Here is a 60,948-nt window from a genome sequence, read left to right on the forward strand (position 1 = left end):
ATTATGATGCCTCAAAAGCCAGATAATGATAGTGATTTATCCAGGGCTTCCTGTGTGCCAGGCACTGTTTTAAGCTCCTTGCTGGTACTAGCTCATTTAATCCTGATGTTCTCATGTAGTAAATACTATTACTATCATCACTCTAGAGAAAAGCACACAGACACACAGAATACGTAAGCGAGTTGCCCAGGAAGTGACGGTGCTGGTATTCAAGTTCAGGCAATGCAGCTCCAGAGCCAGTGCTCTTGACCACCTCACACTATTCTGTCCAAGCAACTCCCTATACAGAATGACTCCCTAGATAAAATCTGCATCTGTAGGAATGTGTGGTAGTTCTCTAATACAGTGTTAGCCCAGCCCCTCTTCTCTGGAAACTGCCCTCGGGGAGGGTTCCTGTTTCTGTTGTGTGAACTTGTCACTGTATGGATCCCTGCCCCTTCCTGCCCCCACAGCCATTGGTGATCAAGTCAACTGTGAACAGTCACCTAAGCTGAACACAGTATTCTCACTCTAACTTGAGGCTTAAAATACACTGGAATCAGGAGCCAAGTAAAGTCACTGATTACTATAGGCTGGGACCTCTACCAACTACCACTGTCATATCAGAACCTTCCTTGGTTCCTCTTTTCCTGAGATCTGTAATGGTTTAGCTGCTAAGTCGTGTCCAACTTTTTGCAACCCCATGGACCAGGCTCCTCTGTCCATGAGATTTTCCAGGCAAGGATACTGGAGTGGGTTGCCATGCCCTCCTCCAGGGGATCTTCCCAACCCAGGGATTGAACCTGGGTCTCCTGCATTACAGGCAAGATTCTTTACCATCTGAGCCACAAGGGAATTTCCTAAGACCTGGTTGCCCCATAATTCCAGGATTCCCGAGATACCTCCCTGTTCTTTTAATCTGCTCCCTTTCTGCTTAAGGTACCTCAGGCTAGTATCTGCTATTTACAACCAACAGACCATCATTATCCCAGGCAGCTGTGACTGAGGCCCACACTGTCCCAGGTTCCACAGTTGGCCCCATCATTATGTGGGTTTCAGGATCCCTATCCAGACCTGCTGGGATCCTGGAGCACTGGTGACACTTGCTTGTCAAGTGTGTTTTCCCAGAAGTAGTCTTTCTAGGCTTTCCAGGAGACAACAAGCTTATGTCATAAACTGTGCTAATGAGAGAGAGCAAACACTGGAAGTTCCTGCTTCTGACTCCCAGGTATATACTCTAACTAGGGCTTTCTGAAGACAAGTGCCCTTTTGTTTTCCCAACTGAGTGGCTTTAATAGTGGCTATTTCAGGTCAAGAAAGAGGTGAAGAAATATTTCAGGATGAGGGGGGCTTTATTGTGCCCTCTGGTTCACCTCCTCTGAGTGGCAGCTTTCCACCTTAGCAGAGGATGGGTTGGCAAGCAGAGCCACCATCACAATCATCCAGGGACAGTGGCCATCTCCAGAAGATGATTTCAGAACCTGAGCAGCTAGTGACACTAACTCCAATAACAGTAACAAGCGGCAAGACGTTCTGGCTTGGAGAGTGTGGTTTGAGAGAAAGAACACAGCATTGGAGCCAATCTATATTTAAATTCCAGTTCACTGCTCACACAGGCAAGATTCGAGCCTGTTTCCTCATCTTTAAAATGCAGTGATGGCAAAAAAAAAAAAAAAGTGTTTTTTAATAAATAAATAAAACTTTAAAAAAAATTTTAAAAATGCAATGATGACAGTGGTCACATTGAAGGTTTGAGAATTTGTTTGCAAAAAGCATGGCACGCTTTCTCCTTTGTATTATTCAGGTATACCCTTTGCCAAAAGCAGCAACTTCACAGCTTTTTCTACTGTTTCTTCTACACACACACACACACATAGATGAAAAATGATTCACAAAGAGATCATAATTCTGAGTGTAAAATTGAGACATTTCACAATTATAGTTCTGTAATTATTCAAGTTAGCAGATGAATCCTCAGTGCCAGCTTTCCAGAGAGGCATGATCCAGGCTGGAGGAAATTTCCCCATGGTTGCAACTTGGAGAGTATCTCTCGGATTATGCAGCAAATGCCATGAAACTATTGAAAAATGATCTCAAGTTTCAGATTATTCAAAAATCAACAGTATTTTCCTTGCTGAGAGAAAGTGGCTGAAAATTTCATTTCCCAAACATAAAGGGATACTTTTAACATGATTCCAATATCTTTGTTTTTTCCACCAAACTTTGCAAACTCATCAACATGTCATGCTGTTCATCAATATCTCTGGATTACCTTCGGAGCTGATCTAGATCCTGAATCACCTTCCTGGATCCACATAATTAAGAGATCTAAATCTGGAGTAAATTTCCAAAACCCATAGGAAAATCTACCCATCTAACTTGGGCTTTCCTTGTGGTCCACCTGCAATGTGGGAGACCTTGGTTTGATCCCTGGGTTTAGGAAGATCCCCTGTAATCGGGAAAGGCTACCCACTACAGTATTCTGGCCTGGAGAATTCCATGGACCATATAGTGTATGGGGTCACAAAGAATTTGACACGACTGAGCGATGAAGTAGTATAATCTTTAGAAGTGAGCTAAAGGTAAATAAATGGTCATAAAATTACAGTGTCTAACATTGATTGAGTGCTATGTGCAAAGCAACATATTAATATAAATGATATTAGAGAGACTTGTTTGTTTAGGGAGGAAATAGGTTTAGTTAGGAATTGTTGCTCTCCCCATCATATATTTAAGTATGTACTCTTCTTAATCCAGATGTTAGGTGAAGCAACTCAAACTTAGGATGTGGAAATAATGTGGATTCTCAAAGCTAAGTGAAGTGAAGGAGTCATAATTTGAACACAGATTTTCTGACCCAGAGTCCAGTTTCTTAACAGTTTTTTTTTTAATCATAGTAAAATTTGGGTAACCTAAAATCTACCATTTAACCACCTTTATGTGTGTAGTTTCATGGCATTAAATACATTTACATTGCTCTGCACCCTTCACCACCATCCATCTCCAGAACAATTTCATCTTCCCAAATTAAAACTCTGTACCCATTAAACACTAACTCCCCATTACCTCCAGCCTCTGACAATCACCATTTTACTTTCTGTCCCTATGAATTTGACTGCTCTAGGTACCTCATATAATTAGGCTTATGCAAATATGTCTTTTGATGGCTGCTTTATTTCCCTTTGCATAATACTGTCTTCAAGGTTCACCTATGATATAACATGTTTCAGAATTTCCTTTAAGGCTGAATAATATTCCATTGTATGTATACACCACATTTTGTTTCTCCATCTATATGTCAGTGGACACTTCGGTTGCTTCCACCTTTTGGCTATTGTGATCTATTCTCCCTGACACTTCAGTTCTTTGGGAAATATACCCATTAACCAAGACATTGTAAATACTTTCCTTCTCTTGGCTATTGGTCAGTTATTCTTTGCTTTTTGTTTGTTGCTTGTGGATGTCTCTATTCATGAAGCAATTATAAATGTGTGATTTTTCAGGGCTTCTTGTGTCATCTTAAGCTAGTAGCATGGAGAACAGCAGGAGGAGGCCAGGCTGGCTCACAGCTGGAGTAATTGCAGGAACATGCAGGCACACTGGTGAAACAGACAGATTTTTTCAAGCCAAATATATTTTAAACATAATTTCTCTCCCTTGGCTAACATGCCTTCTTAGGCATTAAGGACATGACAAGCCACTGAAGAATTTAGATAGAGACAGTTAGGAGGGGCAAGGGATCCTAGTGAAAAGAAGCTGTGGTTCTGAGGTCTACAGAAAAGCAGGAAGGAAATGTATAAGCATATTAATGATGTTAAAGTCCATCTAAAAAAGGCAAAAGGATATAATTTAAACAGAAAAAAGAAATGGACAGAATCAGCTAGAGCAGGAAGGCATTGAGAGATAAATGTCCTTAGGAGGCTGCTTCTGTCACTGTTCAACTTTTATCAGACTTTTACCAATTTTCATTGGAATTACACTGAGTAGTTACTTTCTCATATACATTTACCTTCTATCAAAATAATCTACTCCCGCTGATATACACTCAAGTAGGACTTGGACTCTTTTATATATATATATTTTAAGCTGGGTGAAGGATCTACCAGAATTGTCTTTTGATAGTTTTTCCCTATTGAAACCACCTTTCATTGCTTTATTACTATAGCAGCGTGGCTGGATGGAGAGACCATGAGCCGCTGGGAAAGAGTCTGGGGCTTCGATTCTGACCCTGTTTCAGACTGACGCCATAGTCCCATATTTTTTACTTAGCCTCTCTCAATCTGTTTCTTAACCTGAAGACAGGGATAAAAATATCCAACTCAAAGGATTTTTTTAAAGGACCAAATGAGATAAGTTCTAGTATGGAGTATATTCACTTATCTAGATTTTGAGATAAATAAATAGTTTTTGATCTATCTTCCATATTTTTCGACATAATGTAAATACGTGAAAGGAAGATCCTTATTTTCTCAGTCTAGCATTTGTAGATAAATATGTGTGATATCAAAGCTATAGGATTTTGCCACAGTTATCTACCAAAAGTCATATTATTTTTACAGAAGTTGAAAGATGAAAAAAAAAAAAAGGCACATCACAAAAGAAAAACATAAATGGTTATCCACTCGACAAAAGGAAGAGAGCTATTAGAGATTGAGAGATTTAAGATAATATTCAACATTTAAGATAATATTCAATTAAATATTATGTTTGGACTTGCTTGGATGACAAATGGAACAAATCAACAGTAAGGAGCCATCGTCAATACAATCAGAAAATTTTAAATTTAGCCTGGGGACTCATATTTTGTTAAGGAATCTTTTAAAAGTTTATTAGGTATGATAATGACATTGCGGTTATATTTTTTAAATGTTCCTATCTGTGGGAAATACATACTAAATTATTTATAGGATTTTCCTTAAACTACTCCAACCAGAAAAAAAAAGAGGGGACAGATGAAACAAGAGTGGCAAAAATTAGGATAAATGTTGGAATTGAAGGATGTGTACATGGAGGCTCATTAATTCTTCTATGTGTAACTGAAATTTTCCATTATAAAAAGTTTTTTTTTAAATTAAGACCACTTTTAGTGAATGGATGGAAGGAAGGGCAAAAATACATAACTGAACCAGACAATGAAAATGGAGAAAACCGGTCATATTTTAGTGGTTTAGGAAGTACAGCTGATCCTTGAACAACATGGGTTTGAACTGTGCTGAGCCACTTATATATAGATATTTTTCCAAGAGTAAAAACAACAGCTCTGTAGTACCTAAGTTTGGGTGAATCTGCCCATGAGGAACTGAGAATCTAGAGGACCCTCCCAACTCATAAGGAGATCCAACTACAAATTACACTCAGATTTTGGACTGAGTGGAGGGTCAGTGGCTCTAACCCCCATATTATTCAAAGGTCAACTGTAAAATCAACAGGACTTGGTGAAGAATTTGATATGTGGAGTAAGGCAAAGGGAAGTGATAGTTCTCAGTTGTAGGGAGTTGATACCATTTGTTGATAGGGGGATTCCTGGAGGAAGAGAATGTTTGGGGAGGTCAGCCAAGGAAAGGTTTCCTGGAGGCAACTGGTTCTATGCATGTGGAGCTCAGCAAAGAAGTTTGAACTGCAGATATAGACCTATGAGCCACTGGCACTTAAGTGGCATACAAAGCCATAGGAAAGACTAGAAGTGCCCAGAAGAAAGTATCCAAGAAGATAAGGCCCGGGATCAAGCCCTGGGGACTCCAACCCTTAAAGGTCAGGAGGAAGAAGGGATAGCAATAGCAAGGGGAAGATGAGAAAGCTGGAGAGAAAAAACCATGAGAATAAGGTGCCATGAAAATTAAGGGAAAAGTGTTATAAATGCTGATTAGTACTAGTTGAAATAGTACTTTTGGAACTGTGTTTTTCAGTGTCAATGGATTAAAACAGGCTTTTTTTTTTTTTTTAACCTTTCCTAATAATCCAGTCATATTTTAAGGTAGCCACACTATAAACTTTATAGCACTGTTTCCATTCCATAAATATTTTCAAGTTACAAACTGTTGACGTGAAGAAAGTTTAGAACACAACCAATCCTTCACTGAGGACTGTCACATTGTTCAGTCACTAAGTCATGTCCGACTGTCATAAAAAAAGCAAAAGGAAAGTTTAACAAGCATTTGTTGAACTCTTACTATGTTTGTACAAAGTTTTATTGTGCCAGAGGATGCAGTATGAACCAACATTTATTGAGACTCTTTTCATGATGATGTAGCCAACATTTATAGAGTGCTTAGTTTGTGGTGGGTACTATTCTATTTGCACTGTTAACTCTTTTAATCCTCACAATAAAACCATAACATAGGTTCTATTGGTGTACTCCTTTTACAAATGAGAAAACAGGAACCAGAAATAAGTTCCCTAAGATGAATGGAGACTCCATTTGAACTTGTAATCTGATGCCAGCGCCAATCCCCTTAATTGTTACTCTATATTACTTCCATTTTTATACAGGATCCCTTATTTTAAAATATCAAAACTATATTTTAAATACTTTTATGTACATTTTAAAGATTACTAATAAGAAACTCTGAAAGGTTAAATAACTACCAGAGGTCACAAATCCACTTCGATCAGCTTGGAGAATCCAACCAAGATTGGCAAGATGTCCCCTCAAACTACATTTTTATTTCTAATATGTGATGCCAAGCAGTTTGGTAAGTACAAAGAAGTGTAAGATATGTTTGGGTTCTCAAAGATCTCAGGACGGAGAGAAGACAAAAGCAATTTAAGTAAGGCAATGTTTGAAAAGTACCAAATGAGTGTTAAAAACAATATTTATTAAGGAAATTCAAAGAAGCAAGAAACCACAAGGTCTTAAACGATGACTAAGATTTAGAAAATTACAAAAGAGACAGAAGAGATTTTCTGGCTGAAAGAACAGCCTTAATAAAGGAATAACAGGACAGTATGGTGCCAAATGAAGGTAGGTAAACTAAGATATACATTTCAACTCTACCCACATTTTTATATATAGCCTTGGTCACTTAGCCTTTCTAAGCTTTGGCCTTCTCATCTGTATAATGGATTATTTAAACCAACCTCCTGGAATTGGTCATCATTACTTAAGTCTGTGATTCATACACCGGACTTGGGAGTGATTGAGAATACAAGCCAGGACTGTCATAATGATAGTCTGAGAGGACACCTAACTATTGGATATCTTTGGCATACTTTTATTAGATGCTTGATTTGGAGAACACCCAGATTCTGAAAGTACTTTTATGTGGTTTTTGAAGATTTTCTTAATTTAAGCTTCTTTTGAAAGTTTCACAACAGGGGGAATTTTGTGAAGCTGGTTCTTCCAGTGGTTTTCTGCTTCAACATTCATTTACATGATGGCTCTGGGAATGTAATTTTCATTTGTATGGTTTTTCTCAGCTATAGCTTAAGAAAGGGGAAAAAATTGAAGTATAATCTGTTCCTTACACTATAGACATTATCAATGACAAAATTATAGAGCTGTTAAGAGTTATTTGATGTGGTGTAGGCAGACCTGGTGGTCGAGCCTACAACTACTGAAATAGAGTACAGACAGAATTTGAAACATATCTTGAGACAAATAAGCAGTTATAGCTATTACACAGAATAGAAACCATGCCAAACTGCCTCATTTTTCTTATATATAAGTATGAGCTTTCCTCAAATCAGAAATCTTAGAGAAACACAAACTACCCTATGAGAGTATGAGTCCTAAGTTGTTTTCCTATAATAGCAATGGTCTAATATGCTTGCCTGTTCTCTCACATGATTAAATGCTAGAATTTCTAAAATAACTGCATAGAGTTTGAAACACAATCATGAACCAAGAAAACAGAACAAAACTAACCTGGGATTTAAGTCATTGTTTTTCCTCTATTGTATCAACAAACAGCCTTCTTATCCTTCTCAACCTCCAACTCCAGCTATGCAGGGTGTTGCAAAGAAACAGAACTACATTTATATAATCATATATTACACACACACACACACACACATGTACACACTTACACAATAGAAAAACTTATAACAAAGTGTCTTGAAAGGATCAGATTTTAATATTATCCATTTGTGAATGAAATAATATAATAATATTTAACATTAATGATTCTCAATGCTACTGATAACCATGCTTAATTGGAAGTTAAACAGCATGACTCTTGTTAATGCGAATAATCATTAATTGTTAATTAGGAAAGTTGTAAATGTGAAGGTTCTTTAAAATCTAATTTTGCATTTGCAATAAGACCTTTACTTATGTGGACCGTTGAAATGAAACTAATGAGGTATAAACGGTATTTGAAGTACAACATTTAAGAGAGCAAGTACATAGAAAATCAGAAATATAATATCAGGTTAAATACAGCAAGAATTATGGGTGAGCACACTATTAATACTGTTCATACTGTTCATGGGGTTCTCAAGGCAAGAATACTGAAGTGGTTTGCCATTCCCTTCTCCAGTGGACCACATTCTATCAGACCTTTCTCTCCACCATGACCCGCCCGTCTTGGGTGGCCCCACAGGGCATGGCTTAGTTTCACTGAGTTAGACAAGGCTGTGGTCCAATCACTGCAGCCATGAAATTAAAACACGCTTACTCCTTGGAAGGAAAGCTATGACCAACCTAGATAGCATATTGAAAAGCAGAGACATTACTTTGCCAACAAAGGTCCATCTAGTCAAGGCTATGGTTTTTCCAGTGGTCATATATGGATGTGAGAGTTGGACTGTGAAGAAAGCTGAGCACCGAAGAATTGATGCTTTTGAACTGTGGTGTTGGAGAAGACTCTTGAGATCCAAGGAGATCCAACCAGTCCGTTCTAAAGGAGATCAGCCCTGGCTGTTCTTTGGAAGGAATGATGCTAAAGCTGAAACTCCAATACTTTGGCTACCTCATGTGAAGAGCTGACTCATTGGAAAAGACTCTGATGCTGGGAGGGATTGAGGGCAGGAGGAAAAGGGGACGACAGAGGATGAGATGGCTGGATGGCATCACTGATTCGATGGACGTGAGTTTGAGTGAACTCCGGGAGATGGTGATGGACAGGGAGGCCTGGTGTGCTGCGATTCATGGGGTCGCAAAGAGTCGGACACGACTGAGCGACTGAACTGAACTGAACTCACATTATTAACTCACTTACCCTAAAAAGGGGAAAACTAATTTTGAGCTTCTTCTTCTAGTCCCAGGAGCTAAGATATGGTTATTTTCTCTATCTTAAAACAGTTTTGTAAGGCAGAGGTTATATATCCCCATGTTGCAGATGAGAAAACTATGCCTTGATAGAATTAAGGAATTTGCCCAAGACTAGGCAGCTAATCTGGAGAAGGCAATGGCACCCCACTCCAGTACTCTTGCCTGGAAAATCCCATGGAAGGAGGAGCCTGGTAGGCTGCAGTCCATGGGGTCGCTAAGAGTCGGACACGACTGAGCGACTTCACTTTCACTTTTCACTTTCATCCGTTGGAGAAGGAAATGGCAACCCACTCCAGTGTTTTTGCCTTGAGAATCCCAGGGACAGGGGAGCCTGGTGGGCTGCTGTCTATGGGGTCGCACAGAGTCGGACATGACTGAGGCTACTTAGCAGCAGCAGCAGCATGCAGCTAATTGGCTTCCCAGATGGCACAGTGGTAAAGAATCTACCTGCCATAGCAAGAGATGCAAGAGATGTGGTTCAATCCCTGGGTTAGGAAGATCCCTTGGAGCAGGAAACGGTAACCAACTCCAGTATTCTTGCCTGGAAAATTCCATGGACAGAGAAGCCTGGCGGGCTATAGTCCATAGGGTCACAAAGATTCAGACATGACTGAAAGATTGAACACCACCATCACATGCAGCTAGTAAGGGGTGGAGCTGAACTCTGACTCTGGTGTTCTCCACTATTCCACAGTACTTAAGGAACAGAAAATCTAACACTGTCTATTAGAGGAAAACCACCATGCCAAACATGAGAAATATATATCCTTATCTTATAGACTATCTCCTAGTACCAGTAAGACCCACTAGATGATTTGAGGGACCTAGAGCAAAATAACAACGCAGACCTCTTTGTTCAAATATCATTAAAAATTTCAAGATGGTGACATCAGAGCTCACTGAAACAATTATGGGGACTTTCTAAGCATAGAGCCCTATCACATGCCCACAAAGCTGGCCCTGAGTACGGCCGGGCAAACAATGGCAGCCCACCGCCTGTTTTTGTTACAGCCATGAGCTAAGAATAATTTTCACATGTTTAATGATTCTTTTAAAAAGAAAAATATTTGAATTATATGAAATTCAAATTAGTATCCATAAATAAAGTTTTATTAGAAATAGTCACACTCATTCTTTATGTATCCTATGGCTGTTTGCACAACAAAGGCAGAGTTGAGTAGCTGTAAATCTGGCCCACAAAACCTTAAATATTTTCTATCTGGCTTTATATAAAAAGTTTGCAAGCCACTACCCTAGTAGGAAGGTAGAAAATAAGTGACAAGAAAAGGGAGCAGTAGTGTTACGGGGATTCAGTAGAGAAGAGACCACATTAAATTGGAACTATCAGAAAAGATGCTCTTTCTTGGAGAAAGTGAATGGACCTTGAATGAAGGGCAGAGGTAGGAAGGAGCATTCCAGACAGAGGAAATCACCTCTGCACACCGGAGAGGTGGGGAAGCACTATGTCTGGGCAAGATGAGAAGTCTACTCTGACTGTAAGCCATTTTTAAGTGGAAGGGAAAAATAAGATACAAGGATTTTAATTTTAGTAGGGCAGGGGAGTAACTGAATACTCTTAGGAAGAGAGTGGCTTGCTTAGTAAGCTTTAAGGTAATATCTGGCAACAATGTGTAGAATGGATGACAGTAGGAACAGATACAAGGCCACAGGCAAGGTAGGAAGGGGCCCCCGAAGTCCAACAGTGGAGAAGAAATGCCAAGCCACACAGCACAGTCTCAGGAGAAATGAATTACTATCTGATAGACCTGCCAATTGACTGATGGCTTCAGGAAAGGCAGAAAAAGGAGTATCAGGATTTAAGACTGATAATGTAGTCTAATTTAAATTAGACAATTTAGGGTAATTTAAAAGATGATATAATTAACAAAGAAGAAGCTGGTTTGGTGACAAAGGTGATGAGTTCAGTTTGCACACATGACCTGTTAAAGTTGCCAGTGGAATATCGTGGTGAAGTTTTTAAGGTGACAGGAGCTTTCAAGAACTCAAACCCAAAAATGAATTCAGTGCTTAAAAGATCTTTGCCTGGAAAATCCCATGGACAGAGAAGCCTAGTGGACTACAGTCCATGGGGTCGCAAAGAGTCGGACACGACTGAAGTGACTGAGCATACATGCATGCTTAAAAGATGTACAGTCTGGCATTCTCCGCATAGAGATAATAGCCTAATACGAGTGGAATGATTTCCAGTTTAACAGAAGAAAACAAATGTTTTTCTTTTCTTACAAATATATTTTAATTAAACTAGTTTACATATTCTCTCAAACTCGAAATAATTCTAGTTCCAATCTTCTAAAACCTACTCTTTCTGAGGAAAAAAGAAAATCACTTGCCCAAAGGTCAAAGAGTTTAAAGAGAGAGAGAGAAAGGGAAAAACAGTATAGCCAAGTAACATTGCTCCCATGAACTCAGTTTCAGGAAAGGTCAATAAATGTAAGTTTATTGGAGATTCATTCATTCAGAATTTACAATAATTCCTACAGACTGCTCTGACACTTGCCTTTGAAATCTCCATTTTAAAAGGGTTTTCTAAGGAAACAAATTACCAAAATACGTAACATATTCAATCAACCTAAATCATGAAAAATCTAGAAAGCACTTACATACAAAAAAACTAAGGATAATTACAGTTCATTCTTATCTATTCCTTTAACTTAGTTTTCAATTACTAGTATTCTTAAAAAGAGTAAAAGTAATCATATTTTTGCTAATCTTCCAAATTTACAAAAATTCATAAAAATTTATTTGAAGAATGCTTTATAACAGGGTCCAGTTAAACTATGGACTAAGCAAAAATAAATCTTTAATGACCTCCCAATCCCAACTTTTCCCTGCACTTTGCTGTTTGAATACTTTTGTCCACCAAAACTCAATTTCATAAAAGCTAACATCTTGTATAAAGGGTAGTTGTATTTTAATCTTTTCTCTAATTGTGGTAAATTCCACTGTTAAGTCCCCATCCTTTTTGAAACAAGGCATTTTGGAACAGAAAGTGCTTTCTGTTGCCCAGTAGTCACATCACAAAGACCCCTATGGGTAATTCTTTAAGACTGCTCGAGTCATGCATTTAAATATACGCTTTATTTCACTCATATAGTTGATTTAGGTACAAAGTTGTTAGGGATTATGTATTGATTAACTGAGTTTGACGGGGTAATTTGGAAAGAACTGTAATAGATTAAGACACCCGACCTTTCAGGAGAAACCATTTCAAGAATGAAAAAGACTGTGCCCTGGCCTAGGTACCTTCGCGGGAGCTCTAGGTGTGGAAACAGCGCTGTTACTTCTCCGGCCACTTTCCCCAACACAAAGGAATACGCGAGCACCAACTGTTTGGTGGCGTCGTTGATTAAACTACAGTTTGCACTAAAGGCATCTTTTGAGTTTCGGACGGTTTCTAAGCTCTCGGCACCAGTGTAAACCCACTAAGGTCTCAGAAGTCAAGGCGAGACCGAAGGGGCTAGGTGGAGGAGGAAGAGAAACACCGCGGAGGAAACGCTGCGAAAGAGGCCCGGCATCGGCACGAGTGGCCCCGCCCCTCGACTCTCTCGCCCCGCCCTTCGGTGCCGCCCCTTCCCGGGCCGCGCACCCGCGCGCCCCGCCCGCGGACGGAAGCGAGAGCGAGGCTGAACGCCTGACGTCAAGGCGACACCGCCAAACCTCGCCCAGAGTCAGGCGTGTAAACCAGCCGGAGCGGCGGCGGCGGCGGCAGCAGCAGGGGTAGCGGCAGGACCGCCGTGGCGCCGGGAGCAGCGACTCGGAGGGAGCGTGAGGCGACGCTGGCTGCGGGCACCCGGTGACAGCGCGAGAGGTTCGCAGAGTGCGTGCGTGGCCACTGAGGGAGCGGCTGCGGCGGCCGCGCGGGGCGGGGGCCGGGCGCCTGCTGAGGGGAGCTGATGGGGTGCGGCGCGGGCCGGGCGGGGCGCGCGCGACGGTCAGGGGGCCGGGGCGGCGGCGGCGACGGCTGCCTCGCAGCGCGGCAGGTGGTGCTGGAGCTCGGCGCCGGTGCGGCGAGCGCGCTGCCTCGCAGGCCAGCGGGGACGAGCCGCCGCCGCGGGGGAACAGCGCGCTTTGCGGAAGGGGTCAAATGTCTGAAATATGGCGGAGGAAGTGAGAGCCCGAGGACCCCCCCACCCGCCTGCTCTTTTCTGGCCGCGGCCGCCGCTGCCTCTCAGCTGCCCGCCGTCCCTCGCCGGAAGACTCATCTCCCCGCCCCGGAGCCCTCTTGCCGGCCGCCTCGGTTCCTTCCCGGGTGTGAGTGGAAGTTAGAACGGAAACCAGAAAGTTGTCTTTTGCGGAGACTCAGCTTCCCCTAGTCCCGAGCAGGGGCGGAGAGCTTTCGGGGGAAACCACTCCCCGGCGCCTTGCGGGCTCGAGCCTGACAGGGGAAAAGTTTGCCTGAAACCGGGCTGGTTTGCTCCATTTGTTGCGGGAAGTGGCAGGAGGAAGGCAGCGGAGGGAGCCCCACCTAATCTGGCAGCAGCCACCGCGAAGAGAAAAACTGTTAAAGGGGCCTTTCCCATCGTCAGCAAGAGGAAATCTCTTTCTCTTAGAGAGGGAAAGAAAATCCAGGAAGTTTGTGCTCTTCTCTTTTTCGGACATCTCGGTCCGAAATCCGAGATGTCCTAACACTGACTGTCAGCACCATGAATATTATTTAAAACTACCCCCATTGAATCTAGCCATCCTAGTTTTTCTTCTGAAAACACCTATAGCTTTTGGAGAAAAGACTGTCCTTGCTGAGTTTAAGCTGACGATTTGCTTGCTCCCTCTTACTAGTTTAGAACATTTTTGCCCTGCAGCTCTTGTTCGGAGTGAAGATGAGCAGTTGTGTGTTACGGTAATGGGAAATCACGTTTTAACGGGGTAGAAAGTTGACACTGAATGAAAATTGTGATTTTAATATTTTAAAATTCAAGCTGATTGGGTTTTTGTTTTGCTAGTAGCATAGCATCTACTATATAAACATCTAAAATATAATTTATATTTCTTATAAAACTTAAAGGTTTCAACTCGAAAATTCATTTTTTTATCCTCTTATTTTGTAATTAGAATGCTGTTTGGACTTGCTCAACAAAATTTTAGCAAGAGATAACATGAAAAGGGGAGACGTTCATTTAAAGCTGGTATCACTCGTGAAAGCTGAACCTTGAATAGTATTTGAGTCATAATGTAGTCATGGGACTTTTTAAGGGCCGGAAAGGGCTATTTAGATCATCCACTCCCACCCTCTGAATTTACGGTGGAGGAAACTGAGGCCTAGAAAAGATAAGATAACTAGTCAGTGGTCCTGCTGACTTGAAGGACAGTAAATGGCAACCCCCTCCAATGTTCTTGCCTGGAGAATCCCAGGGACGGCGGAGCCTGGTGGGCTGCCGTCTAATGGGGTCGCATAGAGTCCGACATGACTGAAGCGACTTAGCAGCAGCAGCAGTCTATCCATAGTAGGGAAGCTGGAGGAAAAAATACGAAGTTTTTATGGTGAATTATTACATTTTGTAGAGGATAGACGTCCCATCATACTCCAAAAATATAAGTACCTTAGTCAGTGTAGAAGAACCCTTTGGGTAGTTTCATTACCAGGTTTTAAGAGAGGAAGTTGATATTCAGAATGATTAAATAACTTTAAGGATACAGAGCCGTGAATGATAGTCTTATTTGAGCCCATCCATACTTTTGGTCTCTGCATTATTGTGAAGGTGGTTTCACTTGCATTTTCTTTTTGTCATTCATAATAAATTGTGAGACTCCCTTATCTGAAGAAGCCAGAAAGTAAATCTTTGAAACACCTGTATCCAGTTTGGTTTTAATGTGCCAGGTATGGGAATACAACTGAAGAACCCAATAATAAACTGAGTTAATTTTAAAATGTGGTATGGGTTCATGACACTGTTGTTCCTTCTGCCCCCTAACACCCACCCTCCCCCACCCTATGAAAATCGTCTCTTCTATGACAAGTATCGCTTCCTGCAGTCTGTTATTTTACCTGTTTTTTGTTATCCCACTAAATTATAAACTCCATGTATTGTTTGTATGCCCTGAAACACAGGCATAGTATCTTAACATAGAGACAATACTGGTTTGTTAAATGTAAGTACCATGAGGGTAGGAACTTGATCCATTTTATTCTCTACTGTATCTTCGTTCCTAGAACCTTGCCTGTGCATGCAGTGTTTAGCATTTATATTTGGTATTAACTAATGAATATTTAAAAGAGATGATATTTGAAGAGATCTTTGTATTCCTTCAAAAAGAAACTTTTCCACATTGGCTTTGGAGCCATTTTAACTTTACAGATTGATTTTTATCCTCAAAGCAATCTTGTACTGTGGCGTTTCAGTATTTCCTCTTAGCTGTATAAAGTGAAAGAGTCCCCATGGTAAGGAGCCACCATGTAAGGAGGGTGTTAGCAAGTGTGTCCTCTGATATAATTCAATATTGGTAGAAGGCTGCTGGGGAGATTGATAACATAGCAACTAATTATACATGTTGTTTTAAATATAAAGTCTAAGCTTTGGATGAGAAATTATCCATGTTCAGTTTTCTTTGACTTTTGTTGTAGGTATTTGATCAGTGTTTATTAAGGCAGTGAAATTAAATAGGGAATGGATCTCATACAAATAGAATTTGGTTAATTTTTCAAAGGTGTCATTTATTTTTCTTCCAAAAGTGTAAGTAGACAGTTTTATTATTGAATATCAGGATCTTATTGGTATGCATGTATCATTTTCCCAAAGACTTAATGTGTTTTTGGGTTGCTGCTGCTGCTGCTAAGTCGCTTCAGTCCTGTCCGACTCTGTGCAACCCCATAGACCAGGCTCCCCCGTCCCTGGGATTCTCCAGGCAAGAACACTGGAGTGGGTTGCCAGTTCCTTCATGTTTTGGGGTTATGTATTGGTAAAGACGGAGTGGTTATTGATCTGTAGTGTTTAGATTTGACTGACACGGGGAGTAGTTTAGTATTTATGAACTGAATAGTCAAAAGCTGTCTTCTATTATGGCAATGATGTCACATGTTCAGTCTATAGAAAATCTTGATAAAGATTGGTTATAAACTTTGTAAGACCATATAAGGTTGTAACTAAATTTATGCCTTGATTTTTTTTTCTTCTCCTATCATTTTTGAAGACTCTTAATTTACCCTTTTCAAATTGGATTTCTTTTAGAAAAAGTTAAGAAACATATTTTGGCTGATGTAATGATTCATTGTAATATTAGACATCTGCAAATGACTTGCCCTTGTGCTGAGAAGCTAATGTTTTTCAGTGTTCTTAAAATATTTTGCAGTAGTACTAAAAGGTACTAATTATTACCTTTTGAGAACTTAAAAGTCATGAAAAGACCTTTAAGTCATTTATTAGTCGTTTGGAAATTTTATGAATACAATGGAAGCAGTAGGTACAAGGAATAGAATGAATTTATCTATTTGCAGTAAAGACTGGCTTGCTGTTTAATCTCATAGTTTGTTTGAACCTATTTGGTCACTGGATTCTAAGACCAATCCTTTTAATCTTATATTTTATGTTTTATAGAAGAAAAGTTACCAGGAACTTTTTGCTGCCTTAAAAAAATTAAAATCACTTTTTAAAGTACATCACTAACAAAAAGAAATGTCAGTTCTCCATACTTCCTAATACTAGTGTGTTTATTACTGATATTAGTCAAATAAAGGCTACATAGCAACTGATTATTATTTCAGTAATGTCTTAAAAAATTTTTCATTGTATCAATAATGGATCAAGATATTCAAACTTTTTTAAAGGAGCCAGCCTTAAAACTTATAAAAGAAAGAAATGACAATTTGAGGAAATGTACCAGGGTTTTAAATAATATTTAAATTACTTATCAAAAGAAAAAATACTGGGGGAATTCCCTGGTGGTCCAGCGCTTAGAACTCCACACTTCAACTGCACAGGGCCTGGGTTCAATCCCTGGTCAGGAAACTAAGATCCCACAAGATACGCTGAGGCCAAAAAAAGAAAAAGGATGTATATTTGCCACATGAACTGAAGAATTTCCATCTGGAATTTACTATGTAGAACAATATTCTGGGATATTACTAAGTCTAAAATTGTATATGAGGTGCTCAAGTACTAGAAATGTGTTCACATTTAAATTAAGAATCTTAGTCTATTAAAAACTTACAGAATAATTATCTAGTGTTCTGATTTTGAATTTTATATTGGACTGGTTCCTAATGCTTAACATTTGTGCTTTTACTATTTTGTAATTTTGTAGTTGAGCGTGCACTAGGTGGTCTTGTCCAGTGGTGGATGGTGAGAGGTTTTAACTTGTACAGGTAGACTTAAAGATATTAAAGGAAGAGAGCATCCATTTAAAGCAGTTACACATAATTTTGACCACTACTGATTTCTTGAAATCATCACTTTTACTACATGATAGAGCTGCTTCTTGAGTTTTTCAGTAGTTGCTTTGAGTATTTATTTCAGTAAATCTGTACTTTTAATAAAATAGTTTTCTCTCCTGTATTTAAAACTTAGCATTTTGCTAAGTAACTTTATTTTGAAAGTATACAGTGGACTGATTGCTGTATTGGTGGATCACTTCTACCTGTTGCTTTCCTCTTTGCCTTCTGGGAAAGAAACAAAGATGAAAGAAAATCTGTTTTGTCCATGTAATAGCAGTTTTTGGCAAAAGCTTCTAAAGAGGAAATGGAAAATGTTACTCAAAATTCTAATTATCTGTGTTTTCTATAATTTTTCCTTATTAGAATATATTTTTCAAGTCACTGTGTTCTAAAAAAAAATGGAGTTTCTAAAAGTTCTTAGATACTGGGAATAAGGACTATAAATAAAAGCTCTTTTTGTTTAATTAATAGTATGTTGGTGTCAAAGTGGTGTGCATATTGCATCCAGCTTTCACCTTGGGTTTTAAGGTTGTAGTGAGACTACATTATGCTAGCATAGTTAGGTCTGCTGCTTCTAAGATTTGTAGTTAAGCTCTTCAGTATCTATAGCAAAACTGAGGAATCCCTCAGGAATCTTGAATTCTGTACTGTACAGATAATAACAAAGGATGGTAATAAGGTATATAAACATGTGCATTTATTATTGTGCTGCTCTTGAAATTGTTGAACTTGAGATATTACACAAAAGTGCTTTGAATACAGATAAGTATAATGAAGAAAATTAGTATCACTTGTAATTTTTACCAGTGCAGTGAATTTTAAGGCAAAATTTGTACTTCTTTTCTGAAGTTTTCCTAACCTCTTTGCTTCCTTGGTGGGAAAGATGGCATATACTACTTACAGATGTTGAGGATTCAGTGCAGTATTATTCATAAATGTTTATAAAATATACTAACGGGTAGTATTTTTTGTTCTTTATGATAAAACTTCTCTTCACCTTTAGCATTGCTGGTGCTAAGTAAAGTTGATTAAGTTACTTAATTTTTAAGATTCCTACTAAGATGTGAATGAGAACTAAGGAAGAAAATTGTGATTGTGAACAAATAAATTGTCTAGCTCAGTGGTTTTCAAAGAATGGTTGAAGGAATCCTGAGGATTGCCTCGACATTTGCAGGGAATCTACAAGTAGAAAACTTTTTACAGTAATACTGAGATGTCCTTTGCGTTTTCACTGTATTGATAGCTGTACCAGAGCACAAAAGCAAAAGTCAATAAAGCTTGACATCTTAAATCAGGTCAGAGTACCACACCGTATTAGCAGTCATTGTCTGTATTCTTCATTGCCATATACCCACACTTGAAAAAAGAAAACCTAAACACACTTGATGAAGAAGTTTAAAAAAAAAATCAAACGTCAACTTTATACACATTATTTTAGTATACTATAACTAAATAGAAAGTATGCTTAAAATATTTTTCTTTTTTTTTTTCGCTCCTTACTTAAGTATAATGGTTGTCTCTACGGAAAGCATTTGTGTGATTATTTGAGTTGCAAGCTGAATCAGCCACTTTTTTAATGAACTCTGTTTTTACTTAAAAGAATGCTTGACAGACTGAAGAAGTGTTTCAGACTTGGGTATTACATATTCCCTAAAGTGAACCTGTTGCTTTAAAAGGAAAAGATTGACAGTATTTATGAGCAGTGGTTAAAGTTCTAATTTTCAAGTGAAACTTAGAATTTTGTAAAATTTGTGTTAGTAAGCAACTGTGCTCCTCACAGCTTCTTAATATCTTAAAAAAGTTTTCTGATGATATTGGTGATGTTAATGAACATGGTTTTTAAAATACTATGTAATAAAATATGTCAGTATTTGAAGATCAACATGATTCTATAAGCAAGTATTTTCCAGGTCACCAGTGCATGAAAATTATGTGGGGATAAGAAATCCTTCCAAAGTTCTAGCTAGACCACTGAGTCGTAATGTAATAGAGAACACAAGGTTTCTTGATAAGGTTTATTGATTTATTGATACATTCCAGTATATTGCAGCTAATAGAGGTTGGTATAGCATCAAAAGAGAATATCAACATTTATTTGAAAGGCTGTTAAGATATTCCCATCTGTTCATCTCGTTATTACTTTTTTGTGTGTATTACTCATTTTTCTGTGCTTTACAATATATTGAACAAATTTTTGTTGCGGGGGAAGAGAAGAATAGGAACCATAGATGAACACTGTGAGGCAAGTTTAGTTTCTTGGCAGTTTTTTTGTTCGTTTGTTTTTTCCTGTTGAACAGTCTATTCAACATTTGGGGGGTGGGGGTGGGCCACATCTCACTGCTTGCAGAGTTTTAGTTCCCTGGCCAGGCATTGAACTGCCAGGTTTCCTGGCAGTGAAAGCACCGAGTCCTAACTACTGGACCAACAGGGAATTCCTCCCATTCAATTTTTGATCACAGTAATAGATTATGTAATTTTTTAAGCCACTTTCTGGTTTTAATACTTGTTTTGTACATCTGATGATTTAACCATAGATAGGTTGCATATGCTGTATTCAGGTTTTCACATAACCTTGAATATATTTTTAATAGTTGTCTTTCACAATTTTAGGATATGTAGTAGCTTTCATCTGGTAATTCAGACAATAAATAAATAAATAATCAATGTGGGAGACCTGGGTTTGACCCCTGGGTTGGAATGATCCCCTGAAGGAGGTATGGCCACCCACTCTAGTATTCTTGCCTGGAGAATCCCCAGAACAGAGGAGACTGGTGGGCTACAGTCCATGGAGTCAGAAAGAGTCGGACATGACTGAGCGACTGAGCAGAGCACAGTAGCTTTCATACAGTGAAGCTATGGATTTTTTTCCCCTTTCGAGGTTAATAATGCCTCCTTGACCTGAAAATTTGACATGATAGTTCTCCAAAACAAATTATTTTTTTACCTTCTAGAAGAAAGTTGTTCCTTTTTTATGTTTGTTTAATAACAAACCTCATTAAACAAGCATTTTTATAAAAGTCGTGTCTTAGGGTTATTCCAAATTTTAAAGGATTTTTAAGCTAACCTGCATGCAGTTCAAGTAATTTCAGATTATGAAAGAAGTAAGATACATAAATTATAGTCTGTAGTGTACCTAGTTTCTTGGAAATTTAGTGCCAGTTATTTCCCTGGAAATAATGGGTACGTTCTGTGAGGAAACAGAGTATTGAGTCTGAACATCACTACTTGAAAGAACAGGGTTTGTATCAGAGAGAGGATACGACGTGGTTTAGAAAAGTGTGAAAAGGTAATAACTTCAGGATAGTTTCAGGGATTAAGTATTTAGAATTCCTGCTTCCATGAGCTAATCCTGCAGTAAGGTAGGGGAGTTTAATAGGAAGCTTTAGTGCTCCCTATATTAAATAATTAACTGGTCAGCCATTCTGGCTGTTCTGAATTAGAGAACATACTGTGATCATATTTTCTGTCCTGGACATGCAGACTAGTCACAAAGTTGCCACTTGCTATTGCTTATATAGTTTTATTTGCTAGCTAAAAAAATATTTGAAATTCCCTCTATTTTAGGATTTTTTATACTTAAGCTTTTTTTTTTTTTTTTTTGAGAGCTCTGTCTCGTATTTGGTCATCCTTCAATAAAGAAAGGGCTTCTCTCATAGCTCAGTTGGTAAATCATCTGCCTGCAATGCGGAGACCTGGGTTCAATTCCTGGGTCGGGAAGATTCCTGGGTCGGGAAGATTCCCTGGAGAAGGAAATGGCAACCCACTCCAGTATTCTTGCCTGGAGAATCCCATGGACAGAGGAGCCTGACAGGCTACAGTCCATGGGATCGAAAGAGTCGGAGACGACTTGGCGACTAAACCACCACCACCACCAACAACAAAGAAAAGATTAGATTTGCAAGCTTTTAAATACAGAAGAGCATTTATAACACTTTGCTATTGTTTACATGAAAGTAATGATGGTAATGGGAGAAGGCAATGGCACCCCACTCCAGTACTCTTGCCTGGAAAATCCCATGGATGGAGGAGCCTGGTAGGCTGCAGTCCATGGGGTTGCACAGAGTCGGACACGACTGAAGCGACTTAGTAGTAGTAGTAGTAGTAGTAATGATGGTAATAATAGGCAAGGAAGAGGTGAAAGGGCAGGAAGTAGAACAAAAAGAAAGAGAATGGTGATTAAGAAGTTCTTTTTCTAGGGAGCAGGGCTGCTATTGAGCAAAAGTGGTAAACTCCACTATGAAAAGCACTATGGTGCTTTAGTGACTGATATATCTTGTCCACCAGCAGGTCCTCTGTAGAGGATAAATCAATATTATCTATCAGTTAGAAATTATGGTTTTAGAGTAAAAGTTTGATCACTATGTGTATGAGGTGAGAGTACTTTGCTGTTTTTACTCTGTTTGTCCCCCTTCCTTCCCCTGCTGTGTCCAAAGTCTGTTTTCTGTCTTTGTCTCTATTCCTGCCCTGCAAATAGGTTCATCAGTACCACATTTCTAGATTCTGTATCTATGCGTTCATATACGGCATAAGTTTTTCTCTTTCTGACTGCCTTCACTCTATAACAGGCTCTAGGTTCATTCACCTCACCAGAGCTGACTCAAATGCATTCCCTTTTACGTCTGAGTAATATTCCATTGTGTATATGTACCACAACTTCTTTATCCGTTCATCTGTCAGTGGACATCTAGGTTGCTTCCATATCCTAGCTATTATAAATAGTGCTGCAGTGAACATTGGGGTACATGTGTCTTTTTCAGTTATGGTTTTCTTAGGGTATATGCCCAGTATATGGGGTTGTTGGGTCATTTGGTAATTTTATTCCTAGTTTTTTAAGGAATCTCCATGTTGTTCTCCATAGTGGCTGTATCAATTTACATTTCCACTAACTGTGCGATAGGGTTCCCTTTTCTCCACACCCTCTCCAACATTTATTGTTTGTAGATTTTTGATGATGGCTAGTCTGACAAATTGTATAATTTTAGTTGAGAGAATACAGTGTTCAATGGCTTGTCGTTATCAATTCCCATCATAGGCTATTTCTTACACTGAATTTTTTTTAACTGTTACATTTATTTCCAGCTATAATCCCTCATTATTTAGGGCATCTGTCTCTTGAGGACTCATTCATCTGACTGCTGTAATTGAGAGCTAGTTGATCTCAGTTACTGTATGTTATGATTAAATTGCGTTATTATGCACAAAAGATTCTTAGCAAAGACATGAAAATTTAATAATCACAAAATGTAAATGGAAGTTCCAAATAGTACCCAAATGAGTGATATAGATGAGTGCTTATAGAATCAAAGAAAGAAGTGAAAACTCTTAGACTTTAGTAGTCCAAGATGACCTTGAAAATGAGGTGAGAGTGTACATGATATTGAAGGGGTAAGTTTTAGACTAACAGTGAACCCCAGGTAGACAGCACAGAAATTAGAAAGGTGAAAAGTTGTTCAAGAGTATTTTGCTGTAGTAGATGTTTATGAAATGGATTATAGGTCCATAATACTTTACCTATAACCCTTGGTGCCAGGTAATTAGGAATTCAGAACTTTGGGGAAAGATTTGTTTTGAATTTTAGTAAGAGTAATCAAGCACTTAATATTTCTAAAGTGAAGCATGAATAATTACAGTAAATGGGATAAACAAAAACTGTAAATAGCTTCACATCAGTGCTTAGGTGAAATCTGGCTGTATAAAAATGTTATATTAGGTCAGGTTTTGCCACTAAATTAAACTTCAGGTTTCAGAGATTTTCTGATTTCAGATTTTCTGAGAAATGGGTCTTAAATAGTTGGAAAGACTTTCTTCTTTATTACTTTGTGTCTTTGGTGAGGACATCAGGGTCTGAAAATGTTACTTTGAAGCAGTTAGTATAGAAACAGTCTCTGCCAAGGAGTTCATTTTGACACAGACTTAGGGTGGAAGGCACTGCTGAGGGTGTTAAGTCTTTAAAGGTATAGGAGAACCACCTAATTGGAGTCCAGTTAAATGTTTGAAAGTAGTAGAGATTCATGAGTGTATATTAGTGCCTGGAAAGGAGTAGGTTTTTTTTTTTTTTTTTTAATGCTTGAGAGCTCATATTTTAGCTAAGGTTTCGTCTTTGATTTTGAAAGTCTTATACCCTGCAGTTTGTCTCCCAATTGATAGGCTTCTAAGAATTATATAATACATTTAATTGTGAGCTGAGAGCACAAGAGAAAATTAGAATAGGCATATGGGAGGACTAACATAATCTCTATTGTAACATCCTTGGTGGAATTACTTGGTATTGACAAGGAAAGAATTTTAAAAATCTGAAGATCCTACTTTGAAACTCAGGATTGATCATAAGTACCTGCCCACTTTTTGTGTTTTCCACATATGCTCACCTCATTCTAGCAGCCTAATTACCTCTAACTTCAGTCCTCATTGCCTTTATCCATTCATTTGGTGTATGTTAATGTCCAAGAATGCAAACGTGTGTGCTATTTTTAGATATTGACTTGTATCCATAATTGCCAAGGCAGGCATGTTTCAAAGCTACTTTATTTTAAAAAGTGCTTATTGACCTAATAATTATACTCAAGTGGAATAATGTATGACAAAGCCAAATGTAAGCATTGTTTATGGCTTCCAAAGTGTGGTATGCCTTTTATTTTTCTAAGTGGTCTTTATTTTACTGGGTACTAAGTGCATCTGTAAATAAACTGAGGAGGCTAGAGTGTAACAGGAAGAACCATTAAATTAGACAGCTAGCTACATAAACCAGTGTGGGCATTAAATAACATAAACTGTTGCTTAGATTAAGGTAATAACATTATTAGAGAAAACTATGTTAAGTACTTGTGTTTCCACTATCTTTTGTTAGTTGGTTAATTTTTCTCTTCTAAACTTGTGGCACATTTATTAGGAAATTTTCCATTAGGAGTGCCCTGGTCTTGAAATTTCACTTAGAATATAATGCAAATTATATAAACCCACAGTCTAAAATTATGGCATTCTTATTATGGTTTCAAATGCATTTGGGGACAGTCATATTAAGCTTTGTCATTAAAATCTCAGGAAGGGAACACTAAAATGAAATAAAAATTTGTGTAGTCATTTGTTCCTTTTTTCGTAGAAGACTAATTCGGTTTCTTTCTGAATTCAGCCTTATATTGAAACAGACTGTAAAGTTCTGTTTAAAAAGTGTTCCCCCATCCTTGTGGAGGGTAGTGTATTATAAAATCTGAATATCTGTTAAATGTTTGTGACATTTTTCCACTCATAGAAATGAATGTGATTTGTTCGGGAATCCTTACCCTTAACTTGAATTCTAATCTATCTGCTGGTAGTAAAGAGCTTCACTTCTGATTTCTTGAGATGCATGAAAACAAGTACTTTTCCTAACTAATAAGGATATCTTTGTAATTGATATAATCATTTCATTCTGCAACCTGTTCAGCAAACAGTATTGAGCACCTTTGGTAGAAGTGTTAAATTCTGGACTCACAAATTCAGGAGGCTTGGAGAAATGTGGCTTCACTAGGAACATAGTAAAATATCTGGTTAACCTTCTTACTCCCCCAAATAGTCATCCCTTTGGAGTGGTGGTATCTCTTCTTTTGTGTGATGTGTGGAAGCTAAGCTGTTAAGAATGGATTATTTGAATGACTAAGGATTGTTTAAAATATTCTGGAGGCCTCGGGAACACAAAGACCTTTCTGTACTAAATTGGGAACACTTAATTGGAAGCAAAAAAAAGGGATATAGGTCTTAGGATCTTGAGGAAAGGAGGTTTTATCAGTACTTTAAAAACACACATATCTAATTCCTATGATATTGAGAGATGTTACTGATAACCACTGGTCTAATATCACTTAATTCTCCTAGACTTTGGGGGCTTTAAGATATAAATTTGATCTGACCTTGAGACATCCCGTCCAACCATTCCCATCGGTGCCTTGCCACTTAAATATCGAATGCATGGCTCTTTACTTCCTAGCCTGCCAGGGTATGGCTAATACCCCGGCCAGGCTGCATCTAACAGAAACATAATATCTGACTATAAGTGTCGTATATGAACAGACAGATGTGGGTGTTCACATTTATCTTTAGAGAGACTCAGTGTCTGAAAACACGCAGACCTAAATGAGTCTTGGTGGATAATCTGAAAATGCCAAGTACTAGCTTTTGCAGACTCCCTTGGTAGCTGGGGCACAAGTACTTGACATAGGCCCAAGAAACAAAGAACTTTTAAAAATAATCTGAAAGAAAACTTTGCAGAGTCCTAGTGGCATGAATACTTTTAATGTTAGGCTGTTTATTATATTAACTACTTCCATAATCAAAGTGAGAAGATTTAATAAATCAAATTTAGCTTCACATGTAAAGAATATACTTTAACCAAGACACCCTTTCCTGTTTTATCTGTGAAACATGATGGAGTTTTGGGATATGTTGGAGTCTTACCTTAAGTTCTCCTAATAATACTTTTTTCATCCTCACAAATAAACAATCGAATCTGTGGACCAAGTGAATAAGGTGCCTCTTGAATGTTGTGAAATAGAGCAACATCAACCATGCCAGAACCAAAATTGTTGTTTGTGAGACAGTCCTAAGCATTCACGTGGACCATTCTTTATTCCTTTTGGGGTTTTCTGTTGAGGTTTTTGCATATTATTTTGCAGCTAGTTCATCTTTATGAAACTATCAGACAACAATGCTAACTTTATAAAATATTCTACAGCAGAAGTTTTCAAAGGTTTTTTATTTACAATCCTGTTTCTGCTTTCCCTAAACCATAACAGACATTGATCATTGAGGACTGTACTCTTTTCCCTTTGTGTCCCGAATCATTAACAACTGTACTCCTGGTAGCCGTTAATATTTTGAGTAGCTGTTTGAACTAAAGCCCTTTTGCAAAAAAAATAAAAAATAAAGCCCTTTTGCCACCAGTGAATTAATAGACAAGATCTATCCTTAGCTCTTCCAGGACAGTATCAGCAAACTTTCTGTAAAGGGCCAGTTAATTGGGCTTTGTGGACCATATAGTCACAACCACTCAACTCTGCTGTTTTAGTATGAGTAACTGTAGACAGTACGCAATTGCATGGCTGTGTTCCAACAAAACATTATTTACCTAAGACAGACATGGTAAAATTTGGCCTGTGGGCTGGAGTTAGCCAACCTGTGCTCTAGGGCTGGAAACTGGTTTTGATTCATTCAACAAATAATTGCCTTTGTATTCCAGACACTGTGTTAAGTGTTGGTTATACGGCAATTAACATTATATGTAGATCTCTGGCCATGAGGTATTTAAGCCTTAACTGATTATTTTTTTAATGCTTTCTATGTGCTTAGTCACTCAGTCATATCCAACTCTTCTTGACCCCGCAGCTTGTAGCTCACCAGGCTGCTCTGTTCATGGGGATTCTCCAGGCAAGAATATTGGAGTGGGTGGCCATGCCCTCCTTCAGCAGAGCTTCCCAACCCAGGGATCAAACCCAGGTCTCTTGCATTGCAGGCAGATTCTTTACCATCTGAGCCACCAGGGAAGCCCTTTAATGCTTTAGGTATACTCAAAGCAGCTTGAGGAAAAATATAAGAAATAAGTGTTAGTCTCTCAGTCATATCCGACTGTTTGCGACCCCATGAACTGTAGCCCTCCAGGCTTCTCTGTTTATGGGATTCTCTAAGCAAGAATACTGGAGTGGATTGCCATTCCCTTCTCTAGAGGAATCTTCCTGACCCAGGGATTGAACCCAGGTCTCCTGCATTGCAGGCAGATTCTTTACTGTTTGAGCTTCAGGAAAGTCCAAAAAATATGGCCTGCCCCATATATTTGCCTCATTTGTCAGTACAGATGAGATCTTAGGCAAGTACCCTAAGTGCGGTGTTCTGTGGTAGTGTTACTAACAGTAATCTCAGGATGCTTTAGATACCAGATGGCGAGGTGTGAAAGTTAGCATCTTGTTATAAAAAGGAGGGGGGGGGGCACCTAGGATGCCTGGGTCTAGTATCTGCTCTGTCTGAATGTAATAGCTGCTTCGTATTCATACGGTGTTGTGGGATAAAACTGAAATGACCAGTTGTTTTAACTGTCTTCTGTTAGTCTCCTGCAGTTTCTTTCCTCTATGCAGCATATTGCTTCTAACCTCTTCATTTTGATTTTCATCATATTTGTTAATAGATTTTATCTTACAAATCAATTCATGCATTTTAAAAGTAGGTCATATATTAATCATATTTAATAAAATGCTGAACTTTTCTATATGTATTATCCTGGTTTCTGTTAGAATTCCTTTTATTCATTTAAAAAGTACCTCATGTATTAACAACGCATATATATATATGGAATCTAGAAAAACGATACTGATGAGCCAATTTGCAGGGCAGCAGTCTAGACACAGACATAGAGAACAGACTCCCGGACCGTGGGGGCGGGAGGAGAGGGCGGAGCGCATGGAGAGAGCAGCATGGAGACATACACAACACTGCATGTAAACCAGATGGGTGACTCAGAGAACTCAAACCAGGGCTTTGTGACAACAGAGGGCTGGGATGGGGTGGGAGGTGAGAGGGAGCTTCAAGAGGGAGGGGATGTATGTATGGGACTTCGCTGGTGGCTTAGTGCTAAAGAAACTGCCTGCAATGCAGAAGATGCAGGAGACCTGGGTTCGATTGCTGGGTTGGGATGATCCCCTGGAGGAGGGCATGGCAACCCACTCCAGTATTCTTGCATGGAGAATCCCAGGGACAGAGGAGCCTGGCGGGCTACGGTCCATGGGGCCGCAAGGAGTTGGACACGACTGAAGTGACTGGGCGCACACACACGGCTGAATCACATTGAGGTATGGCAGACATCAACACCGTACTGTAAAGCGTAAAGCAACTATCCTTCAATTAAAAATTGATAGATTTTAAGAAGGGGAAGTGCCTTTAATTTTCTCCATATTGGTATAGTTTTCTTCAAAATATCCACTGTGGTTGGTTACAAAATGAGTCAGATCTCTTGACCAGAACTCAGAGATCTTCATTTTATCTTTATGTAGACTCTCTCGCTGTTTTTACCATCTTGTTCTTTTTTACCTTGAGGTCCACTCAGACCGTGCTTTCTCTTGTAGTCTAGTCATATTCCTACATTTTGCTGCCGTCTGTGCCTTTGCTTTCACTTTTCTCTGGTATGTTTTCCTTAACGCCAAAACTTTTAGTCATTTGCTATCTTCTTCATAAATCTGTTCCTGGCCTTTTCCTCAATTTCCATAGTATTGTTGTGTTTCTCACAGTTTGCATGATTTTTGTCTCATCTTTCTTAAAAAATTGTCAGCTTCTTGAGAACAAGTATGTTTTGTTCATCTTTGTAACCCTCGTGATCATTTGCACTGAATACATATTCAGATACTAATTCGATGAAAACTGATTTCCTGCTTAAGCAAGGGACACTGTTCCTTCATGACAAATTCCTTGGATTTTTATCCAAATGAGAAAAGTCATGTCAAAATACATTGTAAATTGTAAAGGCTGTACAAATACTGTTTGGTACCATAAACACTCAAACTTGGCTCATACAAGTGCTGCTATGCACAGTTTGCTTTTTAATTTCCATGTTTTGTTTCAGAGAAAAAAATGATAGTGAAAAAAGATAAGCTTTGTAGTACGTTTGCAAGATTTTTTCTAAGCTTTCACAGTTTCACGTGTTTAAAACTATGAAACATGAGAGGAAGAAAATTCCTATCAGTATGTGTTCCACCAGAGGTGACCCGCTACCTTGTTTTGCTTGGACTGGGAAGTTCCTGGGACACAAGACTTGGAATGCTAAAACCACGACTGTTGGTCACCCTACGTCCACTTTATGACGTAGCTGTCTTTTTTGCTTATAACTGTTTGTTGTTATTCAGTCGCTAAGTTGTGTCCAACTCTTTGCAACCCCATGGACTGTAGCCTGCCAGTCTCCTTCCATGGGATTTCCCAGACAAGGAGACTAGAGTGAGTTGCTGTTTCTTTCTCCAGGGGGCCTTCCTGACCCAGGGATCCAACCTGTGTCTCCTGCATTGTCAGGCAGGTTGTTTACCACTAAGCCTCCTCGAAAGCCCTATAACTGTTAGGACAGTTTAATAAATGCCTGGTAACTAGGTGATTGGCTTCAGAGGAGAGGAGTGTTGGGACACTTGGGCTTTTATTAAGTTTCTGAATATTACTTATTTTGGACAGACATTCTTTAATGTTCAAATAAAAATGCATTTGACTAATTATCTATTTGGAATATGTGTATTCCTTTATCAGAACGTAGTGGTACCTTTATCAGAACGTAGTGCTCAATTTTTTAACATCTGTCACATGATTAATGCTTTATTTAAATGTACTTTTTTATAAGATACAGCAAAATCCAAGGCAGCTTGAAATTTACCTCTTCAAGTGATTTAAGCTTGGACCATGGATTAACAGAGACTGTGTTTGTAAAGAAACATCTAGGGTAATGTGTGCATAGTCATTCCTGTGCAGGAATTAGCTTTTGTGTCTGTTCATGTTATGTAAATCAGAGTTTGGCTGAGAATATCTTTACTAGCAGGTGTATAACTTAAAGTGGCTACTAAAAATCCTTAGAAATTTTGTCAGCAGTTAAGCCATTGTGGGACAGAACCTATTCTGGGACATGCACTAAATAGTGTCCTTAATTTGAGGGCTAAAATAGGCTCTTTGGGGATAGTTTTTTTGGTTGTTATTCTTTTGTTATTTTTCTTGTTTTAAGAATGTGAATAGACTCCATTTGGTATTTTAGCTTTTTATGGTTCTTTTTGCCACCTTGTGAGACTTGAGACTTATATCCTGGACCACATTGTTGTAGAAAAATTACTTGTTCCCTTAAAGCTAGTGTATCCAACATTAAGTCTTGTGTAGAAATGTAAAGAGGGATCTGGATGTTGAAAAAACGTGAGAAGACAAGAAAACAGGAACATTTACATTAAAGTTGAGAAGAGCTATATCCTTTTCACATGAGAAAGAAATCTGCCCTTTTTTGCTTATAGTAGTTTTTATTGATTTTTAATAGATACATTTTATTTTTAGGCTAGACTTTCTTTTAAAAAATACGGAACAAACACTGGCAATAGTGTCACCATAGCAGTTGTATCTGTTCCTAGAGAAATCAGAAATAGGATGTAAGGTGCTTACTCTCCCATGTAAAAAGATAAAGAGGAAAAAGACAAAGTCGAAAGACACAGTGTAGGCAAATAATTTTTATATGTTATGGTTGGTTGTACAGTACAAGCTAGTCACTTGAGTGTTTTATACTGAGAAACTCATTAAGACTAGAAGGGTTTTTGGTTTTGTACAGCATTTTTTTCTGTTCCTATTTCTTTTTCTCATAAACAGGCAAAAGACTCCATCAGAGTTCATTTGATAAAGGTTGACAACTAAAATGATAAAACCTTAAAATTGAGATTTGTTGTTGTTAAGTCGCATCCGACTCTTTGTGACCCCATGGATTGCAGCACACCAGGCTTCCCTGTCCTTTACTGTTTGACAGAGTCCTTCCCTGTCTTGCAAACTCATGTCCTTTGAGTCAGTGATACCTTCCAACCATCTCATTCTGTTGCCCCCTTCTCCTCCTGCCCTAGTCTTTCCCAGCATCAGGGTCTTTTCCAATGAGTTAGTTCTTTGCATCAGATGGCCAAATTATTAGAGCTTCAGCATCAGTCCTTCCAGTGAATATTCAGGGTTGATTTCCTTTAGGATTGACTAGTTTGATCTCCTTTAGGGGACTCTCAAGAGTCTTCTCCAGCATCACAGTTTGAAAGCATCAATTCTTCAGCACTTAGCCTTCTTTATGGTCCAAGTCTCATATCCATACATGACTACTGGAAAAACCATAGCTTTAACTGTATGGACCTTAGCTGGCAATGTGATGTCTCTGCTTTTTAGTATGCTGTCTAGGTTTGTCCTCCCAGGGAACAAGTATCTTTTAATTTCATGGCTGCAGTCACTCTCTGCTGTGACATTGGAGCCCAAGAAACTAAAGTCTCTCGCTGTTTGCATTTTTCACCATCTATTTGTCATGAAGTGATGGGACCAGATGCCATGATCTTGTTTTTTGAATGTTGAGTTCTAAGCCAGCTTTTTCACTCTCCTCTTTCACCTTCATCAAGAGGCTGTTTAGTTCCTCTATGTCCATTTGTTTGATCATGCTACATCTCATTTTCCTTTCCTCACCCATTCTAGTCTGTCCCCATGTTCTCTTGATTCTGACTTAGACATTTCCCAAGTATCCGTTCTCTTTATTCCTTCTATCACTGTCCTGACTTAAGTCGTGATCTTTTACCTGCACTAAACTATTTCCTAGAGTTCAGAAAACTAATACTCTTCTTCTGTTTTCTTTTAAAACACACATGTTCATTTTCCAACTTGGCAACTCTTTTTTGTTTCTCAGTTTCTTACAGAATACAGGTCAGGAGTCCCCATCCTCTTCGACCTGCCACCCTTTCCCATGTACTCATGATGTAATGAATTCTCATGCTAATCTTTTTTTCCCAGAATGCCCTCATCTCCCCGTGAATCTGCCTATGGTCTGGATTAAATATCCATTTAGGGAAACCTTGCCTAGCCATATCCTTGGTGGTGGTTTAGTCTCTCAAGTCGTGACCGACTCTTATAACCCTATGGACTGTATTCCTCCAGGCTTCCCTGACTGTGGGATTTCCCAGGCAAGAAGACTGGAGTGGGTTGCCATCTGCTTTTCCAAGGATTGGAAGAAGTGGGGATCTTCCTAGCCCAGGAATTGAACTCAGGTCTCCTGCATTGCAAGTGGTCTCTCGCAGTGTGGAAGACGTGGGTTTGGTTCCTGGGACTGGAAGATACCCTGGAAAAGGGAATGGCTACCCACTCCAGTATTATTGCTTGGAGAATTCCTTGGACAAGGAGGTTCATGGGCTGCAGTCCATGGGGTCACACAGTGTTGGACACGGCTAAGCATGTCCTTCTAGGCAGTCAGTTCTCTTCTGTGTAGTAGTATTTTGTTCTATAAACTCTACTTGATTGTGAGCTAACACAGTACAAATGCTATAAACATTTTAAAAAGCTACTGAAATATAGCTGTCATATTTGTTTTTTCTCAAGTTTCTGGAATGCCCTGCCTCTTTATCTTTGCAATTAAGGCTAACATCTCTCATCTGGTCATGAACATTCAAGTGTGTAATAAATTAATGTTTTCCCTTCATATTTGCATCCTATATCCCACTTTTTCCACATGAGAAATAATGAGAGCCCTTATAAGGTAATGGACTGGAGAGAATGGAATTGATTTCAGAGACATCAAGGTAGAATGGATCAGACTTGGTAATGGGGTGAAAAAGAGAGACAAATGACAACTCCCTGGGGTGTACGGTTTCCTAGTATACTGTAGTGTGCTTTTGAAGCCTTTCAGGTGCTTCAGGTTTTAAGCGCTGTAGACAGCCTAAGTTAAAAAAATTTAAGTACCATTGTGTTAAGCATTTTGCGTGGAATTAGTTACTTTGTTTGAATTTTTTTTAGCTTAAAGAAGTACTATTTTTTCCCATTTTCAGATGAGGAAATGAGGCACAGAGAGGTTAAATTACATGACCAAGATCATTTAGCTAATAATAGGTGTTAGAACCAGCATTCTAACCTGGGTGATCTAAAATCTGTGCTCTTTAACTGTTGTTATATTTTCCTATTTTACCTTTGGTTTTTTTCCAATTTAAAATATAGTTAACTAAGGCCTCTTAGTTATGTGTATGTATGGAATTCTAAGATATGTAGCAAATAATAAAGCCAGTGTCCACACTGCGTTACCTAAATTCAGTTCGGCAAGCACAGCAAATCTTTGAGTCATTATGTATGCCTGTAGAATTTACAATTTACAGCTAGATCTGACAAGAGGTAAAAAGCTGACAGGTAATTTTTAGGACATGTCCGAGGACCTGGGGGACCAGGGGGGACACAAATCCAGCTGATAGAAACTAATAAGGTGATCTTGAGCCCCCATTAATTTATTCTTGCCTGCTTTTGAAACATTGTTGGGGTCTCCTTTTTTTGTGATTTTTTTTTTTTTTTTTGGTTCACTTAACTGCCCTGCTCATGTATTGACAAGAAATCTATTACGATTTCTTTATGTGGTTCTTCTGCAGTTGTCAGATTACTAATAGTTATACTCTAGTTAGTATATTCTCTCAGAGATGTCATCAGGTACTGAACTGAAAGGAAATGCAGTAAAAAGTTCAGTAATAAAACTGGAAACAGCTTAAATTGCACATCATAGTGTATGTTGAAATAAGCTTCATTTACAGACAATATTAATCCATGAAAAGTGTGAAAGGAAGAATTTTTTTCCTCTTGTGAAGTGTTATAAATACGGTCAGGCTAGAGAAAATGCTATGAACAGTTTGATGGTCTGCAAATTCTGTGCTTGAGTAGATTTAGAAATCTAGTTTACAAAAAAGGCCTTTTTCTTGGTGGAGTATAAAATTAGTAAGATTGCAAACATTTTCCATTTGTCCTCTCATATCAGTAGTATTTGTTTTTAAGTTACTGTTTATTTTGCAGTTCCCTGTTCGTAGTTGTTTGGTTTTGTTTGTTTGGGAGGGTGTTTTGTTTTTTGGCTGTGTTGTGAGATATGTAGGATCTTTGTTCCCCTACCAGGAATCGAACCGTGCCCCTGCACTGGGGGTGCAGAGTCTTAACCACTGGACCTTTCAGTTCCAGAAGCTCCAGACGTTTTATTTTTAAGAGACGGTATGAGTTAGTGGTTGGACATCTTAATTTTTCCTCCAAAAAGATAATTTTTTAATCTACTCAGAAGTTTTGTACTCTAACATTGTGTCTAAAAGATTAGTCCAGATTCTTTCAACATTTGAATTAGTTAATTTTATTTAAGAGTGAGAAGAGGGCACAGTAATCCTCTTTAGCTACTAAAATACTACTTTGGGAGTAGGAGGCAGAAAGGAGAAATCAAATATCTCTTCCAGAAAGTGTTCAGTGGGAGAGGTAGTGTCACTTGACTTTAGGAACCAGTAGTTAAGTGTTTTTACTTAGCCCTTTATAGTTTAAAATCACAGAATTTCAAATGGGAGTGGGGTAGGGGTATGAAGGGAAGGTTGTAGCTAAACAACTTGAGGATAGGAAAATCACTTGAATTACCAATGTTTTAGTAGACTTTTATTTATTTTTAATTGGAGGATAATTGGTTTACAATGTTGTATTTGTTTCTGCCTTACATCAGCATGAATCAGCCACAGGTATATATATGTCCCCTCCCTCTTGAACTTCTGTCCCATCCTTTACCACCCTTCTTGGTTGTCACAGAACATTTGGTTGAGCTCCCTGTGTCACACAGCAATTTTGGGAGAATTTTAATTTGATTGTAGCTATTGGACACAACTGAGCAACGTCACCTTCTTTCTTTCACTTTCTTATAACCTACTTTCTACATTTATTAATGAGATTGATTTAAAGAACAAGATTATATAGAGTTGCTGCTGCTGCTAAGTCACTTCAGTCGTGTCCGACTCTGTGCGACCCCATAGAAGGCAGCCCACCAGGCTCCACTGGAGTGGGTTGCCATTTCCTTCTCCAATGCATGAAAGTGAAAAGTGAAAGTGAAAGTAAGAGTCGCTCAGTCGTGTCCAACTCTTAGCGACCCCATGGACTGCAGCCTACCATGCTCCTCGTCCATGGGATTTTCCGGGCAAGAGCACTGGAGTGGGGTGCCATTGCCTTCTCCGATTATAGAGTTAAGAGCAGGCAAGTGTCTCTGGAACCCAAAAGTTGTTGGTTTTCGTACTGTTCCTGCTGTAGGGCATTTTGTTTTCAACTGAAGTTACAGTTCCTACCGGACAAGTATAAGAAACTAATTTTTTTTAATTGAATTTTTGAGATATATGCCCAGAGCATCTCATGTATGTATGTATGTATTTTTTTGGCTGCCCTGCATGGCATGCAGGATCTTGGTTCCCCAACCAGGGATTGAGCCTGTGTCCCCTGCAGTGGAAGTGCAGAGTGTTAACCACTGGACCACCAGGGAAGACCCTTAATTTGTGTTTAATGTCAGGATTTGTGTAATTCATTTTCCATTGGAATTCATGATAATCTGTCAACAACTAATGAACTTAAATGGCATTTTATCTAAAAATAGTTAACTTGTTGCTACTGCTGCTAAATCACTTCAGTCGTGTCCAACTCTGTGCGACCCCATAGGCGGCAGCCCACCAGGCTCCCCCGTCCCTGGGATTCTCCAGGCAAGAACACTGGAGTGGGTTACTATTTCCTTCTCCAGTGCATGAAAGTGAAAAGTGAAGGTGAAGTCGCTTAGTCGTGTCCGACTCGTAGCGACCCCATGGACTGCAGCCTACCAGGCTCCTCCGTCCCTGGGATTTTCCAGGCAAGAGTACTGGAGTGGGGTGCCATTGCCTTCTCCGAGTTAACTTGTTAGTGGCCTTTAAAAATTTTTAAATATTTCTTTCCTTTGCTGAAATGAATTATTAGTCTTTAAGTCATTCTTTTGACAAACATTTCTGAACCAAATAGGGAACACCAAAATAAATACGGTAATGACTAAACATTTAAGGCTTTTATAGACAATATGTGTTCTTATTTAACCTGCCCATTAACTCTGTGAAAATTGGAATCACTGTTTTATAGGTAAAACACAAGCCTAGAAATCAGTGAAAACTCACTGGTAAATTGAATAAATAGCCAGTTTTCTAGATCTTCTTATTTCTGGAATCCATGTTTTACAACCCTGGACTGCAAAGGTAGTATAGTTTTTACTTTTATGGTATAAGGAGAAGTTAACTTTGGTCCTCAAACTTAGCTAAATGACTTCCTTATTGATAACTGAATTGGCCATAGTTGACTAAGGAAAGTTGCTAAAAATGTCAGTTGAGTATTTGTTTGGTTTCATCTTCTTAAAATATAGGATTGTTTTATTAAAACATAGGTCCATCATTTAAAAAAAAAAAAAAGAATATGTGTTTGCTTTTTAAGATAATCTTGATTTCAAGCATTTTCATGGTAACTTTATGGATACAATTTTGTTACTGGATTAATATAAACAAAGTTTACCAAGTTCCTTTGGTTTGATGGTGTATTGTATTTTATCTGGAATAGAAGTAAAGCAGTCTTTAATTAAAATCCATTATTCAGTGTTTTATCGGTCACCCTGGTGACATTTGGTCCCTACTCCACATTTTTGCATATTTTATATGTAAACTTTCCTCTTGCAACGACCTTTTGCTTCTTTTTATATTTTACTTCCCAGTCTTAATCCTTGTAATCAATATGTATAATCCTGTACAACCAATCTCTTCATTTGGGTTGATAGTTGAAGTATATTTCCTGAGGGAGAACCTCATGCCTAGGCCCTAGTCTTAAATTAGTTTGAAAGAACCCTTGATTGACCTCACAAAACATTTTGGACTAGCATGCCAGAAGGAAGAAGAAAATGTATCTTGCCTTGGTGCCCAGTAGTATTGATAGATAGGACAGCAAATGAACAGGAAGATTGTCCTTATTGTTTCGAGCCTTTTTATTTAGCTTTATCTGGATTGTATTTGAAAGATAATTCTAAAATGTCTATAATATTAAGCCTCCATTATGTAGTTAGGAAAAAAATATTTACATTATCATTAAATTTTATTACCAAAACAGAATTTCACAGTTGGCCCTTGAATAGCGTGAAGGTTTGGCAGACAAAAATTCAAGTATAACTTTACAGTCAGCCCTCAGCATCCAAGGAGTCAGCCCACCTCCAGTTGTGTGATACAGATTTATTTTCTTAAATAAGTGGACCCACATGGTTCAAACCCATGTTGTTCAATGGACAGTGATATATCATTTTATACTAATTAAGAAGGAGTATAACAGTAGGATACTTTAAAAAAAATTATTTCTCTTTATAATTCTTCAAAACTTGATGTAACAGTACATTTTGGAATTGAAAGGGACCTTAGAGTTCATTTTGTCCAGAAGTAAAAAAAAATACTGGTGACCCAGAGTCCAGATCTCCATAATTTTAAGTGTGTTGGTTTTCACAATATTCACAGTTTTTAGATTTGGAATGACGTTAGCTGTATAAGTGTTCACTTTATTTGGCCATAATCCACACTATTCGCTAATAGTAACACCTTGCTCCTGGAGGCGTTTACATGCCTACAACTTTTAAAATAGAGCCACGCCTCTTAAATCAAAAGATAATATTGCTTTCTACAACCTTTTGTTTCCTCTTAGAAAGCAAAACAAGAGAGTGTATAATCAAGTTCTACAGTATTTGATGCAGCCTGTCAGAAAGAGGAGCAGTCACTATGGGCTGAGATGGTGTGAAAATACTTCAGATGTTTCTGACGTTACCCTCCTAAGGACTGCATCCCAAGTATGTGTGAGTCAGGAACATTCTGTCCTGGTCCATGTGTTATTTTTTCCTACAGTGAAGGATAACAATGAATATTCTCCTATATAGAGTTAGCAAAGAAAATCACCAAGGGGCATTTTGTGCATATTGAATAATGCTACCTCATAAGACCAACTGTGTTTGAAAAGTGACAGTGAAGTCGCTCAGTCATGTCCAACTCTTTGCGACCCCAGGGACGGTAGCCTACCAGGCTCTGCCGTCCATGGGATTTTCCAGGCAAGAGTCCTGGAGTGGGATGCCATTGCCTTCTCCAGGGGACCTTCCCAACCCAGGCATCGAACCTGGGTCTCCTGCATTGCAGACAGATGCTTTACCGTCTGAGCCACCAGAAATCCCATTTATACCCCAAATAGCAAAGGAAGGAAGGACATTGAAGTCTTGAGCTCTCTTGTGGATCCTAAACAAATGTCTATAACTATCTCAAATCCAAATTTAAGTTCAGCCACAAATTAATTGAACATCACCCCACCAAAGATGTTGATTTAAAAATACTGAGCAGAACAAAGCCTGATTGATAGTCTTTTGTTGAAAAATAGGATTTAATATCAATTTGTTGAAATGATTGAGTACTGAGCTAAATAGTACTTTGACTTTAAGTCCTTCATTACCACCCTGATTAAAATAATCTCTCCATTCCTTGCTATCTCCCTTAATTAGTTCTATAGTTTTTCCTCCATAGTACTTGTCAAATTACCATGTTTTATATTGATTTTATTTGTCTCAAACCACCACCCCCCCAGCTGTAAATTTTGGGGGCAGGGTATTTTATTCACTGCTTTATTCTGTTTGCCTGGAACAAAGCCTAACATGTAGAAGGTACTCATATATGCATGTTGAATATTGAGTGCTATAATACAGTAATCTTGATAGAAGGTGTTATTTCTTAGATTTTCTTTTTTAATTCTCAGGTTTTAGCACAATTCTCTGTTCTGAGTAGGTCTTCAGTATATGTCAACATGAACTAAAGAGCCAAGAGGTTTTTTACTGCATCTGCTTTTCATTTTGTAATGGTGTTTAAAGTTTCCTCGGTGTTTTTTGTTTGTTTGCTTGTTTGACTGCATCAGGTCTCAGTTGTGGCGCATGGGATCTTGATTGTGTCATGTGTGATCTTTTGTTGGGGCACGCGGACTCTAGTTGTGGTGCATGGGCTCAGTAGTTTCTGCAGGTGGGCTCTCTAGTTGTGGCGTGTAGGCTTAGTTGCTCCATGGCATCTGGGATCTTAGTTCCCCCACCAGGAGTCAAACCCATGTTCCCTGCACTGCAAGGCAGACTCTAACCACTGGACCACCAGGGAAGTCCCTCCCCAATGATTTTTAGATTTATAATCTTGTAGATCTTAATTAGGGGCAGTAATATCTGACCTTGGGTGTGCCCTGAGTCTTATTAATGAAGAATATTATATGCAACGTGTGTGTGTATGCACACGTATGTGTGCAGTCTCAGTCATGTCTGACACTGTGACCCCATGGACTGTAATTCACCAGGCTCCTCTGTCCATAGAATTTTCCAGGCAAGAATAGTGAAGTGGGTTGACATTTCCTACTCCAGGGTATCTTCCTGACCCAGGGATCAAACCAATATCTCTTGCTTCTCCTGCATTGATAGGTAGGTGGGTTCTTTACCACTGCACCATGTGGGAAGCCCATTATATGTAATACAGAATAGGAAATATTTTTATCAATATTTTATAATTATTATTCATTGTGAGTTGAGTGATTGGCTAAACTGGGCATTTGTGAGTTTATATTGGCCACCTTTTTTCCCCTGGTTTTATTGAGATAAAATTGGTATACAGCACTGTAAAAGTTTCAGGTGTTCAGCATAATGAATTGACTTAGATACACTGTGAAATGATTACCACAAGTTAGTGAACATCCATTGTCTCATATACATAGAAAATTAAAGTGTTTTTCCTTGTAATGAGATCTCTTAAGATTTACTCTGTTAAGAACTTTTATATATAACATAAGCAGTGTTAGTTTTATTTATACTACCTTTATACCTTCTGACTGCCTTCGTGTACTCCCCCCCCTTTTTTTAATTCCAACAGATTTCACCATTTTTAAGTTATAATAACATGCTACAATTACAAGACAACTCCATGACTCGTTTTTCACCTTCTGGCTTTCATTTTCATTTGTGTATTATAAATTTACTGTTTATTAGTAATAAAACTGTCAGAAGAAAACTACATCTTAAAATGATTCAAAATACTGATAGATTAGTATATATTAATATATATATATATTACATTTTGTATTGACAGCGAGAGTTTCCTGTAAGATACATTCCAGTTTCAGAGATGTTAAAATATATTTAAAAAATGCCTCTTAGATTTTAGTAGAATATAGTAAGTATAGCGAAATTTATAATATAGTTCAGTTAGTTTTTAACATAACGTATTCCAAACTGGTTGTAGTAATAGGAGGACTAAATTATGGATGGAAACCCACATATGATTGGAAAATAGTTTTAGCCTATGCATTGTATCTTTTTGCCTACCTAGAAGAAACTTTCTATTAATAAACTAGACAAAAACTGAATAGCAGTGCTCCTCCTACTTTCTTAGTGTTTTATTAAACTAGTAGGTAAAAGGGTAGAGCAGTGATTCTCAGATGAGGGAACATCAGTTCTGCTACACTGTATCGAGCAGTAGCCCAGACCATTGCTATTACAATTATTTTTAAAGCTATCTTTTACTGATTATTACTATGTGCAAGGACTCTTGAGGGAAATTACCACATTTCATATGCCAGTCATTGTTTGAGGTTCTGGGGATATAATAAAGGACAAACATTGTCATTTTTGTGGAGTTTACGTTCTTGTATATCCATCTCACAACCTTACCGAATAGGCATTACTGTCTCCATTTTCCCTGTAAGGAAAGTGAAGCTCTAAAAGGTTTCATGACTTGCCAAAGATTATACAAAATCAGGATTTAAAATGTAGATGCTATGAACCACTGTTCATAGCATGACAGCTATGCTGTCAAAATTGTCCTTCTTTGGGGTTCAGTGAATGAGAACAATTGTTTTCAGTGACTCAAACAACAATTATCATAACCCCTTTGAAATTCTGATATAACTCTACCCATCTTAAAATTATGCATGAAATTTTGAAAACTGAACTAATGGCCATTGCCAACCAGTCGGATTTGGCATTCATAATGAAATCCTCTTTTTATCTTTGGCTTAGAATCTGTAAACAGTTTTTCAAAGCTGGTGTAGTATAAGGCACAGATTTGAAAAATAGGTATTAGTTCCAGTCTTGGCTTTTTTATTTTATTTTTTTTAAGGAAAATACTATCCAAAGAGTTGGTACTTAGTAGGATTTAAATAAAAATATTTTGCTTTTTTGTCCATATAAGGAAACATTGGCAAAAAAATTAATGAAAGAGGATGACTTAACTTCATTTGTGGTTCCTTCTTATCAGTGTTCTTGTTAGAAAGCTGCTTATTAGTAAGTTAAATGTGTTTTGTCACTGTGTTTTTGTATTTGAAAGTCTGTTGATAATTTTCATATTTCCTACTTGAAAATTTGAAAAGTTTTCAATTTCTTGTGAACTTAGGGCTCTGCAGTTAAAATTCTTGTTTGTGTTACTAAAATTAAATTGATAAGTGTTATTTATAATTTCCACAAGCTGGAAACAAACCAAATATCCATGAGCTGGTGAATGGATAAAGATAATATGATCTATATCCATACTATGCTTTTTATCAATAATAAATAGAAGGAACAAATTACTAATAAAGCAGTAATGTGGGTGAACCTGTCTCATTCTAGCAATAAGTAATACTATGGATAAATGAAGCAACTGGGAAGAAAGAAGGACCCTAGTCATCTCATTAAGAAATGTAATTCCCAGAAATGTTTACTTTTTATAGTATGTACAAGTGTCCTCTTTCACAGCTTGCCATTTCTTAGAAAACAAAAACCTTTTGGTTTAGTTTTTCTTTCTAGCTTGTTTACTTTGTGAGGATCTCTGAAAATGCTCAACTACTGTAGAGTTTCCAGTTTTTCATTTTCAGTTTCCTGTTCAGGTCTTTAGACCATTTACAGAAAGAAAGAACATGTTTCTCTTTCAAATTTCCTGAAGTTAATTTTTTAATTTTGTTTCCTGTGTTCATTTTGTTTATAGTTTTAAATGTTGACCAATCTACCCCTGAAATAGTATATTTCCTAAATAGATTTTTCTTCTCTCGAGGCCAGTTTTTTTTAATGTGCTGGACTGTTTGAATCTGGTCTTTACTGTCCTGCTCTTAATCTCTTTCTTCTATGATAAAATTAAGTACTTAGTAATTCAGTTGGGATTCTACAACAAATTTCTGTTTGTCTACCTGAGATTTAGAAAAATCTTTAAACATTACTCCAACTAAACTCTAGACCAGTTTTTAAATTCAGTTTCTACAGCTCTGACTTCTTTCTACTCTAGCAATTTAAGAGATTTCTTTGCTAAAAAACTGTCAAGAAAGGTAGTGCATTTCAGTGGTATGGTCAAGGAGTAAGTGGAATAGAAAGGCATTTTGGGAAGTATAAAAAGACAAATGTTCAGAGAGGGTAGGTTTCCAAAGGTTTGAGCAGGGGAGTAAAGGAAGGCTGTCTTAGTCATCTTATTTTGAATCTTTGGAATACCAATTAGAGGAGTTGATTATTGAATGTTATTTTTTTCTCATAATTTTTCTGTGTTTATAATTCCTTTGAAAGTGTTAATTTTTACATTTTAAAAGTTGGCCGTAAGTCCTGTTGTTACGCTGTATGTAGTTGTCAAAGTCCCCATTTTTGTAATTTACCGATGTAAGTGCAAGAGTCAAAAGATTATATTGGAAGTTTATAAAAGACACAGAAGTTTTTCCTAGAAAAGGTATGGCCTTGACAAATAAGAAAGAGATCACTAGAGTCAAAAAAAAAAAGGTGTTGGGGTAATTAACTGGAAAGAGATACATTGGGAACTGTTTGGATAATGGAAGTGTTTTAAATGTTAATGAGAGATGTGTTTGAGGTTGGAGGGTATTGTCATATGCCAAAATTCATTTAACTGTATGCTTAAGATCTACTTGTTTACTGGATGTAAATTATTCCTCAATATGATATAAAATGAAAATGAAAGTAAGTGAAAGTAAAGGTCGCTCAGTTGTGTCTGACTCTTTGCGACACCATGGACTGTATAGTCCATGGAATTCTCCAGTCCAGAATACTGGAGTGGGTAGCCTTTCCCTTCTCCAAGGGATCTTCCCAACCCAGGGATCGAACCCAGGTCTCCTGCATTGCAGGTGGATTCTTTACCAGCTGAGCCATAAGGGAAGCCCAAGAATACTGGAGTGGGTAGCCTATCCCTTCTCCAGGGTATCTTCCCAACCCAGGAATCAAACCGAGGTTTCCTGCATTGCAGGCGGATCTTGACCAACTGAGCTATGAGGGAATATGATATGATATAAGTGTGCTTTTAATTTTTTTTTTCCGTTGAGGCATTTTATTTTCATATTTGTATTATCCCTAGAAAAAGAATCCCAGGAATTTCTCTCCTGTGTTTTTATCTTGCTTCTTCATGGTCCGTGATGCCAGCTGAAGTTGTCAGTTCAGTGAAACCATACTGACAGGTTAGGAGCATATTATTCTGCCATTTTTCTAGATCTTTTAGTGGCACCTCAAATCTAGGGGCTGATCACTCCACACTTGTTTGACCTGCCTGTGAGGTTCACAACAGTTTTCTCAACTCTGCAATCATTGATTTCAAATTCACTAGTGTAATCATCGGAGAAGGTGATGGCACCCGACTCCAGTACTCTTGCCTGGAGAATCCATGGACGGAGGAGCCTGGTAGGCTGCAGTCTATGGGGTCCCTAAAAGTCAGACACGACTGAGCAACTTCACTTCCACTTTTCACTTTCATGCATTGGAGAAGGAAATGGCAACCCACTCCAGTGTTCTTGCCTGGAGTATCCCAGGGACAGCGGAGCCTGGTGGGCTGCCGTCCATGGGGTCGCACAGAGTCAGACACGACTGAAGCGACTTAGCAGCAGCAGCAGTGTAATCATGCTTCATTATCATATTAGCACAGACGCTGACTGGAGCAAGCCTAGTAAGAAGCTGGCACTTGCCTCTCCTTTCAGCATTATTGATGCTCTTGAGAACATCAACTGGGACTTTCGTGTGCACCATTATAGCAGCACAGAAAGAGTTTAAAAAATTCTTTTTAACAAATGTGTTCTTACAAACAGATCTTCAGGTCTCTTGACCAAGCAGAAGTTAGGAAGGTGCCCCATAATTAGCCCCACAGTTCATGACCCTGTAATGCTGTCATGAAAGTGAGTGACCCACGGTGAAGTTTGGCCCATCACTCACCTTTGCCTAAATTGGTCACTGATTGTACTCATCTTCAACCTTTAGTGCTTGGGGCCAGTTTGAATTTCACTGGAGGCTTTTCAGACCTACGTGTCCATCCATTCCAAACAGCTCTCCTTTATACAGTGAATGTAAACAAAACAGTTCAGGACAAAACAGAACATGAGACAAAATTTTGCACAAGTAGACTAACAAAAAACAAAGCAAGTAGCTGAAGAATTATGAACTAATGGCAAAAATATGTATTAAATAGTACACTCCAGGCCAAAATCAAAAGCCTAAATTGCCTTATACAAAAACCTACTTGGTATAAATCCTAGAATAACAGATTTAACAGTGTGAGTTCAAGGGACTGATTGGAGCGCCCATCATTGTCGTTACTGACTCATGTGATAGCAAAATCTAAGAACAAACAAGTTGAACACAGGCAGCCCATTCAGTATGCTTGTTTGTCTGAGGGCATCATTTGGAGTGATGCCAGCTGAGGATCTTAAGTGGACTATCAAAGAATGAGCAACACCATTCAATAGCTGAAGTTATTGATTACTTAAGGAAAAGCTACCCTGGTCTGATATTGCCTGCCCTGAACAGAGCAGACTACTAGTCTTACAGAGTCTTTAGGGAATTTCAAAGTCCAAAGATCCACAAACTTTCAAAGGCAGGAATGAATGAATTACCAACTGTAAAAGCAGTGTCAGTCAAGTGAGACAGTTGCTGATTGTTGGCATTTTGCTGGGTGTTCACTGAAGTCTCTCTCTTTTTTTTTTAAGTTATAACAATTGCAAAGAAGTGAATCAAAAAGTGGCACAGCCCAGCTACCTAAAGGATAAAAGATGCAGGGAAATAAGTCTGTTTGTGTTAAAGTTAATTGATTTGCTCTTTGGGATGCTGTTTAGTAAATAATTGACCCCAAAGTTACCATGTTCCCTCTAGCTGGGTTAAGAAACACAAATTTGAAGGTGTCTTTCATTAGAGTCCTAAGTTTATTCTTAAATATTTCTCAAATATTAATGTAGGTCTGTGTGGTTGGATAATGTCTACATGGAACTGAATAGAATTACCACCTAAGTAATCCTATTTTTAAATGACTTTAAAATAAATAAATCTGACTTCAGCTACACATTTACAGAAAACAACTTATTTGTCATAAATTAAATGCACACTACCATGTGGGATATTCTTGAAACTGAAAGGTGGTTCAACTTTTATTTAATATCTTTTTTCATGAAATATCTGGTAAGAACTGTGCAGTTCACAAAAATTAAGGAGACAGTGTTCCAGGACTGGAGAGAAGTGTTTAGGAATGATAAGTTCACTAAGTTTAGAAATAAAATATAGCAACTAGTAAGTGGGAAAATTAGCAACTGACTTTTTTGGTATTTTTTTAATTTGGTCTCTTCCAGCTCCCCCCATCCCCACCCCCCAATTAAGGAATGGAGAAAAATATAGTACGTGATCTATGTATTTAAAGGCACAAGTGAAGGAGAAATTTTTGAAAAGTCGTCCTTGGTATTAAACACGGCATCCTAAGGAGAAATAAAAGGATGGCATGTAGTAGTAGTGTTCGTTGCTCAGTCGTGTCCTGCCCTTTGGCAACCCCATGGACTGTAGCCCTGTTCGAGGCTCCTCTGTCCATGGAATTCTCCAGGCAAGAATACTGAAGTGGATTGCCACTTCCTTCTCTGGGGGATCTTCCCAACCTAGGGATCGAACCCAGGTCTCCTGGGTCTTCTGCGTTGCTGGGAGATTCTTTTACCATCTGAGCTACCAGATAGATAAAGCACAGGATTTCTTCCAAGAGTATGGACCAGAAGGAAAGAACATATAAAGAGGTTTAATACAAAGAAATATGTCAAAGTGAGCCCATTATTAATTGACTGACGTTCAGAAGTAAGAGGCTATCAATAATAGGCTGATCACAGAAGCATATTCACTAAAGTAAATGGTTATTGGTGGGTTAAATGTGTTCAGACCAGTCCTGGTATTGTGTTACTATAAGTAAAGAACTGTCATCTCTTGATTGAAGAGGATTTAAAGCCTGGTCTGGTGGCTACTTTTGTACCATAGCCACTGGCAAATTATTATTTTTTTCCCTAGAAATGTGGGAGCTTTGTATTCTCATGTTATTCCCCATCCTGGAAACTTTCAGGAGCTTCTTTCTCTCTCAATAGTAAGCTGAAATTTTAAAATGATGAGCCTTGCTATGGATTGTTTCTTTTGGGTTTTATGTTTATTTGATTTCCCCTGTTTCATCATACCGAACACTCAGTAGACTTTTATCGGTCTGGACACTCATGTTCTTGAGATTTACTTTTGATTCTCTCTGCCACCCCAACCACACACCACCCTCAACCTTCTCTCACACACACACGCACACAAACTTCAGTAATAGATATTTGGTCAACTTTCTCTGCTAACTCATTTACCATTTATGTATCTCAGAGGCCAGCAAGTTTTTTCTGTGAATGCTTCATATTAATAGTAAATATTTTAGACTCTGTGGACCAGATAGCTTCTGTTGTAAGGACTTAACTCTGCCATTACAAGACAGCAGCCACAGACAATACACAAATGAATGGATGTGGCTGTATTTCAATAAAGCTTTATGTACAAAAACAGGGGGTTGGATTTGTTTGCAAATCCCTCGTCTGTCCTGTTCATCTTTACCAGAAAGTTAGCTCAGTTGAGGGCAGGAATTTTATTTGCTGTTCATTGGGGATATCCTTGTACTTCATTGGGGATATCCTTGTACTTCATTGGGGATATCCTTGTACTTCATTGGGGATATCCTTGTACTTAGTAGACCTCAAGTACTTGTGATTCAGGATTACAGGTGGTTCAGAAAAGAGATAACATGTCTATCACTGCCATCTTTTAGCCAACAGAATGCCCCTTAATGCAGTTTTTCAGTGCCCCCCCTTTTTTCTTGATAGAGTATTTTATAGTAACTGAATATAGGATAGGACTAAGAATCACGTCTAGAATTCTGCAATTTCTTTCTTGTGATGTTTTATAAAGAGCCCTACCAGTAGCATCTTTTAGTAAGTTTGTTTATGAAATGCTCCATCTTGGTATGGTATAGCAGTCATTTTAAATAAATGCTTGAATGTTTTGTTTATATAAGAGGCACATGAATGCAAAGATATTACTTAAGAATTCTTTTTTTTTTTTTCTTAATAAGGTACTAGCTTTTACAAGTTTGCACCATGCGTGAGTATAAGCTAGTCGTTCTTGGCTCTGGAGGCGTTGGAAAATCTGCTCTGGTAAGACATTCTCACTGTACCCAAGCTATTCACTCTTAAGACATGTTCTTTTTCTGTTGAATGTTAGGGTTTGCTTATTTTTTTTGTTAAGGTGAAATCTCATTGATTTTAGAAGTAATATATTTTTCTTATAATTTAGTCAACTTTTAGTTGTATCTGAGTAGATCATATTCTCTCTTCAACATGGGCTCCAGACCAGAATACAATTTGGACTTAAGCCCAGTTTGGACTTCAGCACATACAAGCCTATGTCTGTCTGCATTTCAGAGCAAGATAGAAATAAATTTTGGTCCATTTCATTGTGAGTCGGCTTAAAATATAAATTTTATGTTATAAAAATTGAATAACTATATTTTTAAAACTTTTTTCAAAGTTTACCTTTGACTGTCCCACAGTGTTTTTTATATCAAGAAATAGTAAAGTAAGAAGGAAGACACAACTTGACAATGGTAGGTAGGAAGGGGAGAAACTTAGGGGAAGAAACTTGGTGAATAGTTCAGAGTTCAGCAAAGCCCCACCTCAAGATAGACTGACCATCTTACTTTGCCATTTATTTGTCACATAAACACCCAGCACAGAATTTGACTTGCTTGGATCAAACTGAGAAGTGTGTACAAAGGAGTATGAACTGTGTTTTCATTTGTAAATATATCCAAAGTGATGGGGAGGCATTGTGAGTGTGCACGTATGTGTGTTCACCAAATAATTAGCCACTTTCTAACTAAAATTCACATTTAGGCCCTAAAACTGAAATAGGAACCATTTAACAATTTTTAAATATATGAGCTCTAAATTTAGACCTACCCATAACAGAATGTTATGATTATTAATTTTTAAAAAAAGCTTTCTGAAGTAATTTTCCCACCAAATATTTACGTTCAAAGGTAGTTGTGGTTATTTTTTTTTTTATCAGTGGTATAACTACTTAAGTGAAATTAATATTTTTGAATGTGCAGACTTGGATTTGTTCTTTTTGAGGGAGTATAATGGTATGTTAATTTTTTTCAGACTGTACAGTTTGTTCAAGGAATTTTTGTTGAAAAATATGATCCTACGATAGAAGATTCTTATAGAAAGGTATGTACTTTAGAAGGCCTTTGCTTTCAACTTTACTGTAAACATAAATTATTGTTTTTAGCTTAATAAATATTAAATGTTGTCTATAGAGTATAGGATGAGGAACAGAGTTAATTTATAAAATTAGTGGGTAGAACTCACATCTGACTATTTCCTGGCATTGCATGTTTACCAAGAATCTTAATCACTCTTGCTTTATCTCTCTTTCTTGCTCACAAAGAATTTTAGGTTTACACTGACCCCCAAGTTGTAATTTGTTGCTATTTGACTTTAGAGTGGAGACATCCACTTCAGGTGGTAGTTCCATGTTTCTCCCCTCTTTCTGCCCACCAAAGACTTGAATGACTCTCAGGCTCCCTGCTTTTTATATAAAGATGTAAGTACAAAAGTCTCCCTAACCTTCCTATTTACAATTCCTTGAGAAAGTTCCACTGCTCATAATAGTAGAAAAGTTTATTTCTAAGTTCATTTATATAACACGTGACAATAAAACTTAATATGCAGACATTTTTAATTTAGAAGGGAGAGAATTACCCGCCACCTTAAAGCAGCCAGCCTGGCCCCTGCTGCGGTGCAGACACTGTGTTTCCATTCCTCTTCTGTGTCCACAGTCTGCTAAAACTAGAAACCCTTTCTGGACCCCAGCTCTGAGGCAGCATTACTCTTTTTTCTGCATCTGTATCTTTTTTTCCTAGGAAATGTTAGGTTTAAAGGGTAACAGGGATATATAGATATATAATTTATTTGATAGCTGTCCTTCCTTGCTACCAAAAACTTTGTTCCAATATAGTGAAGGGGATGTAGTTATAAGCAAAAGGAAAGTATATCTAAAGCGTGGCAGAATTTATATAGTTACTTCTGACATTATTGGAACTATTACTGCATTAAATAAAAATTTTTTGAGCTGATTTGAAATTATTTCCTCTCCAGAGTTAACTGCTGAGTAATTCACATTGAGGTTGGAGCTTGTATATCTTGTAGATATCCTTATATTAAATTGAGAACTCATGGTTTTTACACTTAATGCAGTTTGAGGGTCAGTAGACTTTAGTTATCCAGCTATTTTTTTCTCCTGTTTCATTAAAGTATGTATTACTTGAGATTAGTATCAAAGTTGCTATAATCTGTGTCTGTTTTAAATATCGTATTAATATTATACATATTAAAGTAGTCTTATATACAGGAAAAAAAATGAAGATCTACCTTAATTTCCTCCCTAGCAAGTTGAAGTAGATGCACAGCAGTGTATGCTTGAAATCTTGGATACTGCAGGAACGGTATGTAAAACAATACCAAAGTATATGCATAACTTGTGCAGTATTGACCTTATAAATGCTAGCATTCTTATAGACAAACATTATTTAAAACTAAGGCTTGCATTAAATCTTAAAGCTGTCTTATCCTCTTGAATTCTTTTCTTGTGTGCATGGGTCATTTACTGAAGAAATAAGTAGAAAATTTGTATGAAAATTTTCATACCTTCACTACTACTTTTAATGTAAGTTAGACTATATTTCCATATATTGAGTAATGTGGAAAATGCCTGAGATTCCTCAGTGACTGTGAAGTATTTTGAATAGTATCTTTCATCCTTCAGTATATTTACAGAACAGCTAGATCTGATGGTATCTGAAAGTGAAGGGAAGATTTACTCTGGATGTGTGGTATTCGTTCATCTAATGTTTGAGTACCTGATACATGTTGTGGCTTGTATTCTTACACTCAAAAGCTTACAGTCTAGCGAAAGAGGAAGTGTGGGAAAATGGCACCATATAGGTAACTTGCTGGCGGACCTCGGATAACTGGAGCATTGTGAGCTAGCTGTGAGTAACGGTGATTCGATTTGGGTGCCTTCCATATGGTGTCTTGAAAAGCTGCTTTCAAGCAGCATTTGAAGATGGGACATTTCCACTTGAGTGCATTTACTGCACATAAATCTGCCCTGGTGTATTATTTTTAAATAAAACACTTATTTCTTGAAATACCAATTTTTCAAATAGCCACAGACTACAGTTTTAAGAGATGTTACATAACACTACTACATTCTTTGAGCTCTAATTATAGACTTTGAAAATTGTCAAATTAACTGTCAAAACATTATTTTTTTAAAATGATTCTTTTCTTTCGACTGTAGGAACAATTCACAGCAATGAGGGATTTGTACATGAAAAATGGACAAGGCTTTGCGTTAGTTTATTCCATCACAGCACAGTCCACATTTAATGATTTACAAGATCTGAGAGAACAGATACTTCGAGTTAAAGACACGGATGATGTAAGATGGCTTCATAATAAATATATTTTCTTTCAAACACTTATTGTAGTGATATCCGATTTAAAAGTTTGAATTTAAATCCAATTTAAACTTCATCTATTTTGAGGAGTTTGTTTTTCAAAAGCTTTTTCTTTGAAAGGGAAAAACGTACCTTTAACACTACATATAGTGTAAAAAGTGAGAAATACCTTCCTCTTGTGTAAAATAAAATCTATATCCTTCCTATTTTTTTCCCTTCATATTTTTAAATCTTGCATTTGGTGGAGAAGGGGGAGAGGTGTCAGTGGCAAATATTACTAATAGAGCAGATGACGTTCTGGTAGATTTAAGAGCCTTTTTAATAGGAATCAGAACAACATGTGAACACATCTCAAACAACTATGACAGAAGGAGCAAGAAAGCCAATAAATATATTCAATTCTAATGTTAAGTAACATGCCCCTTCCGAGTACACCATAATGGAGTTTAACCCTGTAGGAAACTACAAAAGGTTTTTTTAAATTACTCTTCACGCTATGTATATAAATTCATCTTGCATCAGAATCACCTGTAGAGCTAGTTAAAACAGATTGCCAGGTCCCACTCCCAGAGTTTCTGATTCAGTAGGTCTGGAATAGGGCTCAGAAATTTGCATTTCTAACATATTTCCAGGTGGTATTGGTGCTACCGGTCTGGGCATCACACTTTCAAGAACCACTGTACTAGGTATAGTTTAATTATAGCAAATATTTCTAGAGCTTGGGAGCACCTATTAGAAATATCCTAATTTCCTGGACTTCTGAAGCAGGAGGACTTTGGGGGGGGGACCTTAACATACTTAGGGCTTCCCTGGTGGCTCAGACAGTAAAGCATTTATCTACAATGCAGGAAACCTGGGTTCGATCCCTGGGTCGGGAAGATTCCCTAGAGAAGGAAATGGCAACCCACTCCAGTACTGTTGCCTGGAAAATCCCGTGGACAGAGGAGCTTGTTGCAGGCTACTGTCCATGGGGTCGCAAACAGTTGGGAACGACTGAGAGACTTCACTTTCTTTCTTTTCTTTCTTTAACATACTTAAAGCAGCTTTAGTTGGTAAAGCTGTTTCACCAGTGTCTCTGGTGACTACTATAGTTTTCTATCAGTTACATTAAACAGTGAATTTATTAGTATAATACTAGGTATCTGTTCCTTAAAAAGCCACAAATCTTGATTTTCTAGTTTGGATTTTTTCCAAAACTAGAGAGCCAATCTCTAAAGGATTAATAGGAGTTTTACAGAATAAGGATTATTTTTCCCTGTAGTGTCCAAAAACATGATTAATATGGTCTATATTTTTAGTAAATTAAGGTGATTTTAATTTTTGGCTTTTCATTTAGACTATATGAAAAGCTAAAAATTCTACCTTGAATTTTATCTACCTTCTAAATTTCTCCTTTTTTGTGTTATGAAATTGAGAATGAGTTATTTGATAAATACTTGTTAAGAAACCAAAAAATCTGAAATTGATTTATGTCTCTTGGAGAAACACTTTAAAATTTTGGAATATATTGACTTTTTATGATATTTCCTTTTTAAAAGGTTTTGTGTTTTCTTACTATAATTAGTTTGTTGTGAGGAACTTCCCTGGCAGTCCAGTGATTAAGTCTGTGCTTCCACTGCAAGAGCATGGCTTCAGTCCCTGATCAGGGAGCTAAGATCCTGCGTGCTGCACAGGGTGCCTAAAATAAAAGTCTGTTTTGATAACAATTTTCAGGTTTTTCTTCCCTCTTTTATAAGTAGATCATAGCTAGTTTTCTAAAAAACCCTTATGTGACAAGTTCTTAAGTTAATTGTTAATGCTTTTATATTTAACTATCAGTTTTAGTACACCTTATTAATTTAGTGTTTTTCTCTGGCATAAAATAAAATCTAATCCTTATGGTTGACTCTTAGAATTTTGACTTGAATTTATGTAGCGTATTTGTTTACTTATTTGTTTTTACCCGTTTAGGTTCCAATGATTCTGGTTGGTAATAAGTGTGACTTGGAAGATGAAAGAGTTGTAGGAAAGGAACAAGGTCAAAATCTAGCAAGACAGTGGAACAACTGTGCATTCTTAGAATCCTCTGCAAAATCAAAAATAAATGTTAATGAGGTATGGTGTAATAGAACTCTTGATTTGGAATTTAGCATTCAGAATTAATGGAAAATAATGAGTGTATATTAACACAACCCCAAGTTAATTAAATATGTTAATTAGCATGCTAACAAGCAATACTACTATTTGAGCCTCTTTATTAAACACTGGTGGTACAGTAGAATTTACCATAAAATGAGGTAAGATTAGATGGAAAAGAATAGGGGTGGGGAAGACAGATTTAATCTTCAGATGTATGAACAATGTTACGTAAAAGATGAAGACAAATTCAAGAAGGCATGAATGGCTCTTGCCTTAAAGGAACTTAAAATTATGTTGTAGAATAAGAATACATAGAGTCAAAGAAGAGTAAAGGATTGTTTTGGATGATGGTAAATGTTCTGACTAAACTAAGGTTTCTGCAGCTACTCAGTATTTACTTTAAGGAGAATGATGTTAGCCCTCCCAAAAAATAAACAGAAAAGCACTTGACAATTACAGGAATACCTGGCTTTACTCTCATTCCTTAAATGAACAGAATATTTGCTTTCTGGAGAAGAGTTATGGAAAGTTCAATTTTTTTCATTGTACTCTCTCACTTGTAGTTTTGGGTGGGGGGGTTTTCCCTGCAAATCAAAATAAAAAATTAATAAATGTTTGCAGATCTTTTATGACCTAGTGCGACAAATTAACAGAAAAACTCCAGTGCCTGGGAAGGCCCGCAAAAAGTCGTCATGTCAGCTGCTTTAATATACTAAATGCATTGTAGCTCTGAGCCAGGTATGTTAATTTATCTTTTCTTCTGTTTTGTTTGTTTCCTCTAATTTTTAACCTCAACTTTATTAAAGGTCCAAAAAGCAAGTATAGAATTTTCTGTTGTAGAAAACAAATGGTTACTTCTTATGAGTTAATATGATATCCTAGTAATTGAAATAATTATTTCACTTATATATGATCATGAGAAGTAAGTTATTCCACATAAGTATTCTAAATGAGTTTATCCAGTATATACTCACGTCTCAGTGGGTCACTGGTTTGTGCTGACAACATAGTGATGATCAAAACCAATCTTCTCTGCTCTCTTTGTTGCCTTAAGCTAATTAAGGTCTAGTGTAAAAGTCAGACAGATCATTGCAAAATACTATAAATGCTGTTGGCGGAATAAATGCAGCATGTTACCGATAATTAAAACCCCTGACATCATGTAGCACACAAAGTACTACCTACATGTTACTTGAATTCTCACAATTCTGTGTGGCAGAATTATTATAATTCCCATATTACAGATGAGTGAACTGAGGCACAGAAACATTGTTCAAGCCCTATAGTTAGTGAATAGCAGAGTCAGAATTGAATCTAATGATCTGAGTACATGGCTCAGAATTTGAACTGATTCCCAAAGTCCATAATTAGTCACTATGCTATTATGGGTACTATCAAGAGTATTTAATTGGGGTACCAAACCAGTCAGATGTGAACTATGGATTCAGGGAAAATCTCAGAGTGAAAGCATCCAAGTTGAAATCAGATGGAAAAGTAGAAATTAGAGGGTGAAGAGTTCCTGGGCAGAGAGAACCATGGATACAACCTTGAGATGAGACAGCAAAGGAAAATTGAGCAAACATCACTATAACATAGTCTTTGAAAACAGTTATATCAAATGAGTTAATACTTTCAAAGTAGTTAGTTCAGTACCTGGCACCATGGTAAACCCTCATCTGTTAGCTGCTGTTTGCCAAGTATCATTAAGCCATATTTTTTTTTTTTACTGTATTCTTACCCTTGGGAGTTTCGGATGTTACTACCTCTGCTTCTTCCCATGTTAAATGACCCTGTACAACCATAGTACTCTGATTCTGTCGTTTTCTAGAGTTTTGTCCCTACTCTCCACTTACGGTTTTCTGCTTAGAGATACAACTTTTCATTTTTTATATCCTCTCCTTTCCAACCACTTGCCCTTTCTTAACAGCACACTTATGCCTGAGCTCACATTGCCATCTGTCCTTTACAACTTGCTCTATTCGATCTGCTAAGATTTAGAAAACTTAGGAAACTCATTCAGTCTCTAAACGAGGGCTTAAAGTTCAAAGCATTTGTGGAAATTATTTCATCAGCCACATCTATATTAACATTCTGGAGCAAGTCTGATTCCCAGAAAACCAATATAAAAAGGAAGGATTTTTTTAGCCCAGGCATATGTACAGAAAATCATCCAAAGTAAATAAATAAATGACAGACTGATGAATGCTGATTTTACCCTTTTAAGTTTAGTTAGATAAGATTTTAGTGTAATAACAGCCTTTTCTGACATTTCTCTTTAAGTAGGATCTGTTTTATAGAATTAATATATATATAACTGTCAACTGTAGAGAGCCTTCATGAAATAAATTTATTTTATTGACTTCTCTACACCAGCTTTTTAGCCACTTACTGGAAGAGTAGGGAAGAAAAGTCTTGGAAAGCTTGGTTAGATGTGCATTCTGTACTCATGATGTCATTCTAGGATTATAAACACTCTTACAGACCAGCCATTTTGTTAGTATTGCTGTCTGTTTGATTCTAGTCAAGTCGACTTGATGTAAAATTTTAATATGGGGTTTTGTTTTTGTTTTTAGTTTTCCTGCTTTTAATCTTTGAGAGGTAATACAAAGAAATTTGTATTTAAGTACATTCAACTTCCACTTCAGTGGCATTTAAGAAGGCAGCAGAATATATCTATCCGTGCTTTGCTGTGAATCATAGTACATGGTCATAATGTAATGATGAGGATAGGAAGCTGTATTATATTTATTTCTGACACTTTGGCACTGTTGTCTTAATACGTCCTTTTGATCTTTAGTGTGCTATTTACAACCTGTGTTTTCAATTAATTTTCTCCTTTTGACAGGTCTGAAGAACTGTTGCCCAATTCAACAGTGCCAGCATTCCAACTTTGTTAAACCTACCAACATCTTAAATGGACTTTCTGTGGTGGTACCCTTTAAGAGGCGGATGAAAACTACTACATCAGTTTGCACATTCTAATCACTTTCCAGTATCACAGAGAGATTTTTACTTATATAATAGTCCTAGAGTATGCAGCTGGTAAAACCAGAGGCTACAATCCAGTATTACTGCTAAGAGACATTTTTCATCCACCAATGTTGTACATGTATGAAAATGGTGTACTGTATACTTTAACACACCCCATACTTTGTATTGGAGAGTACAATAATGTAAATCCTAAAAGCACCACTATTTTAGCATAATAAAAGAAAGTCCAAAGAGCTCCTATATAGACTACTCCAGATAACTTTGCTTCTTTGATACTTGTAGCTTATTGTAATTTTTTTTTAAGAAATTCAAGGTCATTATCATTGTATTGTACAAATAAGCGCTTTGATTAACACAGCTATATAGTTTTTTTAATTTTTAAAAAACCTGTGGAGACAGTGATCTTGTCTTTAAAATATGATAGTCCTTTCAGTATAATGTCTTAGATTAAAGACGTTGCCTTTAATATCTGTTGGGAAGGAAATGTCCAGACTTTTCAAATCTTTTATTATATGTTTCCTTTTTTGTTTACATAGGGAACAATGTTTATAGTTGTGTGTACAGTGGGGGTCTACAACAAGAAGTGTATATTTTCAAACAATTTTTTAATGATTTAACAATTTTTGTAAATCATTTTCAGGCTTCTGCAGCTGTAGATTCTCACTGTGAATCCCCTGCTTGCTCATGCATAAGTGTATTTGCAATACCAAATATACAGGTTTAGTATTTTTGCCTGTTAGTGATTGTTTCCCATGTGTAACGTTTTGGTTGAGATGTTAAATGGTGGAAGAGTACTGTGGATGTGAATGTGGGAAGTAATTTTAATCATGTGTAATTGGTCACAAGGCCTAAGTTGCAGTAACTATTGCTGTTTTATTTAACAATGCCTTGTTGCTTTGTATGCATTAACGTTTGGGTGTAAAGATTGTGTGTCTATCCAACAGGGAGCCACAGTATTTAAATTGACCAACCTAATGTTACAACTACTTTTGAGGTGGCCAAATGTAAACTAAAAGCCTTAATTAAAGTGGTGCAATTTTGTATAACTTAGCATCAGTAGTTCAATAAATTTGGATTGCCATGCAAGGGCTTGCATTATAATTACTTGCCACTTGAATGTGTTTTGTGTAATATTTAACAGTGCTAGTTAAATAAATATGGGTTTAACTTCTTTTTAAATGTGATAGGTGCATTTTGCATAGTGTGGTTTCATAATTTAATGTTTGGGCAAGCCAGATTCATTTATTAATTACAGAAACGATGAGAGAGAAATGTCAGGTATTTTTCTTAGTATTGTTTGAATATCCACATAACCATGTTTTGAATTTTTCCTTTGGAAAGAGTTCTGTAAATCAAGCAATATTACTTACAAACGTATGCCTTCTGGGTAGTGTTCAGTAGCTCTTTGAGGTATAGGAGAAAGAATTGAAAATACTTCAGCAGGTGTTACACTTACAGATTTTTTTAAACTAGAGGATGCAATTACACTTATGGTCATAAAAATCTTTTAATGAAGTGGACTCAAGTACTACTTTTTATATAATGGGTCTTTGTCTCAGATGTGCTGTAATTCCATTCTTTTTTGAAATCTGTAAATGAATCTTAAACTTTCTCAAAATATTTTCCAGCCACGGGAGAATATCAGCAGTTAATTAGTAATACCATCTAATTTAGGGATGTCTGTTAATCCCTTAGATACATTTCGAAGCTTTTATTTTAAAAAGAAATCTTATTCCTTACATATTTAACTCACAGAGTTCCATGTATTTAAAGGTTCAGTGTATCTAAAGAAAAAACTGTTGTTCTCTCAGAAATCCCACTTAACCCACTTGTTTTGGCAGGATTGTTTTTATTTATAGTCATTGGGAGAAAATTAAATCTGAAAAAAGTGGCATTGTGGAGCATTGAAATCACTTCAATTTGTTATGTCCTGTTATATCTCTGGTCCTTTTGGGGGGCACCACCATTAATTCAGGTACTTTAATAAATGTTTGTTGCCTACCAGCTATGTGCCAGGCTGAATTCTAGGCTCTTAAACACAGATAAATATTCAACAGATAAACTCAAGCAATTTCTATATCTGAGGATAGAGCAGAAACCAAGGTCAATTTAGGACCCTGCCCTCCTTAGAATTTATACTCCATTTAGGGTTTTTCAGTGTGCTAGATAATGAGTTTTCCCCTCATATTATGGGATTTTTAGCACCATCTCTAGACTCTACCCACTGGATGTAATACCACCCCCAAGTTGAAACAACCAGAACTATCTCCAGATATTGTCAGGTGTCCTTAAGTTAGATTCAGGGAAGAGGGAGAGGGGTATTGAAGGGCAAGATTGCCCCAGCTGAGAACTGTCAATCTGTTGGGAACCAGAACATTAATTATAGATAAGGGTTAGGGATACAGAGTGGACAGCTTACTATAGTTAATAAGAACATGGGCTCTGGAACCATATTTCCTGGATTTCTAATCCTTGCTCTGCCACCTCCTAGCATGAAAGCCTGGGTAGGTTCCTCAGTTGCTTTATCTGTAAAACGGAATGTTAGTAACATCTATTTCATAGGCTTTAAAGGGGCTTCCCAGGTGGTGCTAGTGGTAAAAACCCTGCAACATAAGAGATGCGGGTTCGATTCCTGGGTTGAGAAGATCCCCTGGAGAAGGACAACCCACTCCAGTATTCTTAACTGGAGAAACCCATGGACAGAGAAACCTGGTGGGCTACAGTCCATGGTTCACAGTCGGACACAACTGAGGCGACTTAGCATGCATGCACAAAGAGAGTGAAGTACTTGGCCAGTGTCATCCTCCAGGTCAGTATTTGTGTTGTTTCTTATTTTGTATCCTGCTAACAGAAATAGGGCTGGGGTTTGGCAAATGCACCATTTGTCTCCTATACAAAATAACTGCAGCTTAGGAATGCAAATAATGGACTTTTCTGGTGCTTAATGCGGGGGGGGGGGGGGGGGGGGGGGGACTAAAAATAAGTCAAAAAACTTGAGTTCTTTTTCATGTCCCCAAGGATACTTGGAGAAAGGTTTAAGTTTTTGGAGAAAACAGTGGTATTTCACTTTTTTCTAAAAAGTGTAAAAACCCTGTTTTAACTTTCATGTTGATTCAGCTCTTTTTCTTAAATGTATAGTCTTTACCACATGTGGATATTATGAGTAGGAAGTTTTAAAATCTCTATTTATGAAAATGTTTGCTTTTTTAAAAGTCATCTTTAGATGTGGGGCAGCAAACTTAGAATCAGTACTTTTTAGTGCAACATTTTTTATTCTAGTTTATCTGTTTTTCATTGAATTTAATCCTTATCTATTATTCTACCTCTTTAAATCATGAAGTGTAGAGTTTGTTAGTATTTTATAATTAATACTCCTATGACCTTGTCTTAGAAATCAGTGTTTGCAGTTTTATCTCTCAAACTAACAATGAGCCTTAAATTGTGACTTATAAGACTCAAAAAATTTTAATCCATTCTGTAATTTGTTACAGTGCATCCATACATCTGGTATTTTGTGACTGCATGAGAGAAGTGAAATAGATTGAAAATAGAACTAAACTTCTGTTCCCTTAACTGACCATTAAAAGAAGAATGTATGAGTCCTTGTTATGATATTGATGATACTTGTCAAAACTCTAAACCTGTTAATGAAACAACTAAGTTTGTAGGCTTAACATTAGTTTATCTTTGAAAGGTACAAATAAAATACTGCTAAATAGGTCAGTTTTCTTAATTCTGCAGAAGCATTCCATATGTTGCACATACTCTGAACTTGGTCCCTTAAAATCCTTTGGGTTACCTATAGATTACTGACCTTGGAAATGATTTATTTTTTCCAAAATTAGGGGTATCCACGCACATTTTGTATCATAAAGCATCAACAAACGCATTTGGTATCATATTTACTATGTTCCAGGCACTGTTTACTATGCTAGTGTGGATAGAGCAGGGATGTTCTGTCCTCACAGAGCTTAGATTCTACTGGAGGAGAGGGAGTCATCAAATGAGCATTAAATATCTCAGAACTTTCATTTGGGACAATTGAATGATTTAGGAAAGCATAGTATCATTTAATGTGTATAAAGATTTTATCATTTATCGGCAGAATTGTCTGAAAGGGTATGGAGAGAATTTTTACTGTTCTTTTGTTGTGTTACAAAACAGTCAACCTGATTTTTAACCTTACAAAAGCAGGTTAAACTTAGTTTAACCTGATTTTCCTTATACAATGTCTTAAATGCAAAATTATCTATATTTAGTGTTTGAGTCAGAACACAGCTTTTTTTTCCTGAAAACTAAATAATGCAGATTCTACAAAATTTGAATATGAATAATGTATTCAGTTACATCAAAAGGTTATAGGAGTTTTCAAAAGCCTTCAGTGTTTTTGTCATCTGTCATTATTACTCACTCAAATTTCTATTTATAGTGTGTTACTTTATGTCCCCTGGGAGAACTAAGTTCATAATGGGAAATTCTGTTACTGTCAAACTTCTGAATAAGAAAGGTGCTGTGCTTGGAGGAGAGGGGAGTAGCAAAAAGTAAATGAGAGAATAAACCCAGTCCCTGTTGCCAAGTTTCTTAATGCTTCAGTGGTGGGGAAGGCCAGTCAGAATAAGCAAAAATCCAATACCTCATTTCTAACCACAGAGTTCATGCTCCGTTATCCATACTAATCCAAGTGACTAACATAAAAAATTGTATTTTGCTTTAAAATGTATGGACTGTTGATTTATATTTCTCTTTTATTCAGGTCAGTGTTAATTAGATTCTCAGAGCAGATCAACCAGTGATGGAAAACTAGACAGAAAGAAATGAGGGTCTTTACATACTGGAAATGGAGAAGATAAAGTAGTACAGAGGGGGTAGTTTCTAGAGAGCTGCTCTGCTGTTCTAAATGGGAGTAA

At 37.5% G+C, this 60,948-nt stretch overlaps 1 protein-coding gene across 4 annotated transcripts; it reads left to right on the forward strand.

The window, feature by feature from the left end:
• Nucleotides 1-12,849: 12,849 nt before the first annotated feature.
• RAP1B (RAP1B, member of RAS oncogene family) lies at nt 12,850-57,556 on the forward strand. 4 transcript variants are annotated; one of them, XM_027542484.1, is made up of 8 exons: nt 12,850-13,019; nt 47,480-47,561; nt 48,570-48,638; nt 49,859-49,915; nt 50,773-50,913; nt 52,883-53,026; nt 53,672-53,788; nt 55,896-57,556. In XM_027542484.1, the coding sequence occupies exons 2-7, from the start codon at nt 47,505-47,507 to the stop codon at nt 53,756-53,758; spliced, it is 555 nt and encodes a 184-aa protein (XP_027398285.1). In that variant the 5' UTR covers nt 12,850-13,019; nt 47,480-47,504; the 3' UTR covers nt 53,759-53,788; nt 55,896-57,556. The 4 variants fall into 4 exon arrangements, with proteins under 4 accessions (XP_027398285.1, XP_027398286.1, XP_027398287.1 ...); XM_027542485.1 differs by having other exon boundaries at nt 12,856-13,028; XM_027542486.1 differs by lacking the exon at nt 12,850-13,019 and adding an exon at nt 37,822-37,917.
• The last annotated feature ends 3,392 nt before the right edge of the window (nt 57,557-60,948 follow it).

This window comes from Bos indicus x Bos taurus, chromosome 5 (assembly GCF_003369695.1).
Source record: "Bos indicus x Bos taurus breed Angus x Brahman F1 hybrid chromosome 5, Bos_hybrid_MaternalHap_v2.0, whole genome shotgun sequence".
NCBI lineage: Eukaryota > Metazoa > Chordata > Mammalia > Artiodactyla > Bovidae > Bos > Bos indicus x Bos taurus.

Bases quoted from the DNA above. Each gene is read 5' to 3' on its own strand.
- RAP1B (XM_027542484.1), top strand. From the start codon at position 47,505: ATGCGTGAGTATAAGCTAGTCGTTCTTGGCTCTGGAGGCGTTGGAAAA. The intron at 49,916-50,772 runs GTATGTAAAACA...TTTCGACTGTAG, and splicing joins TCTTGGATACTGCAGGAACG to GAACAATTCACAGCAATGAG. The intron at 53,027-53,671 runs GTATGGTGTAAT...AAATGTTTGCAG, and splicing joins CAAAAATAAATGTTAATGAG to ATCTTTTATGACCTAGTGCG.